Here is a 72089-nt window from a genome sequence, read left to right as displayed (position 1 = left end):
CTCCACTACTACATCATCCCCACACTTATCTTTTTCATTAGATTCTTCCTTGGGGACAGTTTCTCTAGCTCACTCAATCTCACTTAAATCTAACAAAACTTAAAAACACAAAACAAAGAAGAACTACAAAAAAAAAAAAAAAAACTACGCTAGTGACTCAATTAATTATACAAACTCCGCGGAAACCTCCCCACAGTTGAACTTAATCAGGAGGTTTCTCTTTGATTTGAACCCTGCCCAACCCATTTAGTTCCACCCGAAAATTTTCAAACAGTAATATATCAATGGTGGAATCGCAAAAAATTGAATTAGAATTAAAAATCAATAACGTGTCAGACCACCTGTATTTAAACTTACCTGGCAAGAGCCGAATGCGTTGTAAGTATCGAGAAGACTGGTCGTGTTTGACATTTAATGGCTTTTTCACTCCCGTAGACCATCTTCTAAAGTATACGCAACTTCGGTTTTCAGGTAACCTATCATCCTCGGCCTTTTCCCGTGGTTTTGATTCCTGATCAGCATTCAAAACACAGTCCACGGGCCAGCAATGGTGTTCTTCCTCTAACACCACATCCTCATCTACAATGTCCTCTACAAGTAGGGCCTCGAAAAACGCAACATCCTTATTAACGTCCAATGTGTCTCCCCCGTCATAATCCGACAATCCATCCAACTCCAAATTCAGGAATTCATCTTCCTCATTAAGCTCATTATCAACCTTAACCATATACTCAACACCAAACATTAGCTCGAGCGACACTCCCAATTCTATATCTTCCTCAAACACAGGTTTCACTATAATTGATCTCAGATATGCAGCCTAATCCTCCTCGTCACAATCATCATCAGAGTCACTACAAAATTCAATACAATTAGCAACACATACCTGTGAAACCTGAGGTGGGACTTCATTAGCCACTCGCGTCTCTATATCCGGGATGAGTTCCTCTTCTTCATCTACATATTCCATGATTGGCTCTTTCCCTTCTTCTGGAAACATCGGGAACAACTCGCCCAACCGATTCATGTATCCCAAATAGTTGCCTTCCGCATCATACTTATAACCAGGTGTCGGTTGCTCCTCCAGCTGCACACTCTCCTTTTCGGTTTCTCGAATAAATTCACTATCTGACTCGTACACGCATTGGGAGATCTGCTTTGGCCCTTCTTCCACCTTTGTCAGTTTTCTGGAGATTTCTTTAACTGCATGTTGGAGACTTGCAAAAACAGATATTTGATTTCTTAGTATAGCATCATGTTCAGGTAATGTTTGTTGGTATTGGGCATCTTTCTCCAATGGTCGGGCCAACAACTCCTCGATCTTATTCAAATACGCCTTGTCACCCCTGTTGGGGTTGCTCTCGGAATGTTGACCATAATCTTGCCCATGTTTGTATTGATATCCCCTATCCGATTCGTTACAAAAATATGACGGGGACCCCTATGAAAGATAAGATTGTTGCTGCACATAGGGGTTAGTACGATTATATGGACATGCATGAGTCATATGACAACCACCGCATCTATAACTAATAAATCTAGACCCCTTGCGTGGACAATCATAAGGTAAATGAGGATCACCACACGTATCACAACTAAGGTCACTATAGTATGGACATTTAATGGTAAAATGAGGTCCATTACAAATTTCACACATAATTACAAGAATCAAAACATGCAAAAGACACGGACAATTAGACACCTACGACTCAAAGAAAAAAATAAACACGTAAAAATTTAATTAACTAAAACCCCTAAAAACTCAAAAGCAAAAACACAATAGCACGTATATAGCAAGTAAGTCCAATCAGAGTTAATAACGAAATCGCCAAGAGTCACCGACAATGGCGCCAAAAACTTGATGTGCTAAAGTAGTTATATATTTATTAACTAAAAATAAGCTAATCTAGACACTAAGTAATAATTCTAGACTCTTAACTTAACTAAAACTACTAACCAGCAAGTGAACCGGTCGACTCTAGTACAACTAAGTAAGTCCGGATATCGAACCCACGAGACTCTTTAAATTACGTAAACTAAGTAGACTAGACCTAACTACAAACACGACTATATATTTATTTATTATTATTGGGGGGGGGGGTTACTAAAAACTAAGATTAAACTAATTACGAAAAATAAGTAAAATAAACAAAAGACAATTTTAATTGACTTAAATAAGATGACGATGAAAAACCACCTAGGCTAGATTCCCTAAAGTTTTAGTTATCAATTATTAGGAAAATGTGTGTTATAGCATTGGGATCATAAAATAATCACTTAAAACAAAACCCGAATAGGACCCCTGACCCTTCAAGAAGACACCTATGGATTTGTATTAAGTTCTTAAAAACATCAATTTATGTTGGTACATGTGTGTCAGTAGTTCATAGTCTAGCATTTGTAATCGAGTCTGTAATGTAATTATGTTTTGAATTTGATTATTTATGTAAAGCGTGAAGTTGTCAACAAGTTCGCTATGGCGAACTTGTTGAATCAGCGAAGTTATTGACAACTTCGCCTGTGGCGAAGTTGTCGTGTTTATATACTGTTCAGCGAACAGTTTACGGGGTTGGTCATTTTAGGGTTTGTTTCAGTTGTTTAGTGAACTTGTTCGTGTCATAGTCTGTAACAGTGACCTCGGGTCACGTGGTTGTTATTAATATAACGTGGTTGGTTTATTGCTTTCGTGTTCGATCTCTACATACTCTACACTCGTATCTACCCACGCAGGGATTCCGCACCTGCGTTGTTAGCGACGTCCCGTGTACGATCCGTCCAGGAGCCTACAATTGGTATCAGAGCCATCGGCTCGATTGTGAGGTTCGGGATTTCACGCGGGTGTAGAAACGTCTCGTTTAACCTTTTCGCGGGACGTGTTTTTGTTGGGATTGTGTTTTGCTCGTGCTTGACAGTCATTTTCAAGCCATTGCATTGATCGGAAACTGCTGGATTGACGAAATCAGATCTGAACAGTTTCCTTGTTCATCGGGCGAAGTTATCGTTCTTCGGGCGAAGTTACCATTCTTCAGGCGAAGTTGCCGTCACTGGAATTAGGGTTTTTGGCGAAGATATAAGGATTAGCGAAGTTAACCACAACTTCGCTTACCTCATAAGTTCGCCTCAGCGAAGTTATCCGCAACTTCGCTTCCCACCCAAGTTCGCTTAACTCCTAAGTTCGCTCATTCTAAGCGAAGTTATTTTTAACTTCGCCAGTTCAAGCGAATTTAAGGCCCAGCGAAGTTCTCTTTTCAGCGAAGTTAACTTTCAAGCGAAGTTATTCTTAACTTCGCCTACTGAGCTGTTTTAATATTTTATTATTATTTTCAGGTTTTTCAGGTTTTCGCAAGGATGTCGTCGATTAACATCTCCGATTTGGTCAAGATGGAAGTAGAAGCGGGGTCTGCCACTAAGGCCCCGAGGCTGATGAAAGGAACTGACTTCGTGGCATGGAAGGACAGATTCATCCAATACATCAAATACCAGGATGCCAAAATGTGGGTGTGCATCCAGGATGGATATATCCCTCCAACTATGCAATACGAAGGACGTGATGTGGTTAAGAAGTATAGCAAAATGGAGGACGAAGAAAAGAAAATGTATGAGGCTGAGAGTAAGGCCCATGCAGCTATAACAATGGCACTTCCTCAAGAGGTTCTCCATACGTTCCGAAAGTACACTTCTGCGAGAGAGCTTTGGGATGCTCTTGAAAATAGATTCGAGGGGAATGTGGGTATCCGTGCGTCAAAGATCAAACTCTTAAAGACCCAGTTCTCCGTCTTCAAATTTTTGAAGAACGAATCACTGGATGATATTATCACCAGATACTATCATCTAATGACAGAGCTTAGCAATTATTCGATTGCTTACCGAGAAGAAGAGATCGTTGAAAAACTTCTCGATGCTCTCCCACCGAAGTGGGAAATGTACACCGTTCTTATGAGGGAAGACAGAGACTTTCCTAATTATGATCTTGAAACGGCAGTGAACAAGCTCAGAACTTATGAACTTAATATGGTTCGAAAAGAAACACCTACAGATCAGATACAAGACCCTGGTATGTATGGTGCAAAGGTTAACTCAGGCTCAAGTTCGAGGCCTGAATCTGCTGCTTATTACTCTAAAGGGGAGTCAGGTTCTGACTCGTCTCATGAAGGAAACGTTTCTGTAAACTCGAATGGTGATGTATGTTTCGTTGCTGGAGGATCAAGTACTTCAAAGCCTCAAGCATCCTCAAGTGGTTTTTCTGCAAATGCATCAAGCAATAATTATACCAAGATGCCTATGAGTGTAAAATCTGCTGAAGAGCAGTTTGCAGTCTATGCTTCATTTATTGCTTCCTACGAAAACTACATCCAGGGGAAGATTGTGGACCCTGCTGTACTAGATGAGGATTACGACCAGATCGATGCTGATGATCTGGAGGAGATGGACTTGCAATGGCAAATGGCAATGATTGTGAGGCGTGTGAAACGGTTTATGAACAAAACTGGGAGAAAGTTTGTTGGTGGTCGGCCTGGGTTCGACAAATCCAAGGTAAGGTGCTATAATTGTCAACAGTACGGGCACTTTGCCAAGGAATGCAGAAATGAGAGGGTTGAACGAGGACAAGGTCGACCTACACAACACTCTGGAGTTAACAGAGAGATTAACGCCATGTTGACCAGAGAAGCAGGTGAGTACAACTGGAACCTGCATTCAAGTGGTTCTGGTGAGCAAGCAAACATGGCTGAGGCTGAAGTTAAAGAATGTGAGAAGGTTGATGGAAATGAGAAAGCTACTGAAGAAGAAACAGCTTTCATGGCAGATGACAAGGACACTCGCTCTGAGGTATGTAATAAGAATATTTGTACTAATTGTGAAAATTTGTCTGAGCAACTAACAACAATGACTGATCAGTACGTCCGTTTAGATGCTGACTTTAAAACCATTAAAGAAGATCACCATTTTACGAAAGCAAGAGAAACAAGTTATAAAATTAAAATAAAAGCATGTGAAAAAGACATTCAAAGCTTAAAGCTTAAACTTGCTGAGAAAATTGAAATAATTGATCTTAGTTATGAAGTTTTGGAGGAAAAAACTAAAGTGATTGCTGATCGGGATAAACAGATTGCTGACCACCAGGTAAAGGTGGTGGAACTGAACCGCAAACTTGAGCAGTTCAGGAATTCCTCTGCAATCCTTGATCACCTCGTGAGTGATCAAGGTACCTCTGCAAAGAGGGGAGGAATCGGTTATCACGAAGTTCCACCACCCTTTAACCACAACTATACTTATAATCCAAGTGTTCAGAAATCTGTTGATTTCGAAGTTCCTCAGACAACTCCTATCAAAATTACTAGTGTAGAACCAAGTGTTAGCTGTGGCGAAACAAGTTCGCCTGTTTCTAGTGTGAATATTTCTGTTTCAAGTCCAGTCTCATCGGATTCGGATAAGTTGTCCGAATCTGGTCAGACAAAAGAGAAGGTAAGTTTACCCACCGAAGGAGATAAAAATAAAATTCCTAAAAAGAGTTCTCCACTCAATCCGTACGTCCCACCTTATGTGAGACGAACGGCTGGTAACACTGCCTCTACATCCAAACCAACATTTGACAAGAAAATGGAGAGTCGATGTTGCTTTAGATGTAACAAGTTAGGACATCTAGTTGCAGATTGCCCTTTGAAACCGAGATTTAGAGATGTGAAGCCAAATAAAACTGAGTATAAGCGTCATTTTGCTACTGATAAAAATGAAAACTTTAAAAAAGGCCAAAATGTAACGAATTCAAGTTTTCATAAAAACAAACCTCAGTTTTACAACCAAACCACAAGATATAACACTTTCATTTCTCAAAGGTTTGGAAGACATTACACGCAATCTGCAGGGAGATTCCCTAACAGGATTTACAGAAATTATCCTGACGCTAACTTGAGAAAGCCAGGGTACGGGACGTATCGATCCAAGACCAATTGGTCTTGGGTCCCAAGATTCTAACTCTTTGTTTTATTGTGCAGGAACAGTTGAACAGGGCTGCCAACAATCTTTGGATTGTAGATAGCGGCTGTTCCAGGCACATGACAGGCAACAAACACTTGTTGCAAGACTTAAAACCTGTTCAGGGAGCTAGAGTTAGTTTTGCTGGTGAAAGCGGTGGAAGGATTACCGGTAGAGGAACTGTGTCGAATGGGAGAATGACACTTGAAAATGTAAACTTTGTGGAGGAATTAAAGCACAATCTGCTGAGTGTGTCGCAGATTTGTGATAAAGATTACACTGTCCATTTCACGAAGAATGAAGCGATCGTATTGAAGCCTGGTTTTCAAATACCAGAAGAATGGATAGTAATGAAAGCTCCACGTGAAACGAATACATACGTGATGGATATGAGGTCTACTGAAATGGCCACCAGAGAATCTTGTTTAATGACAAAAGCAAGCGAATCAGAATCAGAATTGTGGCACAGGAGAATGGGACATATTCATCTTCGCAAGATGAACTTCATTGTCAAGAATGGGCTTGTGATGGGCGTTCCCTTAAAAAGTTTTAACTTTGAAGACAAATGCATAGCCTGCAAGAAGGGAAAGCAACACAAGAAATCCCATCTCACCAAGAAAATTAATTCAATTGCCGGTACTCTAGAACTACTTCATATGGATCTCTTCGGTCCCGTGAATGTACAAAGTCTAGGCGGTACCTCTTACTGCTTGGTGATAACTGATGACTACTCGCGATACTCGTGGGTGTATTTTCTGAAAACGAAAGACGAGACGACTCAGATGGTGAAGAATCTCATTACAAAAGTTGAGAACGTCATGAGTAAATCAGTTAAATTCATCAGAAGCGACAATGGGACAGAGTTCAAGAACTTTGAAATGGAAATCTTCTGTCTTCAGAAGGGAATTGAACATCAATACAGCGCTCCGTATACTCCACAACAGAATGGAGTGGCTGAAAGGAAGAACCGAACGTTAATTGAAGGAGCCAGAACTATGCTGGCAGACTCGAAGCTTCCTGTGATGTTCTGGGCTGAAGCAGTTGCTACAGCCTGCTATGTTCTGAATAGGGTGCTAACCGTTAAGAGACTTGGAAAAACTTGTTACGAGCTTATGCACGGAAGGAAGCCCAACTTGTGCGGTCTTGAACCATTTGGGTCTCCTTGTTCGATTTTGAAGACTAATTCGAAATTTGGTGAAGTAGCCGATGAGGGAATCCTAGTCGGTTATGTTGTTGGGACTCCCAACAGACGGGTCTTCAATACGTCGACTTGCAAGGTGGAGGTGGTTTGTAACACCGACATTACTAGTTACCAACCGCCAAAACCAAGCAATGGACCTGCTGAGCTTTTCGACTATGTTAAACTTTTTAAGTCGTTTAACGTACCTGATTTGGAAATTTCTGAAGAAGACGAAATAGCTGTGTCGAAGATGATGCTTGATGAGGAAGAGAACCTATTGCAACATCAGATGTTTGAGAAATCTCAACCTTCCACATCAAACCCTATCAATACCCCTGCGGCCTCAACTGAAGATGAATTTATTAATCCTTTTCACTCTCAGCCAGAAACAACCATTGATGAGATCTCTTCAAATTTGGAAGATAATTTGCATGTCGGTGCTGTTCCAACCACGAGAATTCACAAAGATCACCCATTGGAGAATATTATAGGTGATGTGTCCTCCGGTGTACAAACCAGAAGTAGCTTGAATGAGCACACCTGTGTTTATACAAGCATAAAAGAAACGGGTATAATGAATGAATGTTTGTACTCCTGCTTTATAAGCCAAATTGAACCAAAGAATTATCAAATGGCTTTAAAGGACAGCTCGTGGGTCGAAGCCATGCAAGAAGAGTTGGCTCAGTTCGAAAAAATGGAAGTTTGGACTTTGGTTGAAAAACCAAGGAATGTGCACGCTATAGGCACAAAATGGGTGTTCAAGTGTAAAAGAGATGATAAGGGAATTATTGTAAGAAATAAGGCGAGGCTGGTTGTTAAAGGTTTTAATCAGCAAGAGGGTATTGACTACAATGAGGTTTTCGCTCCTGTTGCCCGGTTAGAAGCGATTCGATTGTTTTTGGCGTTTGCTGCATTTAAAAAGATGAAGGTATTTCAGTTGGATGTGAAGAGCGCGTTTCTAAACGGGAAAGTTGATGAGGTTGTGTATGTTGAGCAACCTCTGGGTTTTCCTGACCCAGACTTTCCTGATCATGTATACAGGTTGAGCAAGGCGTTATATGGGTTACATCAGGCACCTCGTGCCTGGTATTCAACGTTATCGGACTACTTGCTGGAAAATGGTTTTGAAAGGGGATTGATTGACAGTACGTTGTTTGTGAAGAGAGAAGGATGTGACTTCCTACTGGTTCAAGTCTACGTGGATGATATCATTTTTGCTGCATCAAGAGTATCCATGTGTCAGGATTTTGAAGCTGTCATGAAGAAACGATTCGAGATGAGTGCTATGGGTGAACTAACTTTCTTTCTAGGATTGCAGGTTGATCAGAAGAAGGACGGGATGTTCATTCATCAAACGAAGTACGTTCATGATGTGCTGAAAAGATTCAAGATGGAGGACAGTTCTCCGTATGATACTCCCATCTGCGTCAATCACAAATTGGGTGCTGAATCAGATGGTGACGCAGATGTGGACCCAACTCTGTATCGGGCTATAATAGGTTCATTAATGTATTTAACTGCTTCTAGGCCTGATATAATGTTTGCTGTTTGTCTTTGTGCACGTTTTCAGGCAAATCCGAAAGAATCTCATTTGAAAGGTGCAAAGAGGATACTACGGTATCTCAAGGGCAAGCCGAAGCTGGGGTTGTGGTACCCAAAGGGAGGAGACATTGAACTGGTGGCGTATACAGATTCTGATTATGGTGGATGCAATCAGAGTCGGAAGTCAACGACGGGAGGCTGTCAGTTTCTTGGAGGAAGATTAGTTTCCTGGCAGTGCAAGAAACAGACATCAGTTGCTATTTCAACATGCGAAGCTGAATACATGGCAGCATCCAACTGCTGCTCTCAGGTTTTGTGGATTCAGCAACAATTACGCGACTATGGTCTGAATTTCTTACTCACTCCTATTTTAATTGATAACACTGCCGCTATCTCAGTAATTAAAAATCCCGTGAAGCACAGTAAAACTAAGCATATTGACATTCGTCATCACTTCATACGGGATTGTGCTGAGAAGAAACTGATCAAGATCGAAAAGGTTGATACACTTGAAAATTTTGCTGACTTGTTTACAAAAGCGTTTGATAAATCTAGATTTCAAAACCTAATTGAGCTGAACGGGATGATCAATCCCGAGTAACCATGCCTTTGTGTTTATTTAAAAAAAAAAAAAAAAAAAAAAAATGTGTCATTATTGCTTAAAATTAGTCGGTTACCTCAGTTTGATGGACATATCCTAGGATATGTTTTGGTCCTCGTTTCAACTTAGAGAATGAGGATAGCCATTAACCGGAAGACTGAAAGTGACCGGGGCAGTTATGACGTGTGTTCTTTCAGTTGCTGAAAATTAGTCGGTCATTCTTAGTAAGAAGGACACATACTTGTATGTGGTCGGTCCAGTTGATCCATTGGATCTTCAGGATAGCCATTTACCTGACGACTTTGACGTGATCGGGGCGATTGAAATCAAAATTTTTTAGGGAAATGAAATTACTTTTCAAGTCTAATACTTCGTAAGAAGTTCTGTGCTGTGTTTAACAGAAAATTGATCCAACCTTGGAAAATGATATATATACTGATTGTGTGTGCTTAACTAGTGAAGTTATTAGGCTTAAAAGGCTTTAGAACAGTCATTGTATGTCATGGTAATTTTTATGGTGCGTAAAAGTGTATGTGATACTAACTTAAACTACTCGAATTTACGTGGAAACTTCTTAAGAGTTTTGAATGTCTTCACACATATCTTTCCGAATGATAGGCAGAAAAGCAACTACCCAGTCATACACGAGCCCGTGAGTGATCTGATTCCCGTGAAGAAAGCATTTCAAGACACTGCAGTGATCCAGATTCGGGACTTGCAGTAGTTTAATACTCCGAAGTCAATAAGAATGTTTGGTTAAAAAAAAAAAAAAAAAAAAATGTGTATATCTTTAGTACTTATGAGACATAGTAACAATCAAGACTTCTCATGTCTGGAGTAAGAAGAGAACGGGAAGCAGTCAACGAGTATATACAAGTTAATCAGACACTATGGGTCGAAGTCAACTCGAGGTGACTTGGGTATAGCCAAATACGCTTTGAGAATAGATAGAAGACATCATTATCTCTGAGTTGTTGCCAACTTAAAATTTTTGAGCTTAACTGAACCTTAATCCGTATCACAGAAACAATGAAAACCATTTAAGTTATTTACATGCTTACAACCTGTTTCTCTATGTCATAATACAGCTAAACACGGATCCAAGTGACAGTCACATAGTTGGTATGATTCCTGTTGGGATCTTTTCTCAAAACATAGTGGTCCCTGACTAGACTGAAATTTGATCCCTTATTTCGTAAAATTTTTATAAGTTTTTCTATTTTTGTAGTTGTGTTATTGAAAAACTAGTTACTTGGACATGATCATTTTTGTTTAACTCTTTTTGGAAACTTCTAGTGTTAACTGCAAGATTATTCAAACTTAAAGGGCTGATTTTGAAAATACGGGCGAAGTTGTTGAATTCGGCGAAGTTGTGCTTAACTTCGCGGCGAAGTTAAGCGTAACTTCGCCTGAACCAACTCTGCCCTATATAAGGCTTTTGAAACAGTAACAGTAACATATAATTCTTATTTTCCGGCGAACATAATATCTAAACCTTATTATCCGAGATCTTGTTTTCATTCCGTTTTCGATCCTTGATTTCCATTTCTTGTGCTCTTTAACGGTATGTGTGGTCAATATCATTCACAAACATACTCGTTCGTTATAGTTTTACCCGGTTCGAGACCTCGGGTCGTCGAACCTTCAAAACCTAGTTTTTCAACCACGTATTACGTGTTCATGGACGTCCTTTACGTCTCAATATCATTACTCTATGTTGTTAATCACTGATGGATCGTCAAATCGGTCCGAAAACATCGGATCTAAGCCTTGAATCTGAACAGTCGCCGTTTCAGATTCAGGCGAAGTTAAGGTTTAGGCGAAGTTATCCACAACTTCGCCAGGAGATTAATTTCGCCTGTGGCGAAGTTATCCGTAACTTCGCCTTGAAGCTTAAGTTCGCCTGTGGCGAAGTTATCCGTAACTTCGCCTTGAACTCAAGTTCGCCTTTGGCGATGTTTTGATTCAGCGAAGTTAACATCAACTTCGCCTATACCATTTTACTTAACAATTTTTAGACGAAATTATAGTTGAAGCGAAGTTGTTCCCAACTTCGCCTCACCTATAAGTTCGCCTGTATAGATTTAATCACAACTTCGCTCGTGGTACTTAGCGAACTTGTGAGCTGCTTACACACTGTCTAACTTGTTTTGTTTGGTGCAGATATGGCTGCTATTGGAGGTGCTGGTGGTGATGATGGTGATGAGCAACGACAATTCTTTCCAGCCCATAACCAGTACATCACGTTAGATCCAGAAGCACGAGGCGTCGAAGACTACAGGGAGATTATTACGTTTCTCCTACGATCAAGAGTCTTTCACGCGCTGACAAATACACTGCCTATTTCTCTGCCTAACATTGAAGACTTTTGGCAGACAGTGTACTACGATTGCAGGCCTGAGCCTCCGGTGATGCGAGCAACCGTAAATGGTCACGACATACAGTTTTCCTCGGAAGACATACGGTTGGCTCTGCAGTTCGGTGAAGAAACTAGAGATGACCCAACGGAGTTCGTAGCTCCTTTCCGGGATGGAGCTTATTTGAGGATGGGTTATTCGGGTCCGCTGGGGGACTCGCAGAGGAGGAAAGGATTTCTGCTAGATCAGTGGCGCTTCCTGATGCATGTGTTAATTGTATGCATGTCCGGCAGGAAGGCAGGAACAGATGGGATGGGCGCGACGATGCAGTCGGCCATGATAGCGCTGACTTACAACCGCAGATATTCATTCAGTCAGCTAATCTTTTACGAGATTGATCGTCAGCGAAGGGCTGTGGCGCGCGAGCGATTCACTATGTATCCTCGTTTCTTACAAATGATTTTAAATCATGTCGCTCCGTCGCTGCCACAGAGACGCCCAATAAGATACGTAGAATGCGTGACGAAACGTATCTTTGCTCAGTGCCGCACCTCGAGCACTCGTAGCAAGCCTGAGCTGCGTCCCAGGCATACTCCTTTATTCGGGTATCTCATCAACCCGGAGTATGTTCCTGCGGGAGGGGACGAGTTCAGAGACCCCCAACCACATCAGGCGGCAGCACCTCATGCTGTATCAGCTGCGCCTGTGGTTTCTAATGTTGCCTCTGCTGCTGTGCCAGCTACTGTATCTCACGCTGTGTCTACTGCTGAAGACGTTGACCTTAATGCTGCCTTTGGCGTACATGGTGTGTTTGATATGGATGTCTCGGGTCCTCAGTTCGTAGATGTTACTAGAGCAGTTACTTCGGTAGCTGACTCTGATCTAGACGAGACCTTTGCTGAGGCAAGAAGACTTATGGTGTCTCGGGAACGGACTACGGGAAAGAGACCGAGAACGGAAAACGAGGATGAGGAAGAAGTTGATGAAGAGGAGGCAGTGCAGATTGTGCTTAGACGTTCAAGAAGAGAACAGAGAGGTATGGGTTCGGGAGCTGGAGAATCTTTAAGGCTGGTACGTTTTGCTCCACCTGCCTTATCTGGTATGTCTCTTATTCTTACTACAGCACAGGTTACAGCGGTCGAGACGTCGGCCCCAACAGTTGTGTCTCTACCACCACAACCGCTTAATCCACCGGTGGTAGTTGCACGGTTTGTGGAGTCGACCATCACTTCTACTGCAGGGTTACCAAGAGTACCACCTGTGGTCACTTCTGCTGATGTTCCGCCAACTCCTACGCCTACTTCAGATTCCGAGAGGATTACATCACTAGAGCGGATTGTTGCTGATCAGACAAAGACCATTCAGAGCCTAGTGGAATCCAATCGACTACAAGCAGCCCTCCTGGTTGAACACGGTAAAATAATAGATGCCTTCAAGGCATTCTTGGCATCTCAGGGGGAGAAGACGTGTAGGGGTGATGAGTTGAGGACGAAACGAAGAGAAGATCATGACGATGATCCCAATGCACCAGAAGGTGCAGGTGGTGAGCTGCCAAGAACCTCTCAGGTTCTTGGGGCTTCCACAACTGAGGGGGAGTCTACAAATGCAGCTGGTGACGATGTTGTAGCAGTTGATGATGATGCTGATGTTGAAGACGTGATAGATGCATTGAAAGAGTTGGATGAGGAGGATGATGAGTTTATGATGGAAGATGATGTGCTGCCAGTGGAAGAGATTGAGAGGATTGGAGAACAGATTACGGTTGAAAACATGTTAGAAGAAGGTGAGATTGTGGATGACTCCGTGGAACATGAGATTCCGGAGGTTGACAGAACAGGTTTGTGTGACGAGAATGTGGAGGAAGATGCTGAGTGGGAGGAACAACCGAAATGGAAGGAGGGTTGTGCCCACTGGTTCGTAAAGACGAAGAAGCCGGCGGTCCCTAAGATGTTCAGAAAAAGTTACAATATTAAGGGATACACGGAAGCCAAGAAAGGTATTATCTGCTGGTTATACGACGAGCAGCTGCGGCTCTTTGTGATCAAGAGGTACGATGGCATTCAGTACTTCCAGAGAAAGTTGAGATCTCTAAACACACTGCCAGAATGTGAAGTAAAAGATTTAGCCAGATTGGGATTGATAAACAGAAGCGAAGACAACATGGCTAGAATCATTGCGAAGATTGTGTGGAAAGAGTGCGTTAAAGAGAAAAAGTTTGAGCTACTGAAACCAAAAAAGGGAAAACTTGTCAAAGACAAGGATAGAGGTCTGAGAGTTGATGGAAAACCTTGGATGGTTATGAAATACAAACCGATCCGGTGCCTTAAAGAAGTACCGATGAAGTTCATGCCCAAGGACGTGCTCAAAGATCTAAAATGGTGGTACGTGGATTGTGAGACAGCTGAGGCGGTAATGGAAGATGAGGATGAACAAGAAGTACTTCGGGTTTACGACCCGATGCATCTTGTTAATCTATCGAAGGCTGATCTGAAAGTGCTCAACGAGAAGAAGATCTTCTACATTCCTGCTTGGAAGGATCAAGCTAGGAAATATCAACGGGTGGTGTCGGTATGTGTTAGAGAAGGGGCGCACGCGTAGAGATGAAAGATTACAAGACTCAAGATTTGAAGATCAAGATATGAAGCTACTGCCAAGGGGGAGTCTGTTGGTACATGTGTGTCAGTAGTTCATAGTCTAGCATTTGTAATCGAGTCTGTAATGTAATTATGTTTTGAATTTGATTATTTATGTAAAGCGCGAAGTTGTCAACAAGTTCGCTATGGCGAACTTGTTGAATCAGCGAAGTTATTGACAACTTCGCCTGTGGCGAAGTTGTCGTGTTTATATACTGTTCAGCGAACAGTTTACGGGGTTGGTCATTTTAGGGTTTGTTTCAGTTGTTTAGTGAACTTGTTCGTGTCATAGTCTGTAACAGTGACCTCGGGTCACGTGGTTGTTATTAATATAACGTGGTTGGTTTATTGCTTTCGTGTTCGATCTCTACATACTCTACACTCGTATCTACCCACGCAGGGATTCCGCACCTGCGTTGTTAGCGACGTCCCGTGTACGATCCGTCCAGGAGCCTACAATTTAAATATTAGATTTCCTTACAGTTATCTAAATAATTATGAACGAGTACCTTTAAACGACAACCTATCTTACAGCGCAGAAATCAAAGGTAGTTTAATAAAATCATTCGACTCAATAGAAAAAGTTGAAAAATCAAACCTAGATGGACTCCTTACGAAGAACTAAGTCTAGCAATCTTAATCAACAATGACCTATCAAATAACATATCACCTTACAGCTTTTTAGATTAGCAACACACTTTTATTTATTTAATTAATAATATTGTTTCTATGATCTTATTATAAATCAATCACAAACTAGTCAAGAACACACAGTAAATGACCTAGCAGAATCCTATTATATGACAAACAATCACCAAGGAAACTATGAAACAATAAAACTCATTAAATAAAACCAAGCACACATATGCATCGAATAAATATAATAAACTTTTTACTGATTCATAAAACAACAACAAAAAACAAACTCCAAATAAAATCAAACTTCAATAGTGGTTCATCACAAGTCTAGGCAGTATAAAAAGTTTAGCTTAACATCTTATAATCAAAGAAAATAAAATAATTAAGTTCAACAACCAAGCTCATAATTAAAATAATAAATTCAAACTGAATATTGATGATGCTTGGTTGAGTAGGTGTTGAACCCAAACGATCTCCACTCGAACCGAATACTTTATCTCTTGCTTACGACTGACTTCTCCAAAACTCCAATCCCTGATGTCCACTTTATCGTGCGTAGGGTTCTCGACCCAAAAATCATCCGACCTCCTTTGTTTAATATGTATATGTAGTCGGTTATCAATGTGGGATTTTATTAATTAAATCCAAAAGTGAGGCATGCAGTATATTGTTATTCTTTTAGTTCTTCGAGCTTGGCCCATCCGCAAATTTGTCTCATATTAACTCTCTAGTCCATTTAACTGTTAATATCACCTTACCCTTCAAAATTAATTAAAACAATTACTTTATATATATACATATAAACGTTAAATTTGTGAATTAATATATTCTATCATCTCATCAAACGCACCCAAAGATAATTCAAGTACATTATTATTATTATGATTATTATTATTATTATGAGCTCCTTGGTCTCAAGTTAGTTTAATATAAGTACCCAATTCTAGCTCATTATCTCTTAGAACTTTAAAACCAACATATGAGCCAACTAAAAGTATTTTCTATTAAGAATTTAGCTCAAAAGTACTTAAAAGTGTACAAAATATTTCTATAATAGTATGTCTAATTTAGACCATATCTGCGTCTCCCAAACCATTCAGCTTTGGCGGATCGCAACCTTTGAACAACTTATAGTTACACCCACCTCGGCCTCTCTATCTGTCTTCAACTTTCACAGATCGAACTTCGCTTGAGTCACCTTTATCCCATTTCATCATATTTCTTGCCGTTCTCCCCTGACCCCTCAGCAGTTCTGGCATGGCTTCCAACAGATCTTTCGGGTTGCAGATTCTTCACTGCAGCAGTTATAGCTTGGGCAATGGCAGCTTGAACAGAAGGGTCAAGCTTGTTAGGGTATAAAATTTATGCTGAGGATCCTCTTTTCTCGGTGACTTATGGATCATTTATCCTTGAGATATATTCCAGGTTATGAAGGATCAAGGATCCTCGGTATAATTTGTTTACAAACGACTGTGTTTGAATGGTGTTGTGATTGATAGATATAACGGCTATAAGACCTGGTCAACCTAATATTTCACTACAAGGCACTTTCAGCACGTGGTCAAAGAGTGGGAGTGGCTAGTGGAAGAATGGCGAGAAAATAGGACTAGTTTTTATTTATATTTTTTTGTTTATAACCGAGTTTAAGATCAGTTAGGTCACATTATTATCACTTCACACACATTAGATATACGGATAGTTCTCTTCTAGCAGTTCACGCACACGTAGCTTTCATTGTATTACTTATCATATTCTCCAAACCTTGTACCCTCATTTTTTTGATATTAATGAAGTGGTGATAGACAATTGTCACCACCTGGAGTTTTTGTGTCGGCGAACAAGATCAAGGGATTTTCCTCGTAACAAATCCTTGTATTTGTGTTTGCAATCATTACATAAACGCTATTATCATCATAGCACTATACCTCACCTTACAAATTTGGTTACTTGATCCTTAAACAATTTTTGACCAAAACAATTTGGCGCCCACCGTGGGGCAATTGGTGCTATAATTAATATTATTTCCTATCAATTTGCAACCTTATTACCTTACCACCGATGCCTCTCAACAATCTTGTGCTTCATCCACCATGACTTCATCAGTTTCTCACCCACCAAGAACCTTACCACCGATGCCTCCTCCGCTAGCAGCAGCTCCAAGGACTACCATGGTTGGAAACAAAACATAACTTCCAGTGTTCCAGAGCTCAAAAACCACTTCTGCCACTTCGGTGGTTAAATCTAACAATGATGTTTCTGCTATGTTTTCACATGTTAAAGCATATATGGAGCAGCAGAGCAGGACCAACCAGAAGATCCTTCATGAGATAGAAGATCTCAAGAAGTCTAAGAGGCCAATGGAGGATCAGACTCTTTTGGTGCCTAGGATTCTGGATTTCACCACTCCAGGATCCTTGGCTCAAATTGCTCAAGGATCATCTATCCTTCATCAGGGGTCCATGGGTCAGCAGACTCAAGGATCCTCGTTTCTTCAGCCAGGATCATCTATCCTTCAACAGGGGTTCCATGGGTCAGCAAGCTCAAGGATCCTCGTTCATTCAACAAGGATCATCTATCCTCTAACAAGGGTCCATGGGTCAACAAACTCAAGGATCCTTGTTCTTTCAAGAAGGATCATCCATCCTTCAACCAGGATCCTCTGGATTATATCATCAAGGATCCTTCAACTCCCAACCTCAAGGATCCTTCTGGCAGAATCAAGGATCCTCAAGGATTCAACATCAAAGGTCTTCAGAGGTCCATGAAGGAGATATCATCCCCATGCAGACCATTGCCTCTGGTGGACCAACTCCCGTGGCAGATGCTTCTTATCTAGGCTATTCTTTTGGGATGCCAACATTCACTCAACAAAGAGGTAACACACAGAATCACATATCCTTAGACACTAACCTTGGCTCTATGCAGGATACAGGTATCAACCGGGCTATGGCTAAGGAACTTCAAAAGCTTAAGTATATGATATCCAATGTGCCAGGAGTGGTCCGTCCAATCCCTGAAATACCAGAAGGGAGCCATAAGTTGTCCATATTTTCTCCACCAATATGTGATGCGGAGATCCCAAAATGCTTTCAAACCCTCAACATGAAGGTGTATGATGGTACCACTAATCCAGAAGAGTACGTGGCTCAGTATAGGGAAAGGATGGAGATCAATCCAATACCTGAAAGACTCAAGGAAGCTTGTCTATGCAAGGGTTTCGGATCCACACTAACAGGATCTGCACTTAAATGGCTGCTAAGTCTTCCTCCCTACTATGTTACTTGTTTTCCACACTTAGTTAATTTATTCAATAGCCAATTTTCTTGTAGTAGAAAATTCAAAAAATTAACTAGTGATTTATATATAGTTGTCAAACCTTATGATGAATCCTTAAGGGATTTTGTTACAAGGTTTGGAAAGGAAGCCCTAGAGATCTCTAATCTTGATATGGCTATGGCTGTTGAAGCATTCAAGATGAGACTTCAAAGGGGCTCCCCATTTTATGACGATCTTGTGATGAACCCATGCAGGACTTTGGATGAAGTCAGAAACATGACACTCAGATTTATACGGCTAGAGGATGACAAGAAGATCCAAGAACGGTTAGGAGCTTTAACAAAACAAGAGTCACCTAACTAGAAACAAGTGTTGGGTCACGATTTGGTTAGACTGACCCATATCAAAAGACCACGACATGATCAAGACTGAAGTGAAATGAATGAGGATGAGTTGAAGAATTGCATTATGGTTATAATGGTGTAATATCGAAATCCCTATGGATTTCGGTTTGTCTAGTAACATAAGGATTTTGGTTAAGCTAGTTTAGGCTTATATGGACTTGGCCTTTGGGGCTCTTGTAAATGCTAACTATATAAAGCATGTTTAATCATTTTAGGGTTAGTAGTTGATGAGCTGAAATAGATATCTCTTACACACTTTCATAGCCACCAAATTCTAGAAAGCAATACCGATTTGTGTAATCTCATGTACTAGACGATTTAATAATATAATCGTGTGCATTTGGAGTATTATCGTGTCTATCATCTTTATATTGTTCTTCTGTTCTCGTTCTTGAATCACCACGGTGTTAGGATTCCGCACTAACATCGTGTTTGGGTTGATATCATACTGTAGTAATTCAGATTCGAGACTTACAATTGGTATCGGAGCATTTTGAACCATTAAAGGCTCGGGTTTAATATCAAAGGATTCAAGATTTTGGTGATTTGGGTGATTTTTCCGGCAAGTAGTTCACTGGAGAAGAAGAAAGGAACTGTTTTGGTCAAAGATTATATTATATTTGGAAATTATTTGAATCCCACTAATTTAGGGAATCAGTTATTACCAAACTAATCCAGTCAAACCTTGTTCTCGGGCAATTCTGCTTGTTTTCGGTGCGAATTCGGAGATTTCGGCCAAGTCTTTTAATTTCCTGAACAAGTTTTCTTCGTTCTCGGGCAAAATCAAGGGATTTCGGCCACTTTTGATCGTTCTCGTTCAAATTTGAGGGTTGTCAGCCAAAATTCAATCGTTGTCGGCCAAAAACTAGAGTTTTCGGTCAGATCACTTGGTTCTCGGTCACCGTTGGTTCTCGGTCAATTTCTGTTCTCGGTAAAAGACTTGTTTTCGGCCATTTTCAAGAGTTTTCAGTCACAATTTGTTCTCGTTCAAACACTTGTCTCATACTATTATTTTGAGAACTAATTATCCTGTTAAGAACGTGCTTAGAAAGCCAGAATTGTTAGGAAGGATGGCCAAGTGGTATGTGAAGTTGAGTGCATATGATATTCAGTATGAGCCCAGAACAGCCATCAAGTCACAAGCGCTTGCAGACTTTGTGGCTGATTACAGTAGTGACATGGTGTTGGCCGGAAAAAGTGGTGCGAGTTGTGGCTGATCAAGAAAGGGGTATCTGAAGCCTATTAGGAATGGTTGGGCTGGAAAGCAAAGCCAGTTCTTGGATACACAGTCGCTGCGAGTTGTAGAATCGAAGGGTAAAAATGGTGTTGGCCGGAAAAAGTGGTCGAATGTCGTCAATCTCTGGATCTGTGAACTTACAGATCTCAAAGGACGGGTTCTCAAGTATACCTTGTGGACAGATTTCATTCGGGTACGATTGGTAGGAAGAAGAAGAGGCATCAGAAACAGTAGATATGATTGCGAAAAAGAAAATGAAAAAAGAAGAAAGAAGGATACATGTATGGCTGCTAGATTGTGTGGCAATAAGAGGATTAACATGACCACATATATAGACGGCGGATAACCATCGGGTTTATTGATAATAACTGCCTCTGACACACGACTAATCATATATCTTTTGCAGGGATTTCAAAATTCAAAATGACAGCTGTATTGCATAAACACCCGCCAATTTGGGGGCAATTGTTAGGGCATTGAATTTATGCTGAGGGTTCTCTTTCCTCATGTGACTTATGGATCATTTATCCTTGAGATATATTCCAGGTTACGAAGGATCAAGAATCCTCGGTATTATTTGTTTACTAATGATTGTGTTTGAATGGTGTTGTGATTGATAGGTATAATGGCTATAAGACCTGGTCAGCCTAATATTTCGCTACAAGGCTCTTTCAGCGCGTTGTCAAAGATTGGGATGGCTAGTGGAAGAATGGCTAGAAAAAGGACTAGCTGTTATCAATCTTTTTGTTTATAACCGAGTTTATGATCAGTTAGGTCACATTATTATCACTTCGCACACATTAGATATACGAATAGTTCTCTCTAGCAGTTCACACACATTTAGCTCTCATTGTATTACTGATCATATTCTCCAAACCTTGTATCCTCATTTTTTGATATTAATAAAGTGGTGATAGACAATTGTCATCACCTGAGGTTTTTGTGCCGGCGATCCGAACAAGATTAATGGCTTTTCCTCGTAACAAATCCTTGTGTTTGTGTTTGCAATCATTGCATAAACATTGTTATTATCATAGCACTAAACCTCACCTTACAAATTTGGTTACTTGATCCTTAAATGATTTTTGACCAAAACACATTGTAAATGACTTTTAACCTGATTAACTATTTTTTAACAATCAATATGAAAATGGAATATCCTTGAAATATAATGAGGAACATGATCAATTTAAAAATAATTAGAAAAGTAATAAATATTTCTATTAAATTACATTATAATTAAGGTGTAAATCTTAATGAATTTTTAGAATATATTTGAATGATAAATGTTATGACTGTAATTTTTTTTAAAATTTTGCGTATAGCTTTATTATTTTGAATATAAATCATAATAAACACTTTAATTATTTACTAACTAACATAAAACACTAACATAACCCAATTCGTTGTATTTGTATAAAAATAAAATTAATAAGTTAATATAATATTGAAATTATGTAAAAACCTAACGAAAACGATATTATATGAATCTAGATTTCAATATCTCAAATGATTTTTGGAAAGCGAAAATAGTGGATGAGATTGAAATAGATTTTTTGGTTTAAAATTTTGAATTTGAATGTTTTTAATTAAGTAATTTGTGTTATAAGGCATATTAAATTAAATATATTTAAATGTATAAAAAAGTATAAATCAAGTTATAAAATATATATTTTGCAACATTCTGGTGTGAGTTATGGAAGACAATATTGAAAACTAAATATTGATTTTCTTATTGCTAAAACTCTTTATATTACACAAAAAGTCAATGAATTAATTAAAACTAAACACCAAGATTTATGTAATAGATATTCTCAATGTTTGCAATATTTATATAAAATGTTCAGAGAAAATTAAGAAAATACAAATTTTCTTGAGTTCAAATGCATGTGAGAAAATTTTAAATCAAAATCTGAAACCAACTTATATAAAATAGGTTTATTGGATTTCAATAATCCCTATAGATTTGTATTGGCCAATAAAAATCTCTATTTATTTTATCACCACTGGCGATCCCAAATTTAAAAAAGTTGGCCCCCAATGGTCCTTCGTTAAAAAGGGCTTAACCGCGTTATACTTTTTTTCGAATGCCAAACTAATGTTTTAGAGCTTTTGATCGGAAGGAGGATGCGGGTCAATAGATGTAAATCTTAGTTCGAAAAGGTGCTAAAAACGATGAAACAAGGCTTCAATTCGGGTGTTTAAGTTTACAATTAAGAAAAATCAAGACGTATAGATCACCGTGTCGAGCTAAGTTTTACATCAGTCGACCCGCATCCTCCTCCCGATCAAAAACCCTAAAACATTAGTTCGAAATTCGGAAAAAAGTCTAAATCCCCCTTTTTAACGAGGACCATTGGGGGCCAACTTTTTTAATTTTGAGACCGCATGTGGCGATAAAATGAATAGAGATTATTATAGGCAAATACCATTCAATAGGGAATATTAAAATCCAATAAACCTATAAAATATTATTCACTATTGCTCGAATCTCAGTTAGAAAACAATTTGTAGTTTATTAACATACAAATCCAAATTCTTAGACAATGATGCACCTTCATTTTCTTTTATTTGTAATTACATGTGACTTGAAAATTTTATTCTAACAGGCCGGCAACTTCAATGTTGAAATTTTTTTATTTTCTTATTTCACCATTAATGTTAATGAATGAATTGATTAGGAATTACCTTTAATAAATATAAACTTGAATTCATATATTGAAATGACTTAAAGATAAGGAACCGTATATTAAAATAGGTTTAAAAAGATTATAATAACTATGAAATTGACAAGTGACAAAATTAAATAGTCTTTTATTATAATAGATAGATTGGGTTAAAGCTATTGTCTTGTTCATTTCTCTTGATTCCAATTTTATCCATTGTTTTGTATTGATGACTTTTTTCTCTTCTTCTCTTTCCTGTCTCTAGCAACACATTAAACATTTTAATCTAGTGGATACTTTTATTTTCTCATAGTCATAGCTCCTATCACAACACTCTTGTAGTGTCTCCTGTTACCACGCTATGGCCTTAACCCATCTTAGCCGCCGTTTGATGCTACAAGGCTTTCTTAATGTAAACATTATTCTTCAAAATTTCAAGTTCTTTTTATACTAAGACATTACATGTTTTTCGACCCAGGCTGAACATTTACTTTTCTCATATTAAATCAAGAAAGAATATTAGATAAAATATATTATAAATAGGTAAAACATCTTTTGTTATAGAGAGATGTAAAGTGATTAACTGGTACAGATTGATAACCAGATTAGAACACAAACACAGACACAACCGGAATTGGCTAACAACCAATTTTATTGATTAAGAAATCTGACTCAAAAACTTAATTCAAATTGTCTAATACCCTAAACACGGTATTTATAGCTAACCTAGCACGTTATACTATAACCGGGATTCTAATTAAAAAATCCATAATAATCATCTTTCTAAATGTAAACAATAGGAAACTAGAGTTATCCATAAATTAATTAATATTAGTTAATCATTAACTTGCATGCCAAGTTAATATCCTAGCCGTCCCACGCACCAAGCCACGGAACAACTCGGGAATTCCCAACAATCACCCCTTGAATTTATGAGTCGTACATGGAAGATCTTTCAACTTTTGAAAAGCTTGCGTCTCCTTGATTTTAATCTGCGCGAGAGCAACCAAAATCCATATCTTCTCGATTCGTGCTTTAAGGGCAAACACTTCATCATAGTCAATTCCGAGTTGTTGCATGTATCCTTTCAACAAGTGTCGCATTATGTTTGTTTATCAACCCTTCATCCACAAGTTTTAATCATATTTGATTACAACAGTGAAAGTTGAAAAGTAGAATACACGCAATTAGTAAATGGATTATGTAAGGCCCCATTACCGGTGCCCGACTTTGGACGTTGGATTTACTCATAGACACAGTTCTAAATATCAGGGTTAATTAAAACTTTCGCGGAATAAATAAAATTCAACCATTCATTACAAACATTTAAAACTTGTCTTCCAATCATAACATAAAGTAGCTTATTACAACATCAAGAAAAAATCTTCTTTGAATGCCAGCCCCTTAAATTCATGCCATGTGTCTCCTCCTCAAGCCAGCTGCTTCAATCTATTTACTTGGTCGCATACTAAAAGTCAGCTACACTGAGTGAGTTCTAGTTGATCAGGTAACGTACAATACATTCACATACTTATATATACGCGTCCGTAGATACATATCATATAACTTACTTACCTCTTTCTTTCATACATATATAACTACATGCTTTCTTTCTTTCTTTCTTTCTTTTGTTCTTTCCTTTTTTTTTCATACTTTTATATTAAATCTTACTTTACATACTTCTACGTTATAAAGAGCATTACGCCAAACTACCTCGAGTATTATTAGGGCCCGGTTCCCTTTCTGCCTCGAGTATTAGTAGGGCTCGATTCCCTTTCTGCCTCGAGTATTAGTAGGGATCAGTTCCCTTTCTCCCTCGAGTATTAGTAGGGCCTGGCTCCCTTTCTGCCTCGAGTATTAGTAAGGCCCGGTTCCCTTTCTTCCAAACAACCATGCCATACCTTTCTATATAGGAATATTGGATTTTAATAATATCTATTAAATGGTATTGGCCGATAATAATCCCTATTCGTTTTATCGCCACTGGCGGTCCCAAATTCAAAAACGTTGGCCCCCAATGGTCCCCCGTTAAAAATGACTTAACGGCGTTATAGTTTTTTATGAATTTCATACCACTATTTTAGGGCTTTTGATCGTTAGAAGGATACGAGTCGATTGATATAAAACTTAGTTTGAAATAGTGCTTCAAAATGACGAAACAATGCTTCAATTCGGGTGTTTGAACTTACAAATAATCAAAATCAAGTCGTTTGGATCATTGTTTCGAGCTAAGTTTTACACCAATCGACTCGTATCCTCATAACGATCAAAATCCCTAAAACATTGGTTTAAAATTCAGAAAAAACTATAACGCGGTTAACTCATTTTAACTGGGGACCATGGGGGGGGGCAATTTTTTTGAATTTGGGACCACCTGTGGCGATAAAACGAATAGGGATTATTATCGGCCAATACCATTTAATAGGGATTATTAAAATCCAATATTCCTTCTATATATTCATAATTATAACTTTCATACACACATACATCATTCAAACATCATATATAACAATCATATCTTTAAACTATCACCTAGCGGTACATGCAATATCCGAAGATCGTTCACGCACCATCAAGCATTCATTCATACATAAATCATATAAGGCGTACACTTACCACTTAAGGTAAGTGTATTAACTAATCACATCGAGTATGCACACAGCCCCGAAAACATAGCAAAGAATGGGGCTAGAAACTCACCTAGAACTTGTTACGCTCGCCGTTAACGGTTAATCCATTCTTTAACTAAGCTCGGCTAACTATACATGTATCAATACTTGCCCTAATCACATTCCTTAGGTTTATGAAAAATGGTTAAGTGTGGTCAATTCTAATGGCCTTGTAAGGCATTGTATTCATAAGCATGGCCTTGTATTCGAATACCCTTATGTTCAAATAGAATACACTTGTACAATCTTCCTTTCTTTCTTCCTTTACTGTATGCCAGTGGGGGTTAATTAGAATACAATTTGTTTGCGAATTTAGTATATTCGAATACATGATGTACTCGAATACATTGTATTCGAATACATATATTATATTCGAGTACATGGTGTATTCGAACACTGGTTTTTAGCTTCCCCATAGCTTATACTCGAATGATCATATTGTATTCGATGGGCATATTGCATGCGAATCTTCCATGTATTCGAGTATATGAATCATATGCGAGTATGCCATGTATTCGAGTATATGTATTTGTATGCGAGTCTGCCATTGTATTCGAGTATATGAATTGTATGCGAGTATGCCATGTATTCGAGTATATGTATTTGTATGCGAGTCTGCCATTGTATTCGAGTAGTCCATTGGTTAGCATACAATTACTTGTATTTTAACTTAATTCCTTTCTCTATGTATTTGCATACACATATCCCCTTTTTGTATTCGAATACTTCAATGTATTCGAGTTGGGTTTCTTCCCACCAGTGTATGCGAATGACCAGATTGTATTCGAGTCCACTGTTAGGTATTCGAATAGTAACTCTATTTGAATACTTTCATCGAACCCGTGTACCAACCTTTATCGCCTCTATTATTATATATATTTTAACATCTACGTTCCTAGTATGGTTCCATATCATCCTTAACCCGTTACCTTATCCATTTTTGGCTATGACCAAACCCGTTTATCTATAAAGCTTGAACCTTTATTGGTTTAAGCTAGATCTAGGGTTTCTCATATGAGCCGTATATACCGTCGTGTTCATCTAGTCCATTTCGATCATGAAGTTCATATTTTTATGATACATCTAAGCTCGATTTGCTCTAGGGTTAAGTTTTAGGGCAAACCGTTCACAAAAACGTAACCTTTATACGTAAAGAACATACCTTTGGACGTTTCTAGGCTACGGGTTAGCTTTCCTATGCTCTCACGAGTCGTATCTAGCTTGCACAACATAGATCTTCAAGAATCTATGCTTGGTTTTGGTCTTAGATCCTCCCCTTGGTCGCGGCCGACTATCAAGAGTGTTCATGTGTGTTGGGAACTTGGAATGTAAGAAATGAGGGTTTAAGGGTTATTGGGAGGTTTAAGGGAGTATTTATACTCTCTTAAGCCCATGGACCTAAGGCCCATCACCACCCTTAATCCATCCTTTATTAATCCAAGTCCATACTCCTTTTTATATTTAATCTTAATTAAATATTGACACACATTTGAATAAACATAATTTCCTTTATTTATTAATGTCAAAATTAGGATGTTACAGATTATGATCATATTGTGAAATTGATAGTACATGAATGCTAAATTCATCATAAATTTTGAAATTACGAAATACTAAAATACTTATTTGTTAGTGTTCAAGTCTACTATGAAGTGGGTTTTAACCTTAAGGTGAAGAACCCCAATTTCATGAACAATAGTATTGTATTAGCCTCATTATAATTGGCTTTTACATATAACTTGATTGTTTGTGAGATTTAAATGAAACTAGGATTATATGTGTTGGGTTTATATTGGTTTGGTTTGTACTTTAGTTTTGGGCTTGATTATACTATGTTTTGGGCTTACATGTAAACCGAGATCCTTGTGATCTCGGTGGGCTTTGGGATTATGTTGGGCTAGGGTGTAGTACCTATATATAGACACATTGTATCTAGGTTTTTGTTTGCCGTTCATAGTGATTGTTGAACGCGTTATTGTGTAAGATTGTGCTTAAGCACCCGACGTAACAATACATGTGTTTTGAAGCATTTTGCTCGTGTTCTTTACGTGTTTCATTGTTTTATATTGAATCATCTCTTGTTAATTTCTTCTTAACAACGGGATCGTTGATATCACATTGAAAGATCCGTTTCCAAGGACTTACAATGGTATCAGAGCCTATAGACCTATTCTAGGCTCGGTTAACATGATATCATTGATTCAAGAAGCAGTTTTGGGTTAATTTTTGCTTGAAGATTTCTGGAGATCGATAATCACGTGTTCATCGTGTTTATCGGGGTTGTTGAGACAAGTTTGGAAAGGATTTGATTTGGTTTTGTTTTAAAAAATCAAATCCCATAGATTTCGGAATTTATCTTGTTACCAAAGTTGCATGGTCAAGCTTCCTTGAGTATATAAGGAGTTCTCGGGCAAAATTTGATCGTTTTCAGTCAAATATTCAGTGTTCTCGGGAGGTTTGGGAAGATTTGGGCGCTCTTGGTTGGTTTTCAGGGTTCTCGGTCAAATTTTAGTGTTCTCGATCAAATTTGGGTGTTCTCAGTTGACTTTGGCTGTTCTCGGTCAACCATTGTTCTCTGCTGATCCTCCTAGTTCTCGGTCAACCATTTTTCTGTACTAATCCTCCTAGTTCTCGATCAACCATTGTTTTCGGCTGGACTATATACTTGGGCCTGATCATATTTGGGCCTTAGGATAATTAGGAAAGAATTTATACTTTGTTACTGGACCAATCTTCAATATTATTTAAAATGGACCAAATAACTAATGGGTCAACTAATGCTACACCGCATCAAGAATTGGACTCTATAATGGGAACTACTACTCGTATACCTCTTCTGTTGTCTCATGAGGGGTTTAGCGAGTGGAAGTTCAGGTTTGAAAAATACGTTAAAATGAAAGATGCCAAGTGTGGAGAAGTATTGTTAGAGGTCCTCAAGTTATCAGGTACCAACGTGAAAATTCTGAGGAAGTTGCTGTGAAACCTGTTGAACTATATGATGATACTGATTTTGAAAAGGTTGAAGAGGACGACAAGGCACTTTCTACTTTAACCATGGCACTCTCACCTGAGATTTCCTTGGGATTTAGAGAACTACAGTCTGCTAAGGCAATATGGGAAGCCCTGATTGAAGTGTATGAGGGTAATGAGAACATGAGGAGAAGTCGTCAAGATCTCTTGTGACACAAGTTCAACATGTTCAATCATGGTCTGGGAGTGTCGTTAGAAACTCAGCTACACAGGTTCATAACCCTTGTGACTGAGATGAGGTCTGCGAATATCAATTTGACAGCCGCTGAAACAAACAATAAACTGGTGAATTCCCTGCCTCAAAGCTGGGATATGAATGTTGCGGTGATTAAGAAGACGAAAGATCTCAACAGGCTAACTCTGTCAGAAGTTATGGCAATCATCAAGGCTTGTGACATGGATGACAAGAAGCGTGACATAAACCATGAAAACTCTTACAATGCAGTTGGCTACAGTGCTGCTTCCAACAATGCACTCATTCTCAAGACATATTCTCAATGTTTAAGGCTTCTCAAGGGCAATATACTCAGCATTATCAACCTCATAACAATTTCTCCATGTTTAAATCCTCTCAGGGTCAATTCTCTCAAGTTCCACCTCAACCAACTCATGTTTTCATTCCTTAACATGCTTAACCATCCGCTGCTACTGTTAAACCTCAGACCTCTGCTGCTTCTTTCAGTCAGGGTTCTAGTCAGATTCCCTCCATTTCAATGGAAACTCAGGAAAACATCGCCTTAATGGTGGGGGTTCATGAATTGCTACAATGCTTTTCTTGCTGGAGATCTGGTTCAACCTGTAGTAGCTACTGAGCTGGATCAAATTCATCCAGATGATGTAGAAGAAATGGATATCTCTTGGCAAATCGCCATGGCAGTGTTTCGTGTAAAGAAATTTACTAAGAGAATAGGCAGAATCAACTGGAATGTGCCAGCAAATCAGAAGGTGGGATTTAACAAGGATACTATGAATTGCTACAACTGTCACGAGCCGGGTCACTTTGCTCGTGAATGCACCAACCCAGTGAAGGAAGGAAACAAGGAAAGGGCGCTGGTTCCAGTGGGAAATGCTAGGGTAGAAAACGGGACATGTACGGCTGAAGGTGAACGTGGTTTGGTAGCTCATCAATTCTCCTGGAATGATCAGATGGCAGCCCTCAGCATAAATAATCAGACTACAAACTTTGCTCGTGTTGAAATGGCTGAAGAAGAAAATTATGTTAAGGAACAAGTTAAGGAGCTTCAATTTTCTTTCATGGCTTTCACTCCTTCCAGTTCATCCAAGGTAAGTTCTCAATTATATTCTCAAGCTTGTATTAATAAAGTGGATCTATACAAATCCCATAATAGTAACTTGCTTAGAGAAACAAAAGGAATAAAATCTGAAAATTTTAATTTAAGAAGAATGAGAAAGCTTTCAAAGATAAAATTGAAGCACAAAAAAAGGATTTTTCTAAACTTCAATATGATTTTAGTAGAAAATGTTGTCACCACCTTGATGCCAAATAGAAAATTGCTGAGTTGACTGCTAAACTCGAAGCCTCTAAGCTAGAAATTATAATTTAACTAATAAATTTGAAAGAGCAGAACTAGACTTTAAGAAATTTGAAGGCTCCAGTACTGTTGTTAACTCCATGATTGGAAATCAATTATGGTGGAAAGAAAACGCCGGTGAAGGTATAGGATACAATATCATACCTCCTCTATATAATGACAACTATACTGGACTTCCTTTTAAAAAGAGGAGGAAGAAAAGTTTCAAAACACGGAGTATGGTAATCCAGCTAAAAATAGCAAATGCGATCTTGACTTGGTGATATCCATTGAATCAACCTCAGGGGTGAATGATAATAATGTGTTTACTTCACATGCAGATGAAGTAATTGTCGAGGCTTGGACTGATGAGGATGATGATTTGCTTGTTTGTATGGGCTCTGTTTTTCAAGAGCAAAGAAAATTGTGTGGTTGATTCCATTAAAACCTTGAAATTTGGTGGTGTGTCTTTGAATAAATTTGATAAAAATAAGAGTTCTCATAAATATTCATCACCTAAGTTTGTAAAAGAAGGAAGTTCAAATGATCAAAATTATGATAAACCAAGCAATAAATCAGGTGGTAAACGTCAAGTGAAGAAAACTAGCTCACACAACAGGCCCCGACAAGGAGTTGATTACAATGAATTCCACATTAAACGTCAAACATGTTTTAATTGTAGCACTCCTGGTCATATTGCTAGAAATTGTCCACACCGTCCATATGTCCCATATTATGGATACTATAAGAGGAATATGTCTTGTAATACCTATCAAAGAAAATCAAGGTATGATAAGGCAAATCCTCTGACGGTGACTGAACGAGAAACAAAGTTGGTTGGTTTGGTCCTCATCAGACCAAGCCTAACACGTTTCGGAAAGGTGGTAGTAACTATGTTTCAGTCTCCAGAACCAACTCGGTTTTTGGACCGACACAAGTTAGAAAGACAAAGTCATCGGTGTCTCCTACTCGCAAACCGGAGACTAAGCCATCCATTAATACAAACAATGGTAAATATTCTAAAATTACATATGAATGGTTTCCTATATCTCCGGTGATTAAGTTATCAAATTCTATATTACATAACCAAGAAGACATGTCATGGCAACCTGTGACAAGTCTAGATGACTCAGGTTCACCCAGTGTTACTATGGACTGGGTGCCAAAGACTAACTGATCTCGCACAACATGCAGGAACAACTACGGAGGAATATCATTAGACCTTAGTATGTTGATAGTGGCTGTTCCAGGAAAATGACAGGAGACATCTCCCAACTACACGACATTCAAATTTTTAACGATGGGTATGTTTCCTTTTCGGGAGGAGAGAAAGGGAAGATTACTCAAAAGGGTACTGTAAGTAACGGTGTCCTAAAGTTTGAAAATGTTAATTTTGTTCTTGAATTGAAACACAGTCTGCTGAGCGTCTCTCAAATCTGTGATACAGGTTTTTCAACCCATTTTACTAATAAAGAGTGTTTGATTCTAAAACTTGATATCATTATATCAGAGGATTGGGTTCTTGTTTGATCACATAGAAAAGACAAAGCTTATGTGATCGACATGAACAAAAATGTTCCTGATGAAATAACCTGCTTGTTTCAAAAGTGTCAGAACATAATGCCTTGCTATGGCGTCGTCGTCTTGGTCATGCAAACATTAAAAATTTAAACCGTTTTGCTAAAAACGACTTGGTGCATGGTTTACCCATCAAAGATTTTGCTACCATTGAAAAATGTGTGGCCTGTGCCTTGGGTAAAGACAATCCTAAGTCTCATAAGCCAAAACTTGTTAACACCATTTCATCAGTCTTTCAGTTGCTGCATATGGACCTGTTCAGTCCCGTTCATGTTCTGAGTCTTTCTCGCAGCTCTTATTGTCTTGTTATTACTGATGATTACTCACGTTTTACTTGGGTGTTTTTCTTGTCAAATAAGAGTGAAACTGCAGAATTGATTAAACGCTTCGTGGTGCTTATGGAGAATCAGCTCAACTTAAAGCTGAAGGTTATTCGATGTGACAATGGCATGGAATTCAAGAACTCTACTTTAAATTACTTTTGCGCCGAAAGGGGGTGATTCGACAGTACAGTTCAGCTCAAACACCGCAACAAATGGTGTTGCTGAACGGAGGAACAGAACTTTTATTGAGGCGAAAAGAACTATGTTGTGTGATTCAAAGCTGCCATTGATCTTCTAGGCAGAGGTTGTTAACACGACATGTTATATTCAAAATCGAGTGCTAATCAACAAGTCTCAAATGAAGACTCCATATGAGATTTTCTATGGTCACAGGCCCACAGTTGCACACTTTCGGGCGTTTGACTGTCCATGCAATTTGTTGAATCTTGAATCGACTCCAAAGTTTGGGGCCAAAGCTGATGATTGTTACTTAGTTGGATATGCTGGTTGTATAACTTACAGTGTCTACAACAAGTCAACTAAGCAGATAGTGGAATCGTATGATGTACGTTAGCTGGAAGAGAACGGGACTAATGCTCGTGTTGGTCCCGACTGGTTGTTCGATTATAATGAACTCTTTAAGCCCTTTAATGTGTTTCCAATTATCGATACAGCGATTTCGGGTGCCGCTGTTTCAAATTTTGTTGATGAGGAAGAAGACTTACCTGCTGATTCTCACATATCTCCAGTTCTGGGTGTTGAACCCTCAGAATCACTGGATACCACTCAGCCATTGTCAAAAAATCAACAAGAAAAGGCTACAGAAACTGTGTCTTCACTAACACCTGCAGTCAATATTTTGTCAGTTGAGGGGGAGAGTTCGATTTCTTCAAAATTTGGAAGCACTCTATTTCCAGATGTCATACCTAATGAATACATTGGTAGTACCTCGTACTCACACAGTACAACGACATCTGGATGGAAGAATCCTCTCACTGAAATCCTTGAAGATCTATCAAACTTACCTTCCACCAGTTCTGTTCCCGGGCATTCAATTCCGTCAAGAATTCAACAAGATCATCCAATTGACAATGTCATAGGTCCTCTTGAAACAGGCGTGTCCACTAGAAGCCAGACTGGACACATCAACAGTTGTTTGTTTTCTTCCTTCATCTCTTAGATAGAGCCTAAATAAGTGGAAATGGCACTACAAGAACCAAGCTCAGTGGATGCTATGCATGAGGAATTAAATCAGTTTGATAAGCTCAAAGTTTGGATATCGGTCGAGCTGCCAGTTGGAAAGAAAGCGTTAGATACAAGATGGGTTTTCACAACAAGCAAGATAATACGTGGGTTATATTTCGTAATAAAGCATGGCTCGTCGTTCATGGTTTTCGTAAGGCTGAAGGCTTAGACTACACTGAAGTCCATGCTCCCGTGGCTAGACTTGAGGCCATTCGGATTTTTCTGGCATTTGATTCCTACATGGAATTTATGGTTTATCAGATGGATGTCAAAACTGCGTTTCTATATGGAGAAGTCAAGGAGGAGATTTATGTGGATCAGCCACTGGGGTTTGTTGACTCAAAGAATCCAAATCATATCTACAAGTTAGATAAAACACTGTATGGTCTTCATTAAGCGCCTCGGGCGTGGTATGCAACTTTAACAGCTCATCTTCTGGGGCATGGCTACAAGAGAGGAACCATCGATCAAATCCTGTTCCTTAAAACTGTTTGGAACGATTTAATCCTGGTTGAGATATATATGGATGACATCATCTTCGGATATACAAGTACTGCACTGTGTTCAGAATTTGAGGAGGTGATGAAGAAAAAATTTGAAATGAGTTCATTGTGAGGGAGATGACAACGTTTCTGGGATTATAGGTTCGTCAGTGTTCGACGGGAATTTTGCTGCATCAAGGAAAGTATGTTGAAGACACACTAGCAAAGTTCGAATTTCAATATTCGAAAAGCACATCAACTCCTATGGTGGAAAGACTTCTTCTGTCTTCTGATCCTGAAGGGAATCCCGTAGACCAAACATACTATCGGTCAATCATCGAATCCCTGATGTATCTTACCGCCAGTCGTCCTGACATCATGTTTGATGTCTGCCAATACACCCATTTCCAGGCTAACCCTAAACTCTCTCATTTAATTATTGTTAAACGTATTGTTAGATATCTGAAAGGGCAACCAAAGCTAGGTCTTTGGTATACCAAAAACTCAGATGTTGATATGTATGCTTTTGCTGATAGCAACTATGGTGGAGATGATATTGATAGGAAATCCACATCTGTTGGTTGTCAATTTTTGGGTGATCGACTCATTTCATGGTAGTGCAAGAAACAACAAATGGTGTCCACGTCCACTGCCGAGGCTGAATATGTTGCTGCGTCAGCTTGCTACTCACTGGTTATCTGGATGTAACATCAATTGCTGGATTACGGTTTGGAATTTCTTGACACTCCAATCTTTTGTGATAATGATACTGCTATTGCCATCGTTAAAAATCATGTTCAACATTCAAAAACCAAGCACATTGACATTAAAATTCATTTTATTCGTGACTGTTACGACCGTAAATTGATTCATCTTGAGCAAGTTCACACTAATAATAATGTGGATGACTTATTTACAAAACTGGTCGGAACAGCCAGAGTTAATGTGCTTGTGGGGTTTCTTAAAATGCTTTGTTTCGAAGATTGAGTCCTTTTGAGGTTAAATTTGAACATATTTTTAAATTTGCACAAATTTAGGAGGAGAAAATAAAAAAAATTCAAAAAGAGTGTGTTTTTATTAATATATATATATATATATATACATTAATTTTTCACTCTCTCTTAAACTCATGTCGGCTGCTCAAGTTTGAAGGACATATAATTGTATATGTTTGGTCCTGTTAACTACTTGTAGACATACATAATAGCCATTCACCTAAAGATTGAAAGCATCTGGGGCGATTGTGATGTGTTTTGTTTTTAATTCCTTCGCTTAAAATCATGTCGGTTGCTCAAGTTTGAGGAACATGTATTTATATATGTGTTTGGTCCTGTTATCTATCTTTAGACATACGTGATAGCCATTTATATGAGAGCTAATAGTGACTGGGGTGACTGAGTTTAAAAATTGTCTTCTGTAATCCTGTGGGAAGTGATATGATTATTCAGTTAAGAGCTTGTTAGAAACTTTAAATATTTTCAAATGAAAATTCATCCAACCTTTGGAAAATGATAGATAAATTGATTTTGTGTGCCTAACGAGTGAAGTTACTAGGCTTAAAAGGCTCTAGAACAGTCATTGATTTGCATGGTAGCTTTCCATGATGCGTAAAAATGAAGTGATATAAACTAAATATGCTAAACTTACTGTGGAGAGTCATTCTGAAGAAATGTGCATGTCTTCATATACATCTATCTGAATGATAGGCAGAAAAGTTATTACCCAGTCATACACGGGCCCGTTAGTGTCTTGATCTCCAAAAATATTATGTCTTTGTTCTTTTTTAAAAGAGAGAGAGAGAGAGAGAGAGAGTATTATGTGAATAGTATATATAATATTGAGTTGCAAAAAATTAGTTTTGAAACTTAAAGGGTCAAACTGGAACTACAATGGTGGGGCATTCAAATAAGTCCTAAACACTCTGAATGAAAGGCGTGTAAGTCCAGCGTTCAACCTTAAAGCTTAAAATTTTTGATTGTATATAAAAAACCTTTGATCAAGCACTAGGGGGTTGGATGCAAATTGGGGTGATCTGGGGAAAGCCAAATACACTTTGAGAAGAGATTGAAGGCATCACAGGTCCATGAGTGATGTCCATCTAAGATTTATGCTGAATTGAACCTAACTCGTATCACTAATGCAATGAAAATCATGCTAAGTTCATTATACCTGCTATCAACCTGGCTCTTTATGTCATAATAACACTGAACATGAATCTTTGTGAAAGCATCTTAATCAATGTGATTCCATGTTCGGATTTTTTCTTTAGAGGCTGCATTTTTATCGAAACTGAAATATGATCCCAAAAACGTGTTACATTTACATGAAGATCGAGTGATTAAATTTTATTTTGTTTGTTTGGCTTTAATTTTTATTTTCTTTTTTATCTCTTAATTACTCTCGTCGAAACGGATGCTATAAGGAATCGGTTTTAAAAACCATGAATCAAATCTTCGTTGGGTATACACTTGTTTCCAGCCCATGTGATCCATAAACAATGGGTTTGGTTTTAATAACCTGGTCCTGATTCTTAATTGGTTCTCGGCCCTTCAGGGTTTTCGGCCCATCTTGAGAATTTTGAAATATAAAAGGGATTTTTGTGCATTATTGTTTTCATATTTCCAAACCTATAATCTTTAAATTCTCTCTTAAGCCGAAACCCTTGATCTTCTGTGTCATTAAGCTTCTTAACTCATTTTCTCGTGATCATCGCTGTTTAAATAGGTAAACAAATGTTTGATAATAGGCTTTTCGGATCACTATGATTGATAACTAGACAAAAATTGACAAATGGCTGTTAATCGTGTTATGAAGATTGTCTAAAATAGAGATTATCATATCTGTGAGATTGTAGGCTTAACATGTGTGAGTAATTAAAGTTGCAGGTGTATCATCCATGGCGGGTTTTGTTGTTTTGAAGAAGATGACGCGTACTCCGAGGAGAAACTCAAGAGTTTCTGACCGAGATCTTTGTAGATCTTTATATCTTGGGTTCCCAAGATATTTGACCGAATACCTATGGTCAAAATATGGTTCTCGGTTGAATTGTTGACCGAGAACTCAATTTGAATCACCGAGACTTCTGTTCTTGGTGGATCTGGACAGCAAAGTCAACTTGGACCCAAAACTCAGTGTTTGGACAAAAAACTATACTTGTACCGAAAACTAATTTACAATTGACATTAATTTACATTAAATGACCAGTACCACTTAAAATTATCATTCTTGGTCCCTGCTCTTTTGTAAATTAAATATTTGTCCTTTTAATATTGAGTTATTGTTAAGTTAAGTGAATGGTTTATTAACTTGACTCGTTTGTTGCGGTAATGGCTAATCAAGCACCATTGAAGTTTGTAGATACACACAACATAGCCGGATGCTTATATGATCCACCCCTGGTGCACAAAGAATTCAAGTCCATGATAGTGGGGCTCAACACGTGTAGGATTTCTCACGCTATACGAGAAACTCCTGTTATATGCAAGAAAATGGTGATGGAGTTCTGGAACAACGCTTCCATAAATCAACGAGGTGCCGGGGGAGTCGTTACAATTAACTCCAAGATTCAAAAGAAGCCGGCTGTCATTTCAGAGGCCATCATTCGAGAAGTGTTACTATTCGGCGATCAACCAGACTATCCTACTGAATACTTAATTGATGCCGTTACTGAAGTTGCACTCAACATGGGTTATGAAGGATCCTACCCTCCAGCTATCAAGAAATTGTTTCATTCTTACTGGAGGTTCTTGATTCACACGTTCTTCACGTGTTTGTTAGGACGCAAAGGGGGTCGGACGAGATTAGCCACATTCAGATGTCGGTTGTGGTTTCTCTGATCATGGAATGGAACTATAACTACTCCAAGTTCATGTTCGATGAGATGATGAGCAATCTAAAGGGGAAGAAGAAGGAGTTGTTTCTTATGTACCCGAGGTTTCTATAGATGATTTTTGACTCCCACTACCTGATCTGTCAAATCTGTAGAGACGCTCGATCTAAAATTCATGGGTCCTAATACCTTTGGATTGATGAAGCAATAGAGGAAGGATCGAAGGTCGTATACAAAGGCCTTCACGAATTGGTCAAGTTCGGAAATTTTGCTGAGTCTGAGGATACCCCTGCCAGTGCCTTAGTTGCTGACGAGCATGTGACACCTGCTCGGAGGTTCACTGCTTCATTTGAAACCATCTCAGACGATGACGAGCCAGGGAGTTCTTGATGGTCGGTTAATTTGTATATGTTTTAGTTCGTTTATTGATTAGTTTTAACTGTTTATTCCAGAACTATCGATACTTCATACGTGTATTATTGGATTTCAGGTCATAGGCGTTAAAGTACTCTATATGAACCTGTTGTGACACGGAATGAAGACCCAGGATGTCCAGCACGCGAAACGATGAAATTGATAGAAGATTGCTGTAGAAGGACCCATCACGGTACGCGATGGGCTTGCTGAAGGACCCATCGCGTACCGCGACGGGTGAAAAATAAAATGTTGACTTTTTGGTCAATCGCGTATCGCGGTACGCTATTGACCATTGAAGACCCGTCGCGTACCGCGAGGGGTCCTCCTACAACAATCTTTTTTCATTCTCAATAACCCTAACTCCGTTTTGATGACCAAGAGGCTATTCCAGCAGTCCAAGAAGGCGATTTTCACTATCCTAGCTCGTGCCAAGACCCTATACATGATTCATATCATCCGTATCGAAGATTCAATGATGTCAAGGCTTGGCTAATCTCCTAGAATCGCACCCGGGATGTATAGTTTGTAACCTTTTTAGTTTTTCTCATGTGATTAAGAACACTTGTGTATTATTATTGATGTTTGATATATGATTATTGATGTTTGGTATTTCTGTGTGTTCGTTCGGTTTAAGTTTACGTTGGTCTGAACGATCTGTTACCAGTTGCTAGATAATTAATCATATAACTGTTTGGTTAGATTGGATACGGTAAACATACAATTGCCCTTACTGAGTCACACTGGCAAGGATTGTTTGATAGCCAGTGCCGTGTGTAAAGTAATTGTTGATGTCTAAGGTTTTGTCTGATTGTTCAGTTTTCAGTTAATTGTTAATAATTAATCTGTTAGGTTGCATGAGATAACTGTTGGTTGCTTACTTGAATTCCCGGGTGTGATTTGTTTGTTAACTGCTTAATACTCTTTTACTTGTTCGTTGCTTAGTTCTCTAAATTCAAACTATTGCTTGTGTGATCAGCACTAAAAATCATTCACTTCATAATTAGAAATCTATTGCATGAATACATTGACCACATACTCCTTGTGATACGATACCCTACTTGCTCTAACTATTTAGAGTAATTAGGTTTTTGATTGACTCAAACGACGGTCATTAAAATGGCGCCGTTGCCGGGGAGTTAGTGCGCTTTTTGTTTTTCGTGTTATTTGATTTTCGTGTTTAATTTACCTTTCAGTTTTTAGTTTAAATTTTATTTTTTTTCTTATTTTATTTGTATTTTTTTTCATTTTACGCGTGTTGTGTTAGTTGTGCAGATTACAGGTTTATGCGCACCCGCCATTCGGGCCAACAGTCTCCGTCAATTTATGAGCCCGAAATCGAAAGGTTAGCTCGGCAGAACCGAGTACATAACAGAAATTCAGAAATGGAAGATCAGAATTAGAACCAGAACCAGAACCAAAACCAGAATCAAAACCAAGACCCACTCCCACAGAATAACTAGTTTCACCCAGAAAACATGCCTCCACCACCAATTTTCATTAACCAGAACGAGCAAAATAACCACAACGCCCAAAAAAACTTAGCTCGTGCTTCCAGGACCCGAAACCAAAACCGAAATAGAAACCTAAACCTCAACTTTGACCAAGCAGGACCATCAGTTCCAAACAATAACCCCAACCACCGAGTTCGGATAAATATTGATGATGTTCAACCGAGTATTCCGACTGAAGATGAGGATGAGGGGGAAGATAATAATGGAAACGAAGGTTTTCGGGCAGCTGATGATGAGGTAGATCGATGGGTTAGAAGGAACCGGGCGGTTGAGCCCGTGAACGAGGTTGGTGAACCAGAGATTGAGGGTGACAATCATTATGAAGATGAAGTGGAGGAGCCTGTTAATCGAAGACGGGCTGAAGCAGTCAATAGAAATGGAAGGGGTCGAGAAAGGGTAAATCGGGTGGAACGGCCCGAAAGAGTTCGTAGTATTCCAGTTAATCGGGGCGGTATGGGAAACCCCGAGGGGCTTAGGGGAAATTATATGGCCCTGGTTCATGGTGTTAACAGTTGATTCAGACCGACTATCTTAGACGGAGCATCCCCGTTGGTACCACAGAAACGAGTGCCGGGACAACAAACTTTCAAGTCCCGACCATCTTACATCAACATTGTTCCTCACTTCAACGGGATGGCTTCGGAAGACCCGTATTCGCACTTGACTGATTTTTCGGCTATTTGCGGGTCTATTGGTAATGGCACATTTGATCAGGACGAAGTCCGGCTGCGGTTATTCCAGTTCTCTTTAAAAGACAAAGCAAAATTATGGTTTAATTCGCTTCCGATGCATGGTATCAAAAATTGGGCCGAGATGCAACATGTTTTTCTGAACGAGTCATATTCATAGTCGAAGACTACCGAGGCCCGTTCAGACATTCGTCACTTTTCACAGTTACCTGGTGAGTTACTTCATAACGCTTTTACTAGGTATAAAGACATGATCAGGAAATGCCCACATCACCAAATCGAACTATGGGAACTGGTAAAATGCTTTGTTGATGGGTTGACATACGAGGACCGAAAGCATCTTAAAGCCTCGTGTAATGGTCAGTTGTTGAATCAACCTGAGGAAGATGACTGGGAATTTTTAGAGTTTATGTGTGAAGATTTCAAGGCAGAAGCAGCAGCTGAAAGACGAAGACGTGGTAATTCATCAAAATCAGTTAAGTCAGTCGCGAGTGAGTCTGCGAGAATTACTGAGTTGGAACGTGAACTGGATGAGTTGAAAAAGGTTAAGAAGAAAGAGGTCGGGAAAGTTGGTGTTAAACTCCCGGTTTGTGAAGATTGTGGTGAACTCGGGCATAAGGGAGAAAATTGCCCCGAGTATTATGATGATGCGGAGGATGACACCGAGGAAGAAAATCGGTCAGCTCGTTCAGACATGGCAAAATTACAGAAGAATGCGAGCCAACTTCCGAGCGACACCATAGTTAACCCGAATCATCACAGTTCAAGTTCGAAAAAGCACGTCAACCAGGTAAGTATTTTACGTAATGGTAAGAAATATGATAATAAGGTTGGGGTCCACCACCAGTGGTTGATGGGGTGGTGGAAGAGATTGATGAGACTCTTGTTAGTGATGACGAGCCGAAACCTATTGACTTAAATGAACCTAACAAAAGTGAAATTAAAAATAACAAATCGGTTCCGAAGGATGACACCAACAACTCAAAGGATAAGGAAAAGGTGAAAACTGTTCCATATCCCAATGCTTTGTTGGCGCCATCGAAGGCGAAGATGGCATCATAACAAGGCCCGCAACAAGAAGAAATGTGGGAAACATTTAAACAACTCAAAATTAACATTCCTCTTTTAGATGCCATAAAACAAATTCCCGCCTATGCTAAGTATTTGAAGAAATTGTGCACACAGAAAAGGAGTCATAAGATTCCTAAACAGACTGATTTTACCGATAATGTGAGTGCAATTCTTTCAGGTGCTCTTCCACCAAGCTACAAGATCCGGGAACGCCCATTATACCCATTCAAGTGGGTGATTTTTAAATAACTCGGGCGCTTCTAGATCTTGGAGCTAGCATCAGTATTCTCCCGGGCAGTTTATATGACCAGTACGGTTTTGGCCCGCTTCGTGCGGCTGCCACCACATTTGTCTTGGCTGACCAGACACCGAAACTGCCCCGAGGAATATTGACTGACGTTATCGTCAAGGTGGAAGACTTTTACTTTCCAGTTGACTTTTTGGTCCTCTATTATGTTTCGGGTGACAAGACCAAACAGCCTACGGCCATCCTCGGTACACCATTTTTTGCTACCGCAAATGCCAACATTAACTGTAGAAATGGTACTGTTGACATGGCATTCGGTAACCGTAAACTGAGAATTAATGTTTTCACTCGTGGAAATAATTCTCCGGTCGATGACGAGTGCTTCATGGCTGATGTCATTGACGAGTGCATCCCGCTATACGACTCTGTCGTCAGTTCGGATGGCACAGCGGAGATGTGTTTTTTGTTTGACAGGTTACAGGTGGAAACAGACAAGTTGCTGGAAGAGGAAGAAAAACAAATGGAGATCGCAGCTGTGCGAGGAGACCGTCCACCATGGTCAGTTCAGGTGGAACCGCTTCCCGAAAAGATTGATACCGGGTTGAAACCGTCAATGCTAGAAGCACCGAAAGTCGAGCTGAAAGAGCTCCCAAAGCATTTAAAATATGCTTTTCTTGGTAAGAATAATACATTATCTGCTATTATAGCTTCTAACTTATCTATTGAACAGGAAAATGCTTTGATGGAGGTTCTGGTTGCGAAAAAAGAAGCAATCGGGTGGACGATAGCGGATCTGAAGGGAATCAGTCCCTCAATTGTTATGCACAAAATTTTATCAGATCCGGCTGTAAAACCTGTGCACGATGCTCAGCGGAGGTTGAACCCAAACATGAGGGAAGTGGTGAAGAAGGAAGTGCTGAAGTGGTCAGATGCTCGCATTATCTTTGCTATATCAGACATCACGTGGGTGAGCCCGACACAGATAGTACAGAAAAATACGGGCATCCAAGTCGTCAAGGACGACTCAGGTAACGAGGTCGCCACCCGGCCGGTAACCGAGTGGCACATTTGTGTTGATTATCGTAAACTGTACGCGGCAACATCAAAAGATCACTTTCCACTTCTGTTTATCGATCAAATTGTTGAAACGCTATCTAGTAAAAAAATTTATTGCTTTTTAGATGGGTATTCCGGGTATAACCACATAGCTATTCATCCTGAAGATTAGGAAAAGACTACATTTACGTGCCCGTATGGCACATTCGCGTTTCGGCGAATGCCATTCGGGTTATGTAATGCCCCTGCCACCTTTCAGAGGTGTATGATGAGTATCTTTTCAGATATGGTGGGGGAGTCTTTGGAAATTTTCATAGATGATTTTTTGATTTTTGGCACATCTTTCGAGTCATGTTTAAACCAACTCGAATGAGTTTTGAAAAGATGTGTCGAAACGAACTTGGTTCTTAGTTGGGAAAAGAGCAATTTTATGGTCCAAGAGGGAATTGTATTGGGCCATGTTGTTTCGAGTCTTGGGATTGAGGTGGACCGGGCTAAAGTCCAAGTCATTTCTACTCTACCTCATCCCACCAATGTCAAAGGCATTAGATCATTTCTGGGGCATGCCGGGTTTTATAGACGGTTTATTAAGGGTTTTAGTGACATTACCAAACCCTTATGTAATTTATTGCTTAAGGATGCCCCGTTTGACTTTAATGATGAATGTGCTAAGGCTTTTGACATTTTGAAATTGAAATTAGTGGAAGCCCCGATTTCTGCAATCACCCGATTGGAGTTTACCTTTTGAAATAATGTGTGATGCAAGTGATTATGCGGCCGGGGCTGTTTTGGGTCAACGGGTTGACAAGAAACCCGTTGCTATATACTATGTAAGTAAAAACCTCTCGGATGCCCAATTAAATTATACCACAACCGAGAAGGAGTTACTAGCAGTAGTATATGCTCTAGATAAATTCCGGTCTTATATTTGGGGTAATAAAGTTTTTATATATTCTAACCATTCTACTGTCAGGTACCTCATGGATAAAAAGGATGCAAAACCGAGGCTTATCAGATGGGTTTTGCTATTGCAGGAATTTGATCTAGAGATTCGGGACAAGAAAGGGAGTGAAATGTTGTTGCAGCTCACTTGTCCCGAATTATGGTGGAAAATGGAATCACAGATGGGCCAATTAACGAGTCCTTTCCGGATGAGCATATTCTGGCAGTTTCACAAAATCTCTGGTTTGCTCATATTGTTAATTTTAAAGTTGTAGGTAATTTACCAGAGCATTGGCCAAGGAGAAAGAAGAAACAGTTGATGTCCCAAGCTATACAGTACATCTGGGACGATCCGGATTTGTTTAAAATTGGTGCAGGTCAGATGATCAAACAATGCATACCCGATGAGGATGTCAGATTAGTGTTGGAACACGCACATTCGTCTGCGTGTGGTGGTCATTTTAGTGGCCAGAAAACCGCTCGAAAAGTTTTAACGAGTGGCTTCTTTTGGCCTTCAGTGTTTTAGGATGCTCACGAGTTCGCGACACACTATTTAAAGTGTCAACAACTCAGGAGTATTTCTAAACGGGACGAGATGCCCTTGAACCCGATCCTAGTTGTTGACATTTTTGATGTCTAGGGGATCGATTTCATGGGCCCGTTTCCATACTCACACGGTAATTTGTATATCCTAGTGGTTGTTGATTACGTTTCTAAATGGGTTGAAGCGATAGCCACTAGCACAAATGATCACATAATCGTTTGCAATTTTGTTCAAAGTAATATTTTCTCTAGATTTGGAGTCCCTCGAACCATCATAAGTGATGGGGGATCTCATTTTAAAAATTTTAAATTCGGGAAATTGCTTAAACGATACGGTGTTGATCATAGGGTTGCAACTCCTTACCATCCACAAACGAGTGGACAAATTGAGGTTTCCAATAGGCAAATTAAACAAATTTTACAGAAAACTTTTCGGGCGGACCGAAAGGATTGATCAACTAAGTTGACCGATGCCTTATGGGCCTACCGAACCGCTTATAAAACGCCAATCTGAACCACTCCTTATAGACTTGTGAATGGAAAGGATTTCCATTTACCGGTTGAAATTTCACAAAGGGCATTTTGGGCTACCAAACAGGTTAATATGGATTATGATGAAGCAGGTAAAGCGAGAAAATTGGCTTTGTGCGAGATCGAGGAGTTGAGAGACGAGGCATACGATTGCGCATCCGCTTACAAGGCGAAAATGAAGAAAGTTCATGATGCTAATATACGGTTGAAGAATTTTGAAGTTGGTCAACCAGTGTGGTTGTACAACACGAGGATGAAGCTCTTCCCGGGAAAGTTAAAAAGTAAGTGGACATGCCCGTATTTGATTGTAGGAGTCGGCAATCATGGTCAGTACGAGATTGAAGATTTTGATGATCATTTGAGGCAAGTGGTAAATGGCTATAGACTGAAGCCATATTTTGGAGATGAAGGACATACACGAGCTGAATGAGGAATCGGTGAATTTTATTGTGACTTCACCGGTTTATGAAGATAACTAAGTTCGAGGCATTGTCGAGCTGTAGACTTTAAATTCAGCGCTTAAGGGAGGCAACCCGGGGTTTGTAAGTGTCTGTCAAGTCAGTTTTTATTTTATTGAGTCTTGTACTTATTGTCGTCTCGAGTTTTGTGCAGTAAATACAAAGTGTGGGGAAGCACGTTGAAGAATCGAAAAAAAATAGAGATGTTCGGTAAGCATTGCTTAAGTACACGTCATTCCTGGTATGTTAAGGTAATTTGAGTTTTGCACGGGTCCAGGGTGATGTCGGGATGCCAAAAAGCTTCATTTTAATAAAATTTTGATTCAATCAGAGAACCTATCGCGTACCGCAATGGGATTCTTATTACCTCCATTGCGATACGCGATGGAGGGTGGCATACCTGGCAAGTGACGTCATCGCGATACGCGATGACGTCACAAAACACCCCATCGCGATACGCGATGGGGTGCAAACCCTAATTTCCCAAGATTGGGTGGCGGTACGCTCCCACTCCATTTTAACCCATCACGTACCGCGATGGGTCTCGGAGCTCCGCCTGACTCAATTATTTATAACACTACCTTCTTCTTCTCCGTCACTTCTTCTTCTTCTCCGATTTTCTTCTCCTTCACTTCTTCTTCTTCTTCGGCGAACACCTAACCACCATCATCACCGCACCTAACCACCAATTTCAACACCTGTCTCCCTCCTCCACTGCCGCTCAACCACCCTCGCCGCCCATCACCCTCCTACCACCACCACAAACCCACCACTGCCGCCCCACTGCACACTGTCACCACCACACACTGTCACCACCACACCACCACTTCACCACCACTCCCTCCATCATCCACCGTCCACCCACCACTTCCACCATCATCCCGTCACTCTCCTCCTCCGCTACCAACCACAACCATCATCACCCCATGCACCCTCCTACCACCACCACAGTCACCGTACCACCATTACCACTCACCACACCGTCTTCTTCTCCGACACTGCAGACAACCCACGTCCACCACCGTCATTCGTATTCGATTCACTTTGGTTCGTTGATTTTGAGGTATGTTATTTTAATATTATTATTTTATTTCGGCGATGTTCGGTTTGCGGGATTATCGGGGTTTATTGGGGTCGTTGTGGTTGTCGGGCTATTATCGAGTCGATTTATGTTGGATTTTCGGGATGCTGGGTATACCAGATTTGTTGGGTTTATTGGGACCAGTGTTCGGGGTAGTAGTTGTTACTGTAACATGACGGTGTGACAAAACAAGTTTTTAATAGTTCAAAAATTCCAAATCATTATTTTCTAGTTAAATAAATGATAGTGACGGTTCGTTATTAAATTTTTATTTTGAACTTAATTTGTTAATATTTTAATAATATTTTATTCTTAAACCCGATTTGTCACATTTCCGTTGTCACCGACAGGTTCAGTGTTGCTTTGCACGTTATTCGAGACAGTTGTAAGTTTGTATGTTACCTAGTTAGAATCAGTGGTTTGTTTTGTGTTTTGTCATGTCTTTTAGAGTCTGTTTGTCAATTATCGAGTAACGTTTGTTTGTGGATTGCTAATCGAGTGTCGGGGACGCTTGATAGTTTGAACTTGATGCTTGTGAAATGTTAATTGATTGCCCACCCGTACTCAATCTCCATTCGGGCGGGTTAATCTGGTTTTTAGAAATACGCACAGGGTGCCCCCGAATTTTTCATCTTTCTTTATTTTTATTTTTATTTTTTTATTAATATTTTAATATTATTTTATTATGTGGGACGACCGCGACCGAAATGATATACGGTCGTCGCCACATTGATCATTGACATATCTAATTTCCTTGATTGATTTTGAAGATATGGCAGATGCACCAGCGTCTTCACGGCGCAAGAGGCAGAGGACTGACCCTCGCGTCATCAGCTACGATAGCGATGAGGTGCAGATTGTCCCTAGCTTCGAGCCAGCGGATATTATGGGAGACGGACGTCGTCCACATCAGATTCTTCGATTCTATTTGACATCTGAGGAGTATACGAGATTTCAGCGGATTCGACAGATGCAGCTACTTCACCACCGTTCGTTTGACTGGATATTGTTGTGCCAGTTGGAGATTAATGTCCAGGTACAGGCACTATTGACAGGTCCGTGGACAGCCGTGCTTGCGTGTGACTTGATTCCATTTGTCGAGCTCACACGTTAGTTTTACTCGACCTTTGACTTTACGCCCACGGACTTCAGTTATCATTCTCACTAGGACGGCAGCTGTACGAGATGTTTGTCCCAGATTTCGTTGTGGCCACTGGATTTTATATGGCCGAGGAGCTTCAGGCGCCTGCCTTTCTACAGAGTATACGTGGTTACACGATATATACTCAGGCGCACCGTGAGCACTGGCTCACGGAGACCCAGCTCGGCCAGTATTAGGTGGAGATCGCCGACGGGGCCCACTCTAGTGCTGTTGTGGAGTCGTCTATTAGGGACCCCGTCCATCGCTACATTCACAGGATCGTTGCCTGTACTCTCGTCTGCCGATATTCAGGCCACGAGAAGTGCAGCAACTTAGATCTGCTATGCTTATATTTTATCCTTAGCCAGCGACCGGCCAATGTGGCGATGATCCTGCTCACGTCATTCGCTCGGGGTAGCAGACTACAGGGATCCTCGGCACGCTTACCATTAGGGCCTTATTTTACGATGATCGCTGAGCGACTTGGGGTTTTTGAGTGTTATCCGACCAGATATTTTACGCTGGGGCCAGTTACAGGCGTTTTCGGACTATTGGAGGCCCGTCAGGCCGGGATCGTTGAGGAGCATGATCTAGTAGCTTTAGTCCCGGTCCGACAGGGTCCACAGGCACCACCACCAGAGGGATCTGAGGCTGCAGTCTCTCTAAAGAGAGGTATTCTGACACGTCGGCAGCATGGTCCGACTACACACATCATGCTACCGCAGCAGCATCATCCACTCCGACATGCATCAGCATCTTCCTCAAGCCGGCCTCGGCAGCCCGTCACATTGGATATGATTTATCAGCGGCAGTTGGAGATACAAGAGGAGCAGAGGGCACAGCGGGCCCGATATGATGAGTACTTTTGTTTATTATTTGTTGCTTCGTAGGTACCGCTCCCACAGTCATTGATCATTACAGTGGATCAGCCAGTGGATCCGCAGGATGAGGCAGCTGATGATCCACCAGCACAGTAGCTTTTGGGTTACCCTTTTTCACATTATTTTGTTTTTATTACTATCATGGTCTGTATTATATTATATTATATTTTGGGGATTCATGTATGGGTAACTGGTTGGGCGTTATGTTTATATATCTTTTGATTGCTGCTGTGTTTGATTTATTTGTATATTTTGTTGTAATCGAACTTTGTGGGTGTAGTTCACTATAAACCCTCACGATACCCACTCGTCCTCCCGGGCTACCAAGGGGTTTACAGGGCTTGTTGCATACGTTAAATGCAATCGTGATTCCTACGAAAGTGAGTTAGGTCTTTTAACGTTTTTAACTAATTTAACAGAATTTATTATGAAACGAATTAATTTGGCTCGGTAATTGTTTTAATAAAATTAACAAATATTCATTTTCATAACTCTTAAAAGACCTATGTCTTACACTTGTGAGAAGCTTGCTTTTACACATCTCGAGATTTTGCAGGTTTGATTGTCAGTTTGGTAATTGGATGACACGAGAGTATATGAGTGTTATGAGAGTTCACGAGCTGACTGGTCCTTCTCCAGTCACGTTGATATCAGGTGATTTCAGTTTCATAATTTATTCTTGTTTTTATTACTTTAAACGTTAAAAGTGTAATTGTATAATTGTTAGTAGAACCGCCACACGTGAGCCCCGAAATTTTAAAATTGCTTAATAGTCAAAAAGTCAATTTCAACCCCGTCCCTCAAATGTTCATTAATCGTTTTATCTATTTTAACTTTGAGGACACTGTTAAGTATTCTTACATTGAGGACAATGTAAACCTCAAGTGTGGGGATGGGGGAAATTTGAAAAATTTTAGCCCGATATTACCTCGAAGAGTGTTCAGAAACAAAAGTTGTTAACTGTTAATTATTGCCATTAATGCCAAGTCATAGGTTTCTGGTCATGGTTGGTTTTTCAGCTTCTCATTAGTCTTACTCACAAATGTTTTTATAACGAGAAGTTGAAAATGGGGTCGTTTAGGCGGGAATAACGAGTCATGGGGATAGGTACACATGTTTATATCGTCATCCCTATTCCTCCGGTACATGTGTGAGTTGACCCAAATATATATAATACACATATAATATATAGTACACACATGTCATTTGAGTGCTTTCACTGATGTTCATGGATTACGGGATCGTAGTTGGCAAAATGCAAAAGTGATAGAGGCAACTAGGTTAAGCCTTGTCTGGATGAGCGTGAGTGTGGGTACTGGGGGGTTGGGGCCTCATACATTATACATATGAGGATGGTTTATGTGAGGGGCGGGGGGTTGGGTCCCTTAGAAAATATTTCTTGGACTTATTCTTCGTTTGTTTAACCCCGACATTATGTTACGAGACGATCCGGCTTAATAGGTTTTATTTTTAATTATAATTGTATTTGCTTTTGTATTAGTAGTTGTCCCGTTATTAAGCATCACGTTATTATGCTTAAAAAAAGTCCGTTTATATTCAGTATGCATTCTGTAGTTCGTTAAAGTTCATTTATGTTAAAAAATGTGAAATTAGTATGTTGTTAGTTTGCTTATTTAGATGTATATAATCAGTCAATTAGTTGTATAGTAGTCTCGTTTATTTAGATGTTTTGTAATAAGCCGGGTTGGATCGTTTGAGCTACTTAAATATTTCCCTTCCATACCCTTACACCTGGCCCAGTTACAACCCTTTAAAGACCTCTTGATTTGCATTTGTGTCAAAGCAGCTTGATGGATGAATATGTACTTATGAGTGATACTGAGAGCAGAGTGATACTGGCACATCTTTTGCTAGTCCATATATTAAACCGAGAGGAGAGATGTTATATTACGAGGGGTATGAGCATGTGTGCCTTAACCGGAAACAAAGTACACTTGTCTGAGCGGCTCTATTGTTTTATTATAGCACTTAACTGTATTTGTGAGATGTCAATCTAAATACAGAGTAAGTCTTGGAAACTTGGTATGACCTTAAACCTTACTAGTATTAATGGCGATAATCTACATACCTATGATGGAGGTTGATGTTTGCTTAGAGTTTTGCTTGAGGGTAAGCAAAAGATAAGTGTGGGGATGTGATGGTCGGTTAATTTGTATATGTTTTAGTTCGTTTATTGTTTAGTTTTAACTGTTTATTCTAAAACTATCGATACTTCATACGTGTATTTTTGGATTTCAGGTCATAGGCGTTAAAGTACTCTATATGGACCTGTTGTGACACAGAATGAAGACCCGGGATGTCCAGCACGTGAAACGATGAAATTGATAGAAGATTGTTGTAGGAGGACCCATCGTGGTACGCGATGGGCTTCCTGAAGGACCCATCGCGTACCGTGATGGGTGAAATATAAAATGTTGACTTTTTGGTCAATCGCGGTACGCGATTGACCATTGAAGACCCGTCGCGTACCGCGACGGGTGGTGCAGACGGGAAATTTAGGTTTATATCATATTTTTCATTCTCAATAACCCTAACTCCGTTTTGACGACCAAGAGGCGATTCCAGCAGTCCAAGAAGGCGATTTTCACTATCCTAGCTCGTGCCAAGACCCTATACATGATTCATATCATCCATATCGAAGATTCAATGATGTCAAGGCTCTGCTATCTCCTAGAATCGCACCCGGGATGTATAGTTTGTAACCTTTACAGTTTTTCTCATGTGATTAAGAACACTTGTGTATTATTATTGATGATTGATATATGATTATTGATGTTTGGTATATCTGTGTGTTCGATCGGTTTAGGTTTAAGTTGGTCTGAACAATCTGTTACCAGTTGCTAGATAATTAATCATATAACTGTTTAGTTAGATTGAATACGATAAAACATACAATTTCCCTTAACTGAGTCACACTGGCAAGGACTGTTTGATAACCAGTGCCGTGTGTAAAGTAATTGTTGATGTCTAAGGTTTTGTCTGATTGTTCAGTTTTCAGTTAATCGTTAATAATTAATCTGTTAGGTTGCATGAGATAACTGTTGGTTGCTTACTTGAATTTCCGGGTGTGATTTGTTTGTTAACTGCTTAATACTCGTTTACTTGTTCGTTGCTTAGTTCTCTAAATTCAAACTATTGCTTGTGTTATCAGCACTAAAAATCATTCACTTCATAATTAGAAATCTGTTGCATGAATACATTGACCACATACTCCTTGTGATACGATACCCTACTTGCTCTAACTATTTAGAATAATTAGGTTTTTGATTGACTCAAACGACGGTCATCAGTTCTCCAGTACAACATATGGAGATAAAGCACTAAGAACGAGAGACTGTACCTACTACTGATCAACTAGCAGATTTTGAGAAGTTCAAAGATCAGCTCCATTCGACTTCATTGAAACCTCTTCAATCAATCACTGCGACACAAGATGAAGAGATTCTTGAAGAACCAGTCACCGACCTTATTCCACGAAAGCGAAGAAAGGAACATCCATGACCCGGCGTGATGGTTAATGAAACTACACCGACAAGCCAAAAACCAGAACATGAGTCAGAACCTGCTAATACTCATGTTGACACGAGTCCATCCACTGCTAAACCTCAGACTCAAGAACAGTTTTTCGATGATATTGCACATGAGTTCGAGTTTGAGTCTGATATTCCATTCACTGACGAGCCATCGGGATCATCTAACCCGATTGGTCAGTCAAGCTCAAGCGCTGCTGAGAAGATTGCTCCCATTCTTGCTATGCAAGATAAATTTACACAAGACAAAGGCAAGGGGATCACACTTGATGCTGAACCTGTTGACGTACAAACCTTACAACGACGAGTTTTTAAAGTCGAATAAGACTTAGTTATGAAGGATGTACGCATCCAAGAGCTTGATGCTAGCAGAACAGATAAACATCTGAAGATCAATGAACTTCAAGCCAACATGGGTGGCCTCACCGCATTATACCTGGACCTCCAACAAAAGCTTATTCCAAAGTTTGGAGATGAATTCAAAAACAATGAGGATGTTGCTGCGAAGACACTTGCTGGTAGTCAAGGTGGCAGTTCTAGTGTGCGTCATGCTTCAAATATTGATGCTTCTGAGACACTAGAGCAATACATTGCTTCCCCTACAAAGACTACTGAACAATCCGAAAGACTGCAAAAGAAGATTTTCATCATGAAGAACTCGAACCAGAACGTGGAATCTTCTGATCACCCAGATAAGTTTATTCTTGAACTTCAAAAGGGCCTTTTTGAAAAATATGGTGGTCGGTCAGGGTGTAGGTTCCCAGCCGGATCTACACAGGGTTATCTCGTAACACGAGGGTGCGAAATCCCCACGTAATATGATACGAGTGTAAGACAAGTAATACGTTGAATCGGTAAAACAAACACACTGGATAATACTGTAAACTTGATATATTGCTAATCGCCAACACGTGATACACAAGATCACAAAACAACTCGTTCACCAAAAACTAAAAAACCCCACCTTCAACATGGCCGAAGTTGAGGTATATATATATACCTCGACAACTTCGCTAGACATACTAGGCGAAGTTGTCTAACTTCGCTACTCCCTAAGTTCGCTCAAACAAATCAGCGAACATACAAATTCAACAGTATTCGACACGAAACAAACAAGACTAAACGATTACAGACACAGACAAAACACAAGATACTGAACTACTGACATCATGCACCAACAGACCCCCCCTTGGCAGTAGTTTCATATCTCTATCTTCATTCTCGTGTCTTGTAATCTCAAAAATCACGTGCCATCCGTCTTCAAGCATGAATGCCCTGCCTTACACAGACAGAGATCACCCTCTGGTACTTCTTGGCTTCATCCTTCCACGCAGGAATGTAAAATATCTTCTTATCATTCAGTACCTGCAAATCAGCCTGAGACAAATTAACCAAGTGCATGGGATCATACACTCTCAGAATCTCCTGTTTGTCCTTATCTTCCATAACAGCTTCAGCTGTCTGACAATCAACGTACCACCACTTGAGATCTTTTAATACATCCTTGGGCATCATCTTCATCGGCACCTCTTTCAAGCAACGAATTGGCTTATACTTCATTACCATCCAGGGCTTGCCATCAGCCCGCATTCCCCGATCCTTATCTTCAACCAACCTTCCTTTCTGAGGCTTTAGAAGTTCAAAATTTTTCTCCTTAATAGCTTCCTTCCATACTATCTTTCCAATTATTCTTGCAATATCATCATCACTCCTATTAATCAATCTCAAACGAGCCAAATCTCTCAAACGTTACTGAATTCCATCATAACGCTTAATCACAAACAACTTCAACTGGTCGTCATACAACCAGCAAATGATACCTTTCTTGGACTCAGCGTACCCCTTGATGTTGTAACTCTTCTTAAACATTGTTGGAACTGCAGGCTTCTTTTTCTTGAAGAACCACTGAGCATAGCCTTCTTTCCATCTCGGCTGTTCTTCCCGCTCGGACTCATATGACATATTTGCATCCTGACTCAAGTCCACTTTATCAGCATTCGGAATATCGTGCTCTACACCATCATCGACAGTCTCCCCTTCTTCTAAATCACTATCAATCTCTATCTGTTCCCCAATCTTTCCAATCTCATCAGCCGTTAACACATCATCAGCTGACTCATCATCATCATTTCCCAACACTTCCTCATCATCTACAACTACCACATTCTCACCACCTGAACCACCTGATGTACCAGCTGACTCCCCCTGAGATGTGGAAGTCCCAAGAGCTTGTTCAGTTCTTGGCAACTCACCACCTGCACCTCTTGATGCATTAGGATCATCGTCTCTGTCTTGCCTCTTTTTGGTTCTCAAATCATCACCCTTGCAGGTCGTCTCCCTCTGAGATGCTAAGAACTGTTTAAGAGCATCAAATAGTTTACCGTGTTCAACAAGGAGGAAAGACTGTATCTGATTCTCTGCCACAAGTCGCTGGATAGCTTGAGTTGGGATGAGATTGATTCTCGACTGTTCAGCAACCACCCGTTCAAGAGCCGCTATCCTTTCAGAATCAGACAAAGTAGCATCAAACTCAAATCGCATGTGAGAAATATCTTGAGCATACGGTGGAGGAATTCCCAAACTAGCTGGTATTTCCGATGTAGACTGAATAGTGACCGCGGGTGGTATCGAAACAGATAATCCCGCAGTAGCAACCAACGTCGACTTAACAAATCTAGCCACAACTTCCGATGGAGTAAGAGACGGAGGCGATAATGAGACAATCTTTGGAGCGGTAAACTGAAACGTGGTTGGAGGAGTACCAAAAGATGACGACGTGGTCACCAAGGGAACACTTGAGGTTATCGGCGCTGTGACAGTTGAAGAATCAGGAACCATAGTCATACCTGATAACGAGGGTGGAGAAAAATGAACAACCCTCGAACTCTCACCAACTCTTGAACTTTCACCAACCCGTGCCTTCTTTGATCTTCGTACCAAACGATAAAAATCCTCCTCAAAATCTGATTCACTGTCATCTGAGTCTTTCTTTCTCTTGCCATGAATCCTTTCTTGTCTGGCTAGGATTTGTTGTGCTTCAATGATATCGTCAGTGGATGAATCAGAGTCAGTTCTCTCAGAGTCCGCCACAGATGTAGCGACCATGGACACATTCACACTAGACGCCTCAGCTACTGAGGCTTGAACCTCAGCAGCTGGATCAATTTGTTCCATGTCAAAGAACCCTTGCCCTCCAAAGGCAACTTCAAGATCAACATGTTGCCTCGGAGCAACAACAGGATCAGCAGGCGGTGCTTGCTGTACCACGGGTGGTGGTTGAACCACAGGAGGTGGTTGAGGAACATTTCCCTGTTGCGGTGCTGGATCAAGAAATTCATCACCCGGTGGAGCAACATACGCAGGACTCACCAGATAACCAAACAAGGCAGTGTGCCTCGGACGGAGTTCAGGATTACTTCGAGCACTTGACGACTTACATTGCGCAAAGATCCTCTTGGACACACTTTCCACATATGAAATAGGGCGTCTTTGTGGCAGATTAGGAGCTACATGATTCAGAATCATCTGTAGGAATCTCGGATACATCAAAAATCTTTCCTGCGTAACAGTACGTCTCTGATGGTCAATCTCATAAAAAATCATCTGACCAAAGCTGTAAAGCTTGTTGTAGGTCAAAGCAGTCATTGCCGATTGCATTGTTGAACTCATACCATCTGTACCAGCTTTTCTACCTGACATGCACACTATCATCACATGCATAAGAAACCGCCACTGATCTAACAAAAATCCTTTCCTCCTCTGAGAGTCTCTCAATGGACCAGAATACCCCATACGCAGAAACGCACCATCTCTGAAGGAGGCTGAAAACTCAATAGGAACATCAGTAGTTTCAACCCGAGCTGTAAAGCTACCCGTATCTGTTTAGCTGAGAACTGTACCACCTGATTGTTAACTGTAGCGCGCATAACCGGAGGATCAACCCTACAGTCATATTCAACTGTTCGCCAAAAGTCTTCAATATTTGGTAGTGAAATGGGAAGAGTAGTCGTGATGGCGTGAAAAATAAGTGAGCGAACGAGAAATGAAATGATCTCACGATAGTCGTCTATACCACGAGCATCCGGATGCAAAGTGATATATATGTTGTGACCCGGAAAGAACTGTCGGTTATAATCTCCACCTTCATCACCACCAGCACCTGCCACAGCAGCCATATCTGCAAAATAAACTATCCAAGTCAGATCATAATACCAACATTTGACAACTTCGCCCAGCATGAATTAGGCGAAGTTGGAATGTCAGCGAAGTTATGGGACAGGCGAAATTGACAAGTTCGCTTAACCCCTAACTTCGCCCTATGAATGGCGCACACATAATACCCAGGTAAGGTTTTTAATGTCCGATCAAAGAATATCAAAACAAACAGTGGAATACGATTAGAGAGATGAATCACTAATAATCACGAATATCCTTCAGCTTGGACCGACAAAGAGCGACGAGGGTTTGGTTCAATAATGAACCTAAAACATGTCATTGTGGATCAGATTACTTATTGATACAAAAGAATTATGTAACACAAAATCATGACGAAACTTACCACACGAACGAAAAAAAATGTTTTAATAAGTTTTGATTCAGGGGATTAGTTCGCCGAGGGTTTGTGTAGTTTAGAGGTTTTGACCCAATTTGACCAACGAAGTTAATGATAACTTCGCCCTGTTGTTTATAACTTCGCCTTAGGTCAACCCCTTGGTCAACTTCGCTTATTTTGTCACCAATTAACTTCGCCATTTAGTTAACTTCGCCCGAATAGACTTACAAATAGTAACATACAAAGTGGATCGAAGGGCAACATGCTTTTAAAATTCTCCGAAAAAGATTTAAACTTAACGATCAAATAACCAAGTAACCAAGTTTTATAAAAGTAAACCATAAAACGAAATGCTTAACGAAAATTTTAGTAATAAAATAAACGGGATCAAATTTCAGTCTTGACGAGAACCCGCATGTTTTAGAAAAGATCCGAACAGGAATCATACTAATTAAGTGGCTGTCACATAGATCCATGTTCAGCGGTATTATGACATAAAGAAACAGGTTGTAAGCAGGTATAAAACTTAGTATGGTTTTCATCGCTTCTGTGATACGGATTAGGTTCAATTAAGCTCAAAATTTAGGTGGACATCACATGAGAGATTGTGTTGCCTCCTATCTATTCTCAAGGCGTATTTGGCTTTCCCCAAGTCACCTCGAGTTGACTTCGACCCGTAGTGTCTGATTAATCTGTAAGCACACATCGATCTTCGGATTCTTCTTCCCGTTATATCTCATACTTTGACCGATTCATCTTGCCTCTTTGTAGATATATGTAATAAAATAAGCTTCAGAAGGCTTAACAATAATAGCCAAAGTTTTTTTTTTTTTTTTTTTTTTTTTTTTTTTTTTTTTTTTTTAATAAACACCTTTATACAACTTCATAATTGAACTCAACTGCAAGTCCCGAATCTGGATCACTGCAGGTACTTAATACTATCTTCGCGGGAATCAGAACACTCACGGGCTCGTGTATGACTGGGTAATCACTTTTCTGCCTATTATTCGGAAAGATGTATATGGAGACATGCACAACTCAGAATGATTCTCCACATTAAATCGAGAAGATTTAGTTTGTATCACTTCTACTTTTACGTACCATAGAAAGCTACCATAACATACAATGACTGTTCTAGAGTCTTTTAGGCCTAATAACTTCACCAGTTAAGCACACAAAATCAGTTTTTCTATCACTTTCCAAGGTTGGATCAATTTTCTTTTAAACATCGTATTGAAACTTCTTACGAAGTTATAGACTTGAAAAATTATATCATCTCCCATAAAAAATTTAAACTCTATTGCCCCGATCAAGTCAAAGTCTTCAGGTAAACGGCTATCCTGAAGATCCAATGGATCAGCTGGACCGACCACATACGAGTATGTGTCCTTCTAACTAAGTATGAACGACTATTTTTCAGCGAAAGAATAAAAACCCATCATAAACCGCCCCGGTCACTTTCAGTCATCTGGTTAATGGCTATCCTCATAATCTACAAGTAGAAGTAAGGACCAAACATATCCGAAGATATGTCCTTCAAACTTAAGCAACCGACATAATTTTAAGCGATAGTGATGGTTTTTTTACTGAAAACAAGGTTACTCGGAATTGATCATCTTATTAAGCTCAACAAGATTTTGAAAACGGGATCGGTCAAACGCTTGAGTAAAAAGATCGGAAAAATTTTCCAAAGAATCAACATTTTCAAGCACAATTAATTTCTTCTCAGCACAAGCCCGTATAAATGATGACGGATGTCAATATGTTTAGTTTTACTGTGTTTAACGGGATTGTTAGTTACTGAGATAGCAGCAGTGTTATCAATGCAAATAGGAGTTTGAGTGAAATTCAGACCATAATCGCGCATTTGTTGTTGTATCCATAGAACCTGGGAGCAGCAGTTTGATGCTGCCATGTACTCTGCTTCGCAGGTGGAAATGGCTACAAAGGTCTGCTTCTTGCACTGCCACGACACCAATCTTCCTTCGAGAAACTGAAATCCACCGGTTGTTGACTTCCTATTCTGATTGCTACCTCCATAGTCAGAATCGGTGTAAGCTACCCAATCCAGTTCTCCCCCTTTCGTGTACCATAGTCCCAACTTAGGTTTTCCTTTGAGATACCGTAAGATTCTCTTCACTCTCTTCATGTGGGATTCCTTCGGGTTAGCCTGAAAACGAGCACAAAGACTGTGACAATCGTCAATTTCAGGTTAACTCCGTTAACTCAACTCCGTCAATTCAAACTTAAGATCACTAAATCTATAACACACACTTCATTACATTTAAACTAGGGTTTAAATGACGCTTAACACTTACTACATGTGTAGTCTTTCGGGAATTGCACCGAAACGCAAACGAGTTGACGCAAACGATTGATAAATAAACGAAAAACTTCAAAACAGTAATTATGTGATAATTATGTGTTAGACTTATGTGTTATGTGATAACATGGTTATAAACGTTAACTCAAGATGAAAACAAGTTAGTTAGGCTAGAAAAGTAATACTTAGAAGTGGAGGGACTTGAGTGTAACTTGTATGTCTATAAATGTAACCTTAATCACTTAACCCTAACTTATTATTCTCTTTCTCTCCAAAACCGATCGGAAACCCCACCCTTTGCTCCCTTGGCTGCCGTCCATCAATACACAAACATTCAACATCAATTCAAGCCCTTGATTGAAGAACTAGGTACTAGGAAGGTATATTTGATTATCCTATACATTCTTTTTGCTTGATTTTGATGTTTGTTGGGTTAATAACAAACCCTAGCAGCCGATTTTATGAGTGTGTATAGCTAATAGGATTGTGGTTGATTAAATGATGATTTGATAACTAGATTGAATCTTGTTGCATGTTGATTGTTGTGTCTTTGATTTGAGTTCAAACACAAACCCTAATCAAGTATGTAATAGGTAATTGATGTGCATGGATGGTGTTTATGGAGTTTAGAGGATCATATGAATGCATGATAGTTCATAGGTTGTTAATATGTTGAGTTTGGATGCAAACAGTTTCTGGACAGAATGTGTATATGATGTTTAAGGGACTGTAACGAAGTGTAAACATGAAAATTTGTTGAGATTGTTGGTACTACAGTAAACTAGGTTGAGTCTAGTTTCTGAAAAATATAAACTTGTAATTTTTGGACAAGTAGAAGTTAACTTTTATGATTTTACAAAAACATTGTGCAAAGCTGAGCTGTAGACCTGCTGTTAGGTTGTGTTGTAAATGTTATATCTCATGAACTACGAGACCAATTGGGTTGGTTCCACTTCTGGAAGTTGACTTATTGAGTTAGGAACCTAACCCAAGTGGTCTTGCATTTATTGGATTTTTCGTTTAACGGCAATTGCAAATAACATTCTGTTGCGCATGAACTTGACTGTTATGAGTTTGCTGTAATGATTTGATGATTTTGAGAAAACTATGTGGAATAAAAATATAATTAAATATGTTCTGGAAACCTAAGACATATATGCTTCTGTGATGATTTTTGGTAAATTAATTGAGATGCTATGATCGGTGAAATAGTACAATCTTTCTAGTAGGATTTCTGTCTCGGTGAAACTAGCTGCTGAGTTGTGTAAAGATGCATGAAACATGATACTTGCTATATAATTGTTATGTTTTGACCAAAATGCCCTTACGGGGAATAATTGCTAGTAATGTACGTTATGAATACATGACACGTATATGATTGCTTACACATGTGATGTGTCACAAAAACACTTGTTTAAGTCACCCACGATTCACAAACGAAACACGAAACATGTTATGTGCATAGGTATTATGTGCCGGGTCTAGAGACTCGATAATATTCCGACACTTAGAAAAATCTCTTTATTGTTTTAGAACGCTAGAGAGAGTTTTTCGGTGACGCGCATCTTGGTGATTTAAGTTGGGAAATTCTTCGCAAACAGTGAGTTTCACTTTCCCCTCTTTAAACTGTTTTCAAACGCTTTTCACTTGGGGGAGATAACATACTCCACAACGCATTTAAGATTTTGTTATAAATTATATATCACTTGTAAAGGCTAAGTGGCAAACAAAATATTTGAAGTCCTACACATCGAACCGGTTAATATTTTGAATAGCGAGTCACTGTTGAGTAGTACTACTGGGTTTGACAAACCCCACCCAACGCTAAACTCGACTGGAGGTCGAGCGGGTGTAATTTTGGCTAACACGTACCATGGTCTGGAGGACCTGGTGACAAGGCACTTAATAAAGAGTCAGCTTCGGTGTCGAACACTTAGTAATACTTGTTGTATAGACTAGCTACCTATCGATATATAATTTGACATAACACTGTAACGCAAAACGCTGTAACGCTGTTACGCAAAACGCTGTAACGCTGTAACGCTGAACGCAAACGCTAAACGATTTATTTTTATATAACTTGTGAACTCACCAACCTTGTGTTGACACTTTTAGTATGTTATTCTCAGGTAGCCTAGGCGGGCGCGCGGTTTAGGAACATGTATTGCTTGATAAACTTTTAACTATGCAAACTTACTTTTAACTGTTATCATTGGTTTTAAATCGTCCTGCGTGACGTAACATTGTTTCTATGGTTTTACGCTTCCGCACTTATTTTCATTTAAACGTTTTTATGGTTTGATTATAACTGATGATTCCGATCCTGTTAGTTCACACCCTTTGACGGTAAAACTCCGTTAGTGGATTTTGAGGGTGTGACAAAGACAAACTGCAAACATAATGTCAGGTCTAGAAGCGGTTAGATACATTAAGGAACCTATGATTGCCCGATATTGAGTGGGATCCACATCATCATCACCATCGGAATCAGCACCAAGTTTGTGATTGACGCAGATTGGAGTGTCAAATGAAGTGCTATCATCCATCTTGAAGCGTTTGAGCACATCGTGGATATACTTCGTTTGATGAATAAACATACCATCTTTCTTCTGATCTACCTGCAAGCCCAAAAAGAAAGTTAATTCGCCCATTGCGCTCATCTCAAATCTCTTTTTCATGACTGTTTCGAATTCCTGACACATAGAAACTCTGGAGGCAGCAAAAATGATGTCGTCCATATAAACCTGAACGAGTAGAAAATCTCCCCCTTTTCTCTTGACAAACAATGTACTATCAATCTTTCCTCTCTCGAACCCATTCTATAGCAAGTAATCTGACAGTGTTGCGTACCAGGCACGAGGTGCCTGATGTAACCCATATAGTGCTTTGCTCAGTTTGTACACATGATCAGGAAAATCTGGGTCAGGGAAACCCGGAGGTTGTTGAACATACACCACCTCATCGACTTTACCATTAAGAAAGGCACTTTTCACATCTAACCGGAACACTTTCATCTCTTTGTGTGCAGCAAATGCCAGAAATAATCGAATTGCCTCCAATCTTGCCACATGAGCAAACACTTTGTTGTAATCGATTCCTTCTTGCTGATTAAACCCTTTTACTACCAATCTTGCCTTGTTGCATATGATTATTCCCTTCTCATCTCTCTTACATTTAAAAACCCATTTTGTACCGATAGCGTTCACTTCTTGAGGTTTTTCAACTAATTTCCATACTTCCATCTTCTCAAACTGTGCGAGTTCTTCCTGCATGGCTCCAACCCACGAGCTATCCTTCAGTGCCATTTGATAATTCTTTGGTTCAATCTGGCTGATGAAGCAGGTGTACAAGCATTCATTTATAATACCCGTATCTTTAATGCTTGCATAAACACATGTGTGTTCATCCAAACTTCTTCTAGTATGTACACCATCAGAAGGATTACCGATCACATTTTCCAAAGGATGATTCTTGTGAATTTTGGTGGACTGGACCGGACTGACTTCCAGATTATTCTCAAGATTTGTGGCAAGTTCATCAGTGTGAGACTGAGGTTGAGTGTGAAATGGATTATAGAATTCATCTTCCTTCGAGACAGCCTGAGTTTCGACTGCATTTGACGAAGTTGGTTGATTTTCATCATATTGTGGACGTTGCATAATGGTCTCCTCCTCGTCATACAGTATTTATGAGGCCATTTTCTCATCAGTGTCTGCAAAATCCAAGTAAGGCACATTAAAAGATTTGAATAGCTTATCATAGTCGAAAGCCTCTGCCGGTCCCATGCTAGGCCTTGGTGATTTGTAACTAGTAATGTCAGTGTTACATATCACCTCAACCTTGCTGTTCGATAGATTAAAGACTCTTCTGTTGGGTGTCCCAACAACATAGCCAACTAAAATACCTTCATCAGCTTTCTCATCAAATTTAGAGTTAGTCTTTAATATCGAACATGGGGACCCAAAAGATTCAAGACCTTTCAAGTTTGGCTTTCTACCATGCATAAGTTCATAACAGGTTTTATTTAATCTTTTAACAGTTAAACACGAGTAAGGATGTAACAAGCTGTAGCCACAACCTCAGCCCAGAACACCACGTGAAGTTTAGCATCTGCCAGCATGGTCCTGGCGCCTTCTATTAGAGTTCTATTCTTCCTTTCAGCTACTCCATTTTGTTGTGGAGTATATGGGGCACTGCACTCATGATCTATCCCTTTCTGTAGACAAAACATCTCCATCTGATAGTTCTTGAATTCTGTCCCATTATCACTCCTGATGTACTTAACCTTCCTCCCAATAATATTTTCCACCTTGGTAATCAAGTTAATTACCAACTGAACTGTCTCATCCTTTGTCTTCAGAAAATATACCCAAGAGTATCGAGAGTAATCAACGGTTACAACCAAGCAGTATGAAGTTCCCCCTAGACTCTTTACATTCACAGGACCAAAGAGATCCATGTGAAGTAGGTCTAGGGTGCTGACAATCGAGTTAACCTTCTTAGAGTGATGAGGCTTTTTCTGTTGCTTTCCTTTCTTGCACGACAAGCACTGATCTTTAAAGTTAAAATTCTTCAAGGGAACCCCAAGTACCAGCCTATTCTTGACAATGTAATTCATCTTACGAAGATGTATATGACCTATTCTTAGATGCCACAATTTTGACTCAGACTCAGTTGCCTTTGACAGAAGACATGACTCTTCTGTTGTCATCTAAGTTGACCTCATATCCATTACATACGTGTTCTTTTCTCTTGGAGCTTTCATCACAACCCAGGCCTCTGGTATCTTGAAACCAGGATAAAGAACGAGTGCTTCATATTTAGTAAAATGCACCGTGTATTCTTTTCACAAATCTGAGATACACTCAACAAGTTATGCTTCAACTCCTTCACAAAATTCACCTTCTCTAACTTTATTCTTCCATTCGTCACAGTTCCAATACCGCTAATTCTTCCTCCACTCTCTCCAGCGAAACTAACCCTTCCTCCTTGAACAGATTTCCAGTCACGTAACAATTTCTTGTTACCAGTCATGTGCCGGGAACAGCCACTGTCTACAACCCACATATTGTTTACAACCCTGTTTGACTGTTCCTGCACTATAAAAGAGATAGATTAAAATCTGGGGACCCAAGACCTTCTGGTCTTGGGTTGAGTAAATCTGTTATCCAGCATCCAGTATCTTGATTGCCCAAAGTCAGTTTGAGGATAGTTTTTGTAAGTTCTGAACGGAAAACTTCTAGAAGACTGGCTATGAGGCCATCCAAACCTTCGTGAATTAACTGAATTATAATTGTTGGTTTGGTAGTTTACTAGGAAAAAACGAGACTGATTTATTTGAAATCTTGGATTAGTCCAATGACTGAAATTTGGTGTGTTCACAATTTTACCAGCATCAAAATTAGTATTCGTTTTATTCTCAGTTTTCGGAGGCCTCATACCTCTAAATTTTCTCTATTTCAGAGGACAATCAGCAACAAGATGTCCTATCCTGTTGCATCTAAAACAACTTATGTTCTTCTGTTTTTGTTGAACTTTCGTCTCAGAAGTTGTTGCAGATGTTGAGGTAGCGTTACTATCCGTTTGTCTCACATATGGTGGGACGAACGGATTTAGAGAAGATTTCTTTTCATCAAACTTATAGTCCTCCCCTCGTTTTAGTAATACAACCTCTTCTTTTATCTCACCCAATTTGGACTACTTGTCCGAATTTGATGAGATAGAGCTAGGGACAGAACTCGTAACATTAGAACTTGACTTACTCGTTTTGTTCTTATTAACTTCAGTTTCTTTAGTAGATACTTTGATTGGAGCTGTCTGACTAATCTCAACATTCGCAGATTGCTGATCACTAGGATCATAAGTATAGTTATTGTTGTACGGTGGTGGAACTTCAGAAAATCCAATTCTCTCTTTGTAACTGGGGAACGTTGAACACTTATGATATGATCTAGCATTGCCGAAGAATTTCTAAATTGTTCAATTTTTCTGTTTAGTTCCACCACTTTTACCTGGTAATCAGCTATCTTTTTATCTTTTTCAGCAATTAGTTTGGTCTTTTCTTTTAACACTTCATAACTAAGATCAATTACTTGTATTTTTTCGGCTAGACTGGCTTTAAGACTTCTAATATCCTTTTCACTAGCTTTTATTTTTACCGAGTAACTATTTTCTTTAGTTTTAGAATAGTGATGTTCTTCTTTCAGGTTTATAAATTGAGTATCCAAACTAACAAACTGATCAGTTAATGTTTTTAATTGTTCAGGCAGATTTTCACATTGTTCACAATGAAGTTCAGAACTTACCTCAGAGAGCTGATCGTTCACTTCTGCCATGTATGCCTGATCTTCTCCCGTCTCTCTCTCACTTCCTCTAGTTTCGATGTTTACCAAATTAGCCTGTTCGAACACTTCCTCAACTTGTATATTTCAGTTGTATCCACCGTTCTGTTGAGATACCATAGCCTTATTTTCACTACCACCCCCATTCTGTTGAGCAGGCCTGTTCTGACTTCGTTCGACTCTTTCATTTGTACATTCCTTAGCAAAGTGACCATTTTGTTGACAGTTATAACAGCGAACCTTTGATTTATCAAACCCTGGTCTTTCTCCAACAAACTTTCTACTCGTTTTCTTCATAAATCTCTTTACCCTTCTGACTATCATAGCCATCTGCCACTGCAGATCCATCTCTTCCAGATCATCAGCATCGATCTGATCATAGTCTTCATCCAAAGTTGCAGGGTCGACTATTTTACCTTTGATATAGTTCTCATAAAATGCAATGAAGGATGCATAGAGGGCAAACTGTTGTTCAGCAGATTTCACACTCATAGGCATCTGTGAGTAGTTATTGCTTGGAGCATTGGATGAGAAATTTCAAGTTGTAGTTTGAGGCTTTGAGGAATTACTACCTCCTGCTACGAAACATACGTCACCATCCATATTGAGAATCACATGACCATCTGGAGTGGAGTTTGATTCCCCCCTTAGAGTAGTAGGCAGTGGATTCTAATTTTGAACTTGAGCTGGGAGTGACTTTAGCACCATACATTCCCGGATCCTGAACCTGATCAGTGTGTGTCTCCTTTCGAGCCATGTTTAGCTCAAAATTTTGTAACTTATTTACCACTGTCTCCAAATCAATCTTATCAAAGTCCTTGTCTTCTCTCATAAGAACAGTGTACATCTCCCATTTTGGTGGAAGAGCATCAAGAAGTTTCTCCACTATCTCTTCTTCTTTATATTCAATGGAGTAGTTATTTAGCTCTGTCATCAGATGAAAATAACGTGTGATAATGTCATCAAGTGATTCATTTTTCAGGTACTTGAATACGGAGAATTGAGTTTTCAGCATCTTTGTCTTAGAGGTACATATTCCAACATTTCCTTCATATCTATTCTCCAGTGCTTCCCATAGCTCTCTAACAGTTTTGTATTTCTTAAAAGTATGAAGAATCTCTTGTGGGAGAGCCATGGTTATAGCTGCATGAGCTTTACTTTCTGCCTCATACATCTTCTTTTCATCATCTTCCATCTAACTGTATTTTTTAATCTGTTCACGACCCTCAAACAAGGACGTTGGAGGAATGTACCCGTCTTGAATGCAAACCCACATCTTCGCGTCTTGATACTTCACATACTGTTCAAACCGATCTTTCCATGCAACGAAATCAGTGCCTTTCAGTAATTTTAGAGCTTTAGTTGCTGAACCGGCTTCAACCTCCATCTTTACCACTTCTGTGATGTTTATCGAAGTCATAGTTGAAAGAAACAAGACTCAACCCTAATGTATAAACTTCTGTGAACAGTGCACAAATAGCGAAGTTGATATAACTTTGCTGGCTTCTTAAGTTCGCTAAAGAACTTCGCTAGCCAGACAACTTCGCCCGCTTCTTAAGTTCGCTAGTAACAACTTCGCCCAAAACTATATATTCGCTTAAACCCTACGTTTTGTGACGGCAAGTTCGCCTGATGAACACTCGAGTTCTGCTGGTTTAATTAGGTTGTTTGCGAGGGACGCGAGGGTGAATTGAAGGTGTATTTGATGAGGGAAGAAGGGCAAAAGACAAAAATGAGGTATATCAACGTAAACTCGTTCCGCGAAAAGTCAAACGAAACGATCTTAACACCCGTGTGATAATCCCGAACCACACAATCACGATCAAAATGCTCTGATACCAATTGTAGGTTCCCAGCCGGATCTACACAGGGTTATCTCGTAACACGAGGGTGCGGAATCCCCACGTAATACGATACAAGTGTAAGACAAGTAATACATTGAATCGGTAAAACAAACACACTGGATAATACTGTAAACTTGATATATTGCTAATCGCTAACACGTGATACACAAGATCACAAAACAACTCGTTCACCAAAAACTAAAAAACCCCACCTTCAACATGGCCGAAGTTGAGGTATATATATACCTCGACAACTTCGCCTGACATACTAGGCGAAGTTGTCTAACTTCACTACTCCCTAAGTTCGCTCAAACAAATCAGCGAACATACAAACTCAACAGTATTCGACACGAAACAAACAAGACTAAACGATTACAGACACAGACAAAACACAAGATACTGAACTACTGACATCATGCACCAACACAGGGGTTGTTTATTGGGGCTTTGATGTTGATAAAGCCATGTGGGGGGTGAAACGAAGGTCTGGGACTACCAAGAAAATGAAGGATTTCAGATCATGGACGAAGGTTGACCTCAGTAACCTCATTAATACTCCCTTCCACAATCTGAATAATGATAAGAAGGCCATAGAATTTTGGAACTTTCTGAGGAGTCAAGTTGACAGAGGATTCCATGATATGACCACCACCGAATCTTTCTTGAAGAAGGCAAAGGGAGTTCGAGATCCAAAGACTGGAAAGATGATGGTCAATGTGATGTGGCCCGCAACCAATAAAGCAACTCACATTCCCCTATCTACTTCTATTCCAGAGGGGTCACTTGATGAAATGATGTTCTAGACGTAAGACAGCGAAACGGCTACAGTTGTCATTCGTCTACGAAAGAGACAATTTCGGTTTGTTGATCCACATGATTTGATTAAATTCCAAGAAAAGATATCAAGACTCTCAGCAATTTTCAGATCATGGCAGAACCATTGTTCGAGCCTGCCGCTAAAGAGTATACAAAGATGGTGGGATGGATTATCAGAAAGGGCTTGTGGTTTGGTGGATATAAAGAGGCAGATGCGAATATTATGGAGCATGATTGAAGATGAAGATACAAACCAAGGGGGAGATTGTTGGGCTTATATTGGTTTGGCTTGTACTTTAGTTTTGGGCTTGTTTATTCTATGTTTTGGGCTTACATGTAAACCAATATCCTAGTGATCGGTGGATTTTGGGCTAACGTCGGGCTAGAGTGTAGTACCTATATATAGACACATTGTATCTAGGTTTTGGTTGGCCGTTCATAGTGATTCTTGAACGCGTTATTGAGTAAGATTGTGCTTAAGCACCCGACGTAATAATACTTGTGTTTTGAAGCATTGTGCTCGTGTTCTTTACATGTTTGATTGTTTTATATTGAATCATCTCTTGTTAATTTCCGCTTAAAAACGAGATCTTTGATATCACATTGAAAGATCCGTTTCCAAGGACTTACAATATGAAGTGGTCTAAAGTTACAAAATTTAGCTAAATGTACAACTTAGAAATCATGCCTACAAGGTGTTTGATGAAATGTTTGAATGAGAAATATAATGTATAACATGACATAAGGAGAGTAATATAAACTCTTGGATAATGTTGGCATATGCTAATAAATAGGATATACAAAGAAAATTATCCTCATGGATAACCGAGTTATGATTTATAGGCAACTCGAGTGACAATTCGGAAGATCTAACCAGACGGGACGCGAAACAAAAAGGGAAGCTTTAAGGTACGTGACTAGATGTTGCGTTTTATTATGTTAAGAAATTACATCGATTTAGGTATGTTGACATAATGATTGAAAGAAGTTTGATTATTGGTTCGAATAATAAAATAATAAGTTTTCACGATTTAATTAAAGGATTTGTCAAAACCGACGTGTTAATAACTTATGAAGTCATAGATATGAATGTGACGTCCTAAGTATATGAAACATGATTATAACCATAGGGGAACTAAATTATGACGTTGGATTTATTTACAAGTAATGGATATCACAAGAATGAATCGAACGAGTTGTTTAGAATGTCTATATGGCCCTAAACCGACATTGATAATGATACCAATGTATAAACGACCATGGAATTGTAGAGGCCGAGGTGTGATTATATACCAACCATAAAATAGTTTACGCTATGATGAAAATAAGAGTTTTTCACTTGAAGTAAATAGAATACATTAATGATAGAAATATCCTTAACGAGCCAAATAATTCAGATTAGAAACCAAAATTAAGAATGGAAAGAAAACAAGAACTTGCTAATATTAGAGGGGTATAAATCTGGACACCTGCTAGTACTATAGGAGTTTTTACTTGAAGTAAATAGAATACATTAATGACAGAAATACCCTTAACATGCCAAATAATTCGGGTTAGAAACCGGAATTAAGAATGGAAAGAAAAAAAAACTTGTTAATATTAGAGGAGTGCAAATATGGACACCTACTAATATTAGAGGAGTTTTTATTCAAGAAAATATAATACATTAATGATAGAAATACCCTTAACGGGCCAAATAATTTGGGTTAGAAACCAGAATTAAGAATGGAAAGAAAACAAGAACTTGCTAATACTATAGAAGTTTTTACTTGAAGTAGATAGAATACATTAATGACAAAAATACCCTTAGCCAGCCAAATAATTCGGATTAGAAACCGGAATTAAGAACGGAAAGAAAACAAGAACTTGCTAATATTAGAGGGCTGCAAATCTGGACACCTGCTAATATCAGACGGGTTTTTACTTGAAGTAAATAGAATACATTAATGACATAAATACCCTTAACAGACCAAATAATTTGGATTAGAAACCAAAATTAAGAATGGAAAGAAAACAAGAACTTGCTAATATTATAGGAGTTTTTACTTAAAGTAAATAGAATACATTAATGACAGTAATACCCTTAACAAGCCGAATAATTCGGGTTAGAAACCAGAATTAAGAATGAAAAGAAAACAAGAACTTGCTAATATAAGAGGGGTGCAAGTCTAGAAACTTGTTAACTTAAGTGGAGTGCAACATAGACACTTACTACAATAAGAGGGATCCAAATCTGGCCACCTGCTAATATTAGTGGGGTGAAAATCTTGACACTTGCTAATATTAGAGGACTTTAAATCTATACGCCTTCTAACTTTGGCAGAGTAAAACAATAGGAACCTGTAGTGTGAGGGGGATGGTCAACTGACTCTAGTCAAATAATCAGCCGTCATGCTACGCAACGGTTTGGTTTCAAAATCAGTCGTGCTACGCGACAGACAAATTTTATGACTTTACTATTTCATACTTTGGACTCGATGACTCGTTTATTAATAAGGCACTAAATTTTTTATGGTGGTAACTATCAGGTAACTAAAAACTTTTCGTACCGGAAGAAGATCAAGCTGTGATGCGAACCGAACACAAGAATCGTCTCCATTGCTTCCACATTTTGTTAAGCTTTATACTATATTTATGGATGTAAAACGTTGTTAAGTTGTCGCCACTTATGTTGATCAAGTAATAAAAAATCGATGTATATTTCTATCTGTTTAAGGTATTTTTCAAGGGTATTACAAGTTGGTATCAGAACCAAAGGTTAAATATGAAAGTGTGCAGTTCATGACTTGATCCCAAATTCTGGTAAGAAACAATTATAAAACAGGTTCTCATGATGTTAAAAGTAAAGTATGAATTTAATATACAATATGTGAAGGTTGTATACTTCGACGTGGTTAACAAATTGGAATCATACCTACAAGGTGTTGATAAACTTATTGTTCACCTAATGTGGTATGCTTATATGAGGTGTATTAAAGATGATATCTGAACTGAAACTCGTTACTTGTATGATGCGGTAATAATTAGAACACATATGGATGGTATGTAGACTATTACACTTGGCTAATATGGTAGTAAACATACAGTACCAACGTGTTCTGGGTTTATTATAACCATTTTCAAAGTAAGGAAGAGTACATGGATATAGTGGAATATATGGTCGAGCTTATTTTGACACTAATATGATAAAATTAATTATTTCACATATCAGATGAAGCAATGTTAGTCACAAATATGTGACGGGAAAAGAGGATTATTAATGTCTGACCATCAGTTGTAAGTGTCACATTTGTGAGTGACCAATCATTTGTAAGAGTCACAAGGGGAGAAAAATTACCGGTTGTAAGAGTCACCGGTGGGTAACCCATCCAGGTGTGACCATCCGTTGTAAGATTCACATGTATGAGTGACCATTCATTTGTAAGAGTCACAAGGGGAGAAAAATAACCGGTTGTAAGAGTCACCAGTGGGTGACCATTCGAGTGTGACCATCCGTTGTAATTGTCACATGTGTAAATGACCATTCGGTTGTAAGAGTCACAGTGGTGAAAATAACTGGTTGTAAGAGTTACCGGTGGGTGACCATCCGGGTGTGACCATGCACTATAAGAGTCATATGTGGGAGTGACCATTCGATTGTAAGAGTTACAAGGGGTGAAAATAAACGGTTGTAAGAGTCACCGGTGGGTGACTATCCGAGTGTGATAATTCGGTAGTAAGAGTCACAACGGGTGTAATGACACTCGAATTCGGAAATACAATAAGTATGAATGGTTTAATATTGCAATGGGAAGGGGTGTAGTGACACTCGAATCTGGAAATACAATAAGTATAAATGGTTTAATATTGCAATGGGAAGGGGTGTAGTGACTCTCGAATCCGGAAATGCAATAAGTATGAATGGTTTAATATTGCAATTGGAAGGGGTGTAGTGACACTTGAACCTGGAAATGCATTAAGTATGAGTGGTTTAATATTGCAATGGAAAGGGGTGTAGTGACACTCGAACTCGGAAATTTAATAAGTATGAATGGTTTAATATTGCAATGGGAAGAGGTGTAAGGACACTTTAACCCAAAAATACAATAACTCCCTATGTTATCCTTACATCCGTTAGATGTTTACACCCATGTATGCTCGAATAGAATGATTACCTATACACAAAGAAGTGTTGGAATCATTATAGCATAGTTGGTTGTTCGTTCGTAGGAGGTATACTGTGTATGCCGGATATACGAATAAACACGGATATTATAACTCCGTGGTATGTAATCGTTTGGTGCTCACGGTGAGCATGTATCGGTTATGCTGACATGCAGACGGATATTGAAATCAAGCATATTAAACATTGATCTTTGTTGAGAAGATCTCTATGTCAGTTGGTGACAAGGGTTATGAAACGTATTTAAAAGTTAACCGACGTCAGGTTAAGTCCATATGTTATTATACTTGTGGGACATATATACTAGATACTGGTATGTGTAATATGTATGATAATATTTGGTGTGTATTGTACCTGCTGTTATGATTGAACTGGTAACGAGTTATACGGTGAGATTAGTATTGATTACTGCGTACGGGATGAGTACGGCAGAATGACATAAAAAGAGTAACTCCAATGATGGAGATTGATATGATTCAGTTGATTGCTCAAAGATGGCAGGTGATGATACCGAATGTCGTATCATAGATCACTGCTAGTGTTGATGCAAATGTGATCGCAAGATTGTAGATCGAGCAATCACATGAATATGAATATTTCAATTCTTGGTGGTATTACTAAAAGTGATAATGTTCCACCGAATACAATTATGACTACAAGTATTAGTTATAAACTAAACATGAATAGTAGTCGTAATGAATTAGATCCGGTATGAAGGATATGTCTGTTGATTGTG

This window comes from Bidens hawaiensis, unplaced genomic scaffold (genome assembly GCF_021521415.1).
Source record: "Bidens hawaiensis isolate Kalapana, Puna unplaced genomic scaffold, B.hawaiensis_p1.1 tig00026454_1, whole genome shotgun sequence".
Lineage (NCBI taxonomy): Eukaryota > Viridiplantae > Streptophyta > Magnoliopsida > Asterales > Asteraceae > Bidens > Bidens hawaiensis.
This window is presented reverse-complemented; position numbering follows the sequence as displayed.